This window comes from Athalia rosae, chromosome 7 (assembly GCF_917208135.1).
Source record: "Athalia rosae chromosome 7, iyAthRosa1.1, whole genome shotgun sequence".
Lineage (NCBI taxonomy): Eukaryota > Metazoa > Arthropoda > Insecta > Hymenoptera > Athaliidae > Athalia > Athalia rosae.
Window position 1 is genome coordinate 9,043,123 of NC_064032.1, and position 72,089 is coordinate 9,115,211.

At 38.9% G+C, this 72,089-nt stretch overlaps 2 protein-coding genes and 1 long non-coding RNA gene across 4 annotated transcripts; 1 reads left to right on the top strand and 2 right to left on the bottom strand.

Moving 5' to 3' along the window:
• Positions 1-32,684: 32,684 nt before the first annotated feature.
• LOC125501855 lies at positions 32,685-37,898 on the bottom strand. 2 transcript variants are annotated; one of them, XM_048658932.1, is made up of 4 exons: positions 37,357-37,898; positions 33,722-34,027; positions 33,266-33,649; positions 32,685-33,194 (listed from the first exon to the last, which is right to left on the bottom strand). In XM_048658932.1, the coding sequence occupies exons 1-4, from the start codon at positions 37,835-37,837 to the stop codon at positions 33,064-33,066; spliced, it is 1,302 nt and encodes a 433-aa protein (XP_048514889.1). In that variant the 5' UTR covers positions 37,838-37,898; the 3' UTR covers positions 32,685-33,063. The 2 variants fall into 2 exon arrangements, with proteins under 2 accessions (XP_048514889.1, XP_048514888.1); XM_048658931.1 differs by having other exon boundaries at positions 33,266-34,027.
• Positions 37,899-39,426: 1,528 nt separating this feature from the next.
• Positions 39,427-40,402, bottom strand: LOC125501734. Its single transcript, XR_007279375.1, has 2 exons — positions 40,319-40,402; positions 39,427-39,517 (listed from the first exon to the last, which is right to left on the bottom strand). It is a non-coding gene; the product is annotated as an uncharacterized LOC125501734 (long non-coding RNA).
• A 9,753-nt stretch (positions 40,403-50,155) lies between these two features.
• LOC105692937 lies at positions 50,156-51,213 on the top strand. The gene is made up of 3 exons (XM_048659010.1): positions 50,156-50,241; positions 50,456-50,807; positions 51,184-51,213. Exons 1-3 carry the CDS (start codon positions 50,156-50,158, stop codon positions 51,211-51,213), a joined length of 468 nt encoding a protein of 155 aa, XP_048514967.1.
• Positions 51,214-72,089: the final 20,876 nt, after the last annotated feature.

The window sequence follows — 72,089 nt, forward strand, 5'->3', positions numbered from 1 at the left end:
AAAATTACGAGTTTTTTCCTCTACAATTATGTACTTGAAAAATTGACAATAAGATGATCTTTCGAAAGTGCGAACTCACAAATTGCAACGGAATTATAAATGGCTTAAACTACTAACGTTTACTACTATTCACAACAAGACAACGATCGGAATCCATAATTCAGACATCAGTTGCATTGGAACTACTGTCGCACCATCTTTGTGGTGAAAGAAAAAAAACTTATACAAGCAGTATATATTTTTAAAAGATATTCATTTTTTTATTCTATATTTCCATTTCTTGGGGGCAGCGTCGCCGGCCCGCCATCTACTAATATTACTAACGGTAGTGATAATAGTAGATGTCGGGTGCCCGATTGCCCCCTTGGCGGCGGCGTTCATTCTGCCTCCTTCCTCGCTTGCTCGGCTTCGCCCGTGCCGGCTCGGGCTCGTGTTTCGGCTGGACCTCCGGCCGGGCCCCTGTGTCCGCGTTGTCCGCAGCGGTAGCGGCAGCGGGCTGCGGTGGCTGCTGTTGCCGCTGCAGTTTTGCTACTGCAGCCCTCAGCGCCACCATCTCTTGCATAACGTCTTCCGGGGTGATCTGTGAATAATAATGATCATGAGCTATAATTTGATGTAGAGATAGCACTGAAATCAGAAACTTTCATTCGCACTGTATCTTTCCAATTTTGATAGTTCTATTGACTTGAACTAGTTTTTCTAATGGAATGCTTGTTATGATATATGAGATTTGTGAAATATGGCTCAGGACTATTCGTACCACATTCGATTTGTTGATACGCTTGATCATGTATTGCTACGCTCCGATCATTGAGCTTAGACTTTTTTACTTTATACGTCGGGCGCCAAATCGTTTCAACGATTAATGAAATTTAATAAAACGAAAACTCTGTATCTGAGGGCGTTTGGAAATACATCCTGGGTGGACCGAATAAATTAGGAACCAAGAACACGTAGGAGGAAAGGATTGAACAAGTACATTCATTTTTATCAAGGAACAATAACTAAATTTGAACACTATAAGAAGAATATTCTTTACAGGAACCGGAATATTTCGAAAACAATATTTGGATTTATCTCCTAAGATTTATTAATCTAGGTGAAGGGGAAAAACTAGACAGACAGAAAGGCCGAAGCTCGGTCCGCTATGCTGTTAATCACCCTTGTTTGTGGCTATACCCCTTTCTTACCGATTGAGGGATTTTTAATCAAACCTCTTGATCGCGATTATAAACTTGAAGTTAAAGACTCTATTTATAGGACTCTACTCAGAAATATGGATTGTGTAAGCCGGACAGGCAGAAAGTCCGAGGTACGATCCGCGATGCCGGAACAGACAAAATCCAGAAAATGCGAACAAGTAAAATGGGAAGCCGAGACAGGCAGAAAGACCGAAGTACGATCCGCGATGCTGGTCAACCAACTTGTAGATTAAAAACTGTCGTGTGGAAAGTCGGAGACTAACCACTCTTGATGGGGTAGAGCACGATTCACATGGGAAATCATGCAGTTTATTAAATTATCTTAAAAGGTCTTCCCTAACGAGTGACCTACTTTGTTTTGGCCCTCTATCAGTCGCGAATTGGACCGAAGTATTTAATATTTAATCTTTCATAGCCATCACGGTTCCTACGGGGCATCTTTTTCTCAAAACAAATGAATGTCCCCTCACGGATGATGACCCATACAACTTTATGAAATTAATTTTATTTATTTAATATTAAATAATTCTATTTCTTATAAGCTAGGTAGAGACCATCGAACGCCACGTTACAGTATAAAGGGAAAGGCGAGGCAATACGGAGTACTTAGCGAAAGCCCGAGCTTTCTGAAACTCAAGTATGACGAAAATTTTTCCTCCAATTTGTATTTGAAGTAAACGAAGACGATTTCTAATTCATAATTAGAATCATACTCACATTGAAAGTTATCACCATTTATATTTCTTTAAAATCGGATATGTAGAAAAACTGATTTCAGAATCAACAGGAATGGTTATAGTCCTGATCGATCATTTGAAAAAAAAATGGCTCACCTTCTCCTTTACATAAATTTGTGTCAAAGTTGAGTGATAAGAAATAGCAAAACTTTTCATGCGAAAAATCAGACTCAAGAAAAAAGTGTATTGGTGTGGATATAACTGTTTTTCCGAAAATAGATGAATTTTATGTGTGGTCATAGATGTATATTGTGTGGCGATCAAACCGACAAGTTGACTGTGATAGAAATCATCATAGGGAGAACTGCAACAATTTTTCAGAAAAAAAATGCAGCATCCTTTCGAAAACGAATTCATGATTGAAGTGTTGATTTGAATTCGGTATGAAAGTATAATGTGTGTATGAACATTGAAGATCTGTTATGTACGTTTCGCTGTGGCGGCACCACAGCCTGCTCCTGTGGCGGGGTGGAGGGGGCCGCTACCCCGACCGCCGCCTCCGCATATGAGCGGCACGGCCCCTTACTGCGTCTCAGTTCGTTATCTTTGTAAACAATAAAATATCACATTAGTGCAAAAATTATTCATTTCGAAGGTAAATACCTCAGTGCGTGTAGTATATGCAGAATAATGGGGAATTCCACGCAAACTCGACAAGCCTCCATCCCTCACCATTTTTGTTCCGATCCATCCTCTTTTCTGACATTCAACTAACTCAGGATAGGTGAGAAAAAAAATTTTTCATAATTTTTCGTAAGCCCGAATTCCTTTACCGGTTTTCAAAAAACAAAAAATTGTTGCGCGCGACTATATGTTGAACGGTCTATTGTATCTAGATCTGTAAATGGTATCGGACTTCGATACTAGGTCGATTTGTTCGTCTTGAACACTCCTTTTCGATGTATATTTTATCGATTGTCTACCAATTTTCCGGAGTCACTTTCGAGAATTCCAAAATCGAAAAACTGAATTTTCGTAAAGTATGGCATTTTTGAGTGCTTGCATCCTGGGCCGGATTCTTCACAATTATTGGCAGAAGTTCCAATTCGGGTTCCGTGAGAAGAATTTTGAGAAATTGAAATTGAACATTCTGCCAGAAATCGTGAGAAATTTTGCCTAGGATCCAGATGGTCACGAAAATTCGAAATCGGTGAGAAGACTGTTCGAGATTTTTTTTGAAGCACTCAAAAATGCCATACTTTACGAAAATTCAGTTTTTTGATTTTTAAATTTTCGAAACTGACATCGGAAAATCCGTAGACAATCGATGAAATATACATCGAAAAGAAGTGTTCAAGACGAACAAATCGACCTAGTATCGAAGTCCGAAACCATTTACAGATCTAGATCAAGACTCGGTAGAGTCTCGCGCCAAGTACATTCAAAAGAAAAAGGACGCGCGGACTACCGAGTATCTATACCGGTAGGGGATAGGAAAAGCGCCGTAGCGCCGACTGTTTTATTAAGTATTTTCCTAAATCATTAGCTTTCTGGTGAATTTGAATACACTTTTGCGATATAATGTGAAGTGAAACTTTCATTTGAGCCCGAATTCAATGGAATTGGTGGTCGGAGAATTGAGATCTGATAATCTTTGATCACCGGCAGACTCATTTCATCAGATTCACCATCGTCGTCATCATCGTACATCCGCTCATATTTTTGCTAATGAGAAACCTTTTCACATAAATGTGATACATAAGGGAAACCGCAAAGTAGGAACTGTCGCAAGTGGGAAAGGTTCTACTTTCTGCCGTCTAGCAGTTAGTGTCAGCGTTCCGAGTTTGCAACCACACAACGAGTCCTATTCGTAAACCCCCAGGAAGGCAGCGTTTTGATCGGATACCGATCACCGCGCTGGCTGCGTGAGGGATCTACAGAACTAATGGAGGTGAGATGTCCATCGTCTGTTGGAAAGGCCATCATGGCGGCCGTAAAGTGACAGTGATAGATTCGTGATCGCTGGAACGTAGGACGTATGGTTGTACGGCACATGGCCCCGTGACAGACCTTTCAGTTTCGCAAATGAACCTAAATAAGCGCAGCTCGTTTATCCACCTCATCCGTAATTGAAACGTCGGAAGTTCACTCGTCAGAAGGTCGACTACTTGTAAGGTTATGAGGTGACAGCTCGTAAGTGAACGGTAATCGGCAGCGAAAGCGTAATAAAGTTTCTAATGCATCGCGATGCAGACGTATTGAATTCAATACGCAGGGTGTTCAAGGTCGTCGTATCCGCAAGGCAATCACGTGAGTAACAAACATCATTGGTGCGAGTCGATCACAAACTTTGCATTTCTAACGTACCCACCGTATCGAATCAGAACAACTAACATCTTCCCCCAATTCCCAAGCACAACGATATCGAAAAATACAGCAGCTCACATTCCGGTGTTACGAATCAAAGGTTCCTAATCCCACAGGGAAAGTTCAACGTAGAATGGTCCAACACCACCACCTGGATATTACAAAAGGACGCTTTCCCTTCTGGCACGCCACAAACTTGCGTGTTCCTTTACAATCCTACTCGGTTCTGAAAGCTGTAACAGAATTGGAGGTAGGAAGACTTGCTAACACGGAAGTCTTCCGCCGGTGATTCTCGTCGTTACACATCGCAGTCTACAAAACCCAACCTATTCCCTCCGGAGTTCATCGTAAGTCAACCATAATTCATGCTTTTATGACGTACCTGCCGTACTGTATCAATACTGTTGACACCTTCCTTCCAACCCCAAGCATACCAAAGGATCCTACTTCCATAGGAGTACCGACACCCACAAATCCATTGGCACCACCTATGCAAATCCGGGAAGGAAGGTACCTCTCCAGAAACGTAACGTACGCAAAGCTCTTCTTCAATCCCACCCGCTCAACAAAGATACAAGAACCCGGAACGGCGGAAGACTCTGCAAAACAAAGAAACTGTACATTGAACAAGGTCGGCCGCAAGATAAAATCTCGACCATGCACTAGGGAGTTGTCGGTAAGCCAACTACGACCTTTGTCTTGCACTAGTACTTACTCCATCGATTCATCACAACTACCATGTGACCATTTCCTATCAGCACATCAATGTCAAAGAACTCAAAAAGTGTACATGAGTCAGTCGTATGACTAACTCTTTTCCTCATAGTTCAAATCATAACCAACACCTTCCTTTTTCCCAATAGCGTACAGATGTAGAACGATTCGTCTGAACCTGATCTATTGCAACAAACCAAGAGCCTCTCCCCAAAGACCAATTCCGAGCAAACTAATGCTGACAAATCCGGAGCTTACTCTCACCTCACCCGAAAGAGACCAGTTTCATTCGTGGCACATCACCCACGAAAAACACCTTTCTCAGCACGATACTACCCGGCAACGAGAACGGTAGCGAATCAAAAGGTGAACGAACCTTCTAAACGTAAATCTATTTCGGATAAACTCTGCGAAATCGAGTCCAGGCCGTCGGACCAACGATTTCTTGTGATTCAAGTACGATATTCATTATCACTCTTCAGACTCGCCGTACGAATCCGTAACGCCTAACACCATCCTCTCTCTTCCTAGCATACCGATAACGATGGAAAAACTGGTTCCCGTCCCCATACCAGCAAATCAAAAGTTCCTGTACCCCCAAACAAAGGGCCGCCGTAAAATTCAGAGTCTACCTCAAGCTACGTGGAAAAAGACGGTCTTTTTCCCGGCCCCTCACACAACACGAGCTCTGCCATAAACGTATGCGCTGATCAAAGCTGTTGCTGAACGAAATAGTCGATGATCCATTGAATTAACGATACATCATCGATGGCTAGACGCTGTCTTGTAGTCACCTAGGGAACCTATTTTATCGACTCGCAAGCATTTTCCTCAGATGCCGACGCACTGGAACAAATGAGCATGCATGCCAATGCCCCACGCAACAACCGGCGCATCGATCAACGTTGTGACGAAGGGGTATCGAAAGAAAAGTGTGAAATTCGTGCGGAAGCGTTTGTTTACGTAATTCATGTTAACGACAATAAAAAACAACATCCACCACTAGCCAATGTCGACGATCACCGTGCGCGTCTCGTCAAAGTGGCCGCGATCCACGCTTGCGTCAAAGATTCGAATATCGCAGTCCACGAGCGAGCACGAGCCTTGCCGGAGATACCGTAGTCACCGGCGTAAGCGACTTGTTGTGGGATGTCACCCGCGAGGGCTGATTCGGCAGAACATTTGGCAGTAGATGAGCCTCCATAGGCAACATCTCACAACAATCTGCCTACGCCGGTGGCTACGCTGACTCCAGCAATAACAAGGCTCGGGCTCGCTTGGAGACTGAGAAATTCGAATATTTCGACGCATCCTCTGATCGCGGCCACTTTCACGCGAAACGCGCGGTATAAGTGTGTTATGTGAGCGGAGTACTGCGTCCCAAAGTAATAGCTGCACATGACAAGCATTAGAATAATTGATGATCTATTTGACGTAGCAGCGATCGCAACGAATGGTAATATATGGGTATTCGAAACAAAAGACATCAATGTTAGTTTCAGTTCTGGTGTCGCACTTCAACAGCCTATAACCAGCTTTTTCCCTCTGTATATTTCCATACCGAACTCAACTGGGTACAAACAAGAGCCGGCAACTTAATATTGTCGAAAACGTGAATGCACATTAGCATTACAAGAATACTCGCCTTACATACCTATCAATCATAACTGATCAGGAAGCATTTAAAGCCTATTCATACACGATTAATGATCAGCAACAGGCAGCTGCTTTAAAATTTTTTGAGGACAACCACTTTCAGGCCGCCGCGAATCCAGCGAAAGAATAAAACCTACTGAGCCATAGTGAGCTACACAGTTCGAATGATGCTGGTTTTGTCAGTGTAAAGCAAACGCGAAGTCTAGTGACAGTTGATCTAAGTTCTTTCAAGTCCTGTAATGGACGACAACAATTACAGCTAAGGAATAGTTTTCGGAGACGGAGTCGTAACAGTATAACCCACCCACAGGCTTTATATTGTGAAAAGTGCATCTGCAATAGTGAGGGAATAGCTAGGCTAGGTCCAGTGGGTATATAGGCAAATAGGTGAGTAAGGATAGATAGGTTAGGTAGGATAGAACGTCATCTATCTCTAGAAATCTCACGATTTTTAAATCAGGCTGCTTTAAGCGCCATAATCTGCTACTTCATGTAATCAGATTAGTTGTTGCTATTCGCACAACACATTGCTGCTTCACGCGCATAACGAAGAGATAGAGGACTTTGAACTAATCTAACTATTGGTCAACTCGCAATCATGATCAGTCTGCAGATACCAATTGTTAATGACACGTTACTGAATATAATCCAATCTGGCGAATGGCTTTATGATGATCACATAGATCATTTCTCATTGCTTCTGAAAAAATGTTCAGAATATGCACCTCAGGAGACATGGCGGGTACGAATGCCTAATACAATAGAACCTGTTTCGCCAAGCGTCAAGCATGTACAAATTTTGCATAGTGGTACGCAAGAAGCTAAACACTGGGTTTGTAGCTACTACGATACAAAATCGATATTCATTTACGATTCTTTAAATTCAGAGGTGCTCCACAAGGACCATGAAATATACTTGAGGGCGTTGTTTCCCTTTTACAACTTCTCACAGAATCCCGTAAAATTTCCTACAGTTCAGCGGCAGCACAATGGGTCTGATTGTGAAGTATTTGCAATCGCTTTTGCTACTTCCATTCTAAATGGGGAAAAACCTAACCAGCTCACATATCATGCGACCCTTATGCGGGCACATTTGCTAAAATTATTCAAAAATAATGAAATCCAACCGTGTTCATGTACAGACGGAACGAATAGTGTTTCAGCAGTCAAAGGAACTGTTCTTCTCTTGTCTCATCGTGACGACAATCAGCTAGTTAGTGATGAGATTTGTCTCACAACACAAGTTTCATCTGCTAATAAAAATAGAGAGAAGATAGCACTTGAAAATCGTAAAAGCGTGTTTCGTCTCACACCGAAGTTGGATGCTACGTCCGAAGATATAATAACATCTGGTGGGTCGTTGACTGACGTACGTATGGATCACTTGGATCACTTAATTGAAAAATATTCAACATTTTCGCCTTAAGGAACGTGGCGAGTTCAAATGCCAAACACAATTAGGCCGGTTTCTCCGAATGAAAAGCATGTTCAAATACTGCACGGCGGTAATACAGGACTAGACGGGCACTGGGTATGCAGTTATTTCGACGGCGAATCGCTATGCATATACGACTCATTAAATAGTAAGACTCTTCATGAGCACCATGAGATATACTTAAGAAAACTGCTTCCTTTTTATCAGTTCCAGAGGCAACGTATCAAATTCCCACAAGTTCAACAGCAAAGTAATGGGTCCGACTGTGGAGTCTTTGCTATTTGGAGTCTTTGCTATTGCATTCGCAATATCGCTTATCAACGGTCATAATCCATCACAAAAAAATTATGATATTTCTCAGATGCGAACACATCTGATAAAAATATTAGAAAGCAACGTCATAGGAAACTTTCCATGCGTTAACAAGCAAAAGGCTACCGCTTCGAAATATAATGGTTCCTCCAGAAAACGTCAGGCACCTGGCGACATTGTCGCGGGACAACGTACACAACAAAATTAAAAGAGAAATACGTTGCACAAGGTAGCACAAGTCAGAAATAACCCTCTGTTAACGAAAATGTCGCATCCACCGCACAAGGATATGAATAATAATAATGATGACAATAATATTAAAAAAGATGATGACAAGTCATGGGAATCGATTCAGAAGGATATAACCTCAGCAAAGCCCCCAGTGGAACCACGTGACAGCAACACATCCGGACGTACATTGTCGGTCGTGGATGATCGGTTACATGATCGCAACGTACATACAAACCATCCTTTCCGCGCGTATCTCAGTTGTTCGAAAACGTAGAGAACAACACAAAAAATGTTATCATATGAATATCGAAGCGCAGCGGGCTCGGCAGCGAGAACGTTACGCCCTAAATGTCACGAAGCGCAGAGCTCGACAACGAAAACTTTATCTCTGTAATGAAGAAACACGCCGTGCTAGAAAAACATATAGATATCTGCTTGACAATAATAATCAGCGAAGTCTGAAACGTAAACGACATTTGTCCTAAATAGAAAAAGAACGTGAACGGCATCTCAAGCGGCATGCTGCCCAAATGGACGGAAAACGCGCGTGATTGCGAGCCAATTATTCACGCCGTTGCGATCCTCAGCGTTCGCAAAAGCAGTACAATGAATTTAATGACAAACTAACTAAGAGAAATGATGACGTACGACAAAAAACGAGTGCCGCCAGCAGAATCATTACAAAATATCGACATATCCGCGCGGCTAATTCGATGGCAGTCAGGCAATGTAAAGAGAAATATGTTACAAAGATATTACCAAAAATCAGTAAAAAACGCAGAACCGAGAGCAGATCAAAAGCAGAATCTATAGTAAAATGGTGTCTCCGTGAAAGAGAATGTATCATAGCGTTAAAAAAAAAATTAATGGCCGTTAAGAAGCAGGCACAAATATAGTCAACAAAAGCTGCCGAATGTCGTGATTACAGAATTGAGGATGAGCTAGATGCTTTATGTGGTCCATCTAAACACATTGCTTCCGGTGAACCCTATTTTGCAGAAGCCGCATACAAGAGTGTTCACTCATCAGACGCGATCATAATCAACCGAACAGGGCAAGCAGTAAACATCTTGCCATTGGCTGAGCCAACGAAAAAAATCAAAATGCATGAATAAAAGTTGGCTCTGCGGTGACATGTGCAAAACCCAAGACATACATCAGCTGAATAAATACCTCAGTTTTATACAAATCATATTGAATTGCTCGTTGAAAAATATGAATAAATTCATTGGGCGATTGGATTGTACTATAAAATACATAGACATCAAGCTAGGTCATTCACAAGTGTGTTACATGGATACTGCCAGCTGCAAATCAATCTTTTTACCTGTCCAGATATTAGCACCACATTTTCCTTCGGTGCGATACATACAGCGGTTAGTATGCAAGACAGTGAACTGTTTTGAAAAAATACTCACTATAGACAAAGCTCTAGAAGATGGCGACATAACGAAATTGAAAGAAACATCAGAACTTGCCCAACACAAAGCAAATACTCTCGCCAGTAATGTTACGCAAGAAATAGATCTCAACGAAGAAAAGATAATATCTAAGCACGCGATCGCGTTCAGAACATTAACAAAGCGATCTACGGATACTCCACGGTACGTATGTGTATCCTGTGAAAAACTTTGTTTCCAAAGAAAAGTCACGAACGTGCAGAAATTCAGGAAACCTATAACTAGTCTACTTTGGGCAGAACTGATGCAACACGTCGCAGCTCGAGGTAACGATTGCGATTATGTTTGTAATTACTGTCTCCCGAAGCTTCGTCAAGACATTATGCCACCAAAATGCGTACTGAATAAACTTGCTACCGAGTCGGTACCCGAAGTTATATCGCGCTTGAATGATTACGAGCGAATCTTGATTCAAAGAGCAAAGGCATTCCAAACTATTGAAAGAATGGGCACCGTTGCAAAAAAACATCTACTCCATAGAGAGACGGTGCAAGAAGTCAAGGGCAGAACATTTCATTTGCCCCTTCCCGTTGAAGAAACTTTGAAAAAAGTCTGCCGTGAAACGGATCCGATTGATCTAGACCACGAATTCTACATCCTGGTTCGTGGTATCCCAACAAAATCAAAATTGGTTTGGGAACAACTAGTCGATATGAATAAAGTGTGGGAAGCGTTAGTCTGGCTCAAAAAAAATAACCCACAATATTCAAAGATCGAGCTGCCAGCATCAGCCGATCTTTTGCTGGCTCACATGAAAGACGTAGAATTCCAAATACAAGACAACCAAAATACAGAATCAGTTTATGATCACAAAGACGATCCTTTAGTCGAACAAAACGAGACTCACGATGATGGAAAAGCTGATGAGCGCGCAGCATTACTTACTCAGGCTGCGGCATCGGATGCGCTGTACGAACAATATACCATATATCCGATGTACGAAAAAAAAGAAAATGAAACGGCGACTAACCTCTATCAAATGTTGAAAATACACGACGTGCCATTAGACAACCGTGGAAAAACACTAGATTTGCAATGTTTCCCGCATTTGTATCCTTAAGGTTGTAACGGACAGCACGAAGATAGACCCAAAAGCATAACTCATTTCGAATTCATCAAATCGAGACTTATGTCAAAGCATCCACAATCCAGAACCGATCAACAATACCTTTTCTATCTATTAAACGATGCTAACAACAGACAATTAAACGGTGGTATTTATTACAAACTGAATATTATTAATCCAAGGGAGCGATTTACTGCGGCAAGTTATCTGAGTAAACTTTCCAAGGAAGAGTTGAAGGGAAATTTAAATGCTGTATTTGCAAGACTCCGTAATACGGAGCAATATTGGAGTCGGCCAAGAAATGACGTATCCTGTATGATATAATTACGGACTGGCGACATGATTCCTCACATTAGGTCCAAGCGAATGGTTGTGGTCGGATATGACAGAATATCTACGCGAAGTCGGAGGTCCCTCCGCCGTAAATATGTCACCTGGTCAGTTGGTGGCCTCTGATCCAGTGTCCGCATCCAAATTTATCGACAATAAGTTCAAGGCTATGCTCGATTTCATATGTTCTCCAGATAATCCCATTGGAAAGGTAACGCATTTCTTGTGGGGGAGAGAATACCAAGGTAGAGGAACGCAGCATTTTCATTTAATGATCTGGATCAAATTGTGAATGCTAAAAAATTAAAAATATTATCTCCGATTCTTGGAACATCTTCCAATCAAGAAATAGCAAACTTTATTCTTGAATATGCTACTTGCAGGATACCATCTAAAGATGTTTCACCAAACCTCTATCGTCGTGTTAATACGCATCAACGGCATACCCATAATTCCTATTGTTTGCGAAGTGAAGCGAACAAAAATGGGAAATCTGGAAAAGTCTGTCGTTTCGGGTTTTCTCGAACAATCACGAATAATTTCGTTATGCGAGACGTGGCCATTTCGATCGCTGGCAGGCGAACGCTTTAGTCTAAAAGCAGATTGTACGACCTGCCCCGCTCAGAAAAGGAAGGCAATATAAACGACTACAACTCGGCAATTCTTACGGCCTGGGAAGGGAATATGGACATTCAGTTCATTGGAGAAAAAACTACACTCCTGAATCGGTACGTCACTAAATACGTCGCTAAGCCCGAAAAAAGCAACTCAGACACAAGTTTCGCAGACGTGAATTCCACGAAATCTTTGTGTAGTCGTTTATGGAATTTTGCCTCGCGCATGTTGAATCATAGAGAGTGTGGAGCTCTTGAAGCCGCAGATACTCTATTCGGGATCCCATTGTACGGCACAGATCCGGAAACTACCATCAGGTGGATAGGCGTGAAAATGATCAGAAATAGAAAAGTAAAATCTCGCAAGGAAATCGAAGCCTTGGAGGCCGATTCCACTGAAATATTTTGCGATTCGTTAGTCGATACGCATTATCCTGCACGACCACAGGAATTGAAATCTACCAATTTATACGACTTCGTACAATAGTACGATACAACGAAGGTAAAACCAACAAGTAAAGATGTAGAATATTATTCAATGGGCAAGTCGCTATACCTAAAGAAGCGTAAGCGTCCATGCCTTGTAAATCACTATGAAAATAACGTCAATATTCAACCGGAACGTTATTTTTACGCCTTGCTGCTACTCTTTCAACCATGGAGAGAAGTAGACGAACTCCGTAACGGATACGACACTTATGCTGAGTCATTTCAGTCAATGCAATCAGAACTTGCACAAGCATTGGAATATCATGAACACATAACCGAAATACAAAAAGGTATGGAATATGCTAAGGAAATGATTGAAAGAAAAATCGCAGATAACGCAAACGACAATGATAATTCACAAAATAGCGATACTGTACCACTCGGTTGCGTACCTATCGAGGCTGAAGGTGCGATGAAGGAATTCAAAGACGCAGCTAAAAAAGTCGAAACCGTATTAGACGTTTCAGAAATGATAAGCAGGCTGAATATGGATCAGAAAAGAGTTTTCGATCAGGTTATCAAAGCGGTGAGTTCGAACCAAACCTTACGACTTTTCGTCAGTGGAGAAGGTGGAACTGGTAAAAGCTTTCTCATGAAAACTATCAGATGTTGGATCAAGCAGCATGCTAGTAAAGATACTGCGATAACAGCTCCAACCGGAATAGCAGCATTTAATGTTGACGGCTTGACTGTTCACAGGCTATTTCAATTGCCAGTTGAACACGGCCGTACTCCAAAATACAAACCGTTGTCAGACGCGGTCCTCAAAACCATACGGGACCAACTGAGAAACGTTGCCCTGATAGTGATAGACGAAGTTTCGATGATTTCTAACGTTACGTTCATATCATACATCTTAGATTAGTCGAAATCTTCAATACCGCAGACTGTAAAGATGGCTGGTTTGGTAATAAGCACATCCTCCTTTTCGGAGATTTGCTACAACTCCCGCCTGTTCACAAGGGACCCTCGTTCACAAAATTATCGAACTCCGAAGTAGAAAAACTAATAGGCGCAATAGGTAGTGTGGATCTGAGGCGTAATTTATTCACATACGATGAACTCACTATCAATATGAGACAAAAAAACGATCAAACGTATCGCGAGATACTCGCAAGAATACGCCTTGGGATCGTCACTGATTCGGACACGAAAATATTGTCATCGAGGAAAATCACATTTAAAGCAAATGAGTTCAGAGACAGAATACGAGAACTTTGCAATTATATAAACAATATACCTATTGACACAGTCTGTTTACTTCCTACGTGTCGCATGTGTGATGTTCTCAATTAAGCAATGCTGAGCAAGATTCAGACCGACGAGATACAATTATTGGCTCATGATACGGTTGATTGTCCACCGTACTTCAAAAAAAAAGTTCAGAAAATGTTGACCACGGATGACGAAGACAGTTCACGAACTGCGGGTCTATCAAGAATAATTATTGTAAAAATTGGCTCGAAAATAATGATTAGACGGAACATTGATGTTACGTTAGGCCTCGTAAACGGCACTATTGGTACAATAACGGCAATATCCCGAGCTGCTGATACCGGCGACGTAGAAACAGTGCAGATTGTCTTAGCTACAGGCGTCGTACATGTTTTGGAGCGCGTTGATGTGAAATTTGAGGTGATGGAAGGCGCTTACGTCATCCGAAAACAATTACCTATTTGCCTCAGTTACGGTATGACAATTTATAAAAGTCAGGGCCTGAGTTTAAAGAACGCCGTAATTGACGCAGGCAATACCGTATTTGCGCGTGGACAAGTTTACGTTGCTCTTTCGCGAGTAACCACACTAGAAGGTCTGCATCTGATCAATTACGATCCTCACTCCGTATTAGCGAATGGATCAGCCATTTCAGAATATAATAGAATGAGGAAAATGTATCGTCCAGATCTGATGCCAATGTCTCTCACGTCGATGAGAGCAAAGAAGATACCTGACTGCAGATGGTCGATACCGAAAGATGTCGTCACATGTCAGGCACCAGCCGAAGAAACTGCGGCTAATTCATGGCGAATAAAAGGCTTACAAAATGTTAATCACGTATCTTGTTACGCTAACGCAACAATCCAGTGTATATTACACTGCAAAACACTCAGAGACCATTTATTGCGTCAAAATGAAACAGATGATGTTTCGAGAACGTTAATTAATGATTATGATTACTCAGAAGACCCGGTGAATGTATTTACCGCTAGAAGACTTGCGGGTGAACAGTTTACTGCGAATGAGCGGCAAAACGCGTCCGAATTCTTTAACCGGTCTAATTTCCAATCACAATGACCTTAGCACGATTGTTGAGCATCAGCTGACGATAAAACTGATCTGCAAAAATTGCGGTTATACTAATACCTCAATCGAATGCAGCACAATATTGTCATTGGCACTGCCTAAACCTTGCAAAAAAACACCAAGGTTATCGGACATATTCAACGATAATCTATCGCACTGGAAAACGGTAAAAGGATCGTGCGATACTCGCAAATCGAAAGAAATGTGCGCGAAAACTGAAATATCATCATCAAACAGCTGTTTAATTATTCAGCTGATGCTATTTTCGGTAGAAAACGGAGAAGTTATGAAATCGAACAATTACTGCATAAAAGCAGTACCCACGGAGAAAATTATGATCTGCGCAAAAAGTTACAAAGTAGATATTGCGATTTTCCACCATGGCCGCAACATAACGGACGGACATTATACAAGCATGCTACGAGAAGGGATGTTCGCCTGGGTGAACGCTAATAACGACAATATCAGGAAGCAAACCTGGCCAAGAAATGCAAAGGACGGATACATATTCTTCTTGCGCCAAATTTAAATGCGGTATAAGACATGTCGATAAAATATAAAAATAAGTATGAAAAAAGAATTAGGCAAATGCCATAGAAGCGCATCCATAATCCCTGCACATCAGTAACTTTACCATCGCCGGTCACAGGCCCGGACGAGAACGGAGATAAGCTGCAAGCAGGGTTTATGGCCGCACAAATATAGCTGGCAGACCGAAGTGCAATACTCGTCCTCTTCAAAGACACGCCGGGCACCCTTAATCGACTAAGGAAATCAATGGATGCAAAACTGCCAGCAAACAGTAGATGAGCCGATTGATAGCCCAACAATCTAAATATTACTCTTCGTATATAATCAAAGTTTTCCACCTATCGCATAAGAGATGAGACAAGCGAAGAGGTTAATGGAACTCGCAATAGAATGGGTTTATGAAATGGAAAAAACGATATACCATCAATGCAACTATAACGCCTGCATGTCAGTAACTCCGCCATTGCCGGTCCCAAGCCCGGATGAAAAAGGAGGAGGGCTGCATGCAGGGTTATAGTTGTACACGATAGGGGGGGGAATAACTATGAAGGATGGAACAGCTGATAGCTACAGGTTATGCATCCTTAATTATATCATCAATTTGTAAATCCACGAATCAACAGATGTTATTCGACTATTTGATGAGGATCTACAGCTTCGAGTTTTCAATGCTTTTCAGACGCGACTCTCCGATCAAAGATGCAGTTTTTGAAACCATGATAATGGAGCACCCCTAATGAGCCACAGCTAAAAGTTTACCATTCATACGGGTGAAATAATAATCGGAGAACACTGCACCCAGTGCCAAGAATATAACTCCACAAATACGAACAGCGAACTGAAAAACTACGGACTTCGTTATCGTTTAGCAGTTGCCATTCCACAAATACGAACAGCGAATTGAAATACTATGGACCCTGTTAAAGTTGAGCAGCCGCCAATGCATTTCTGACATAAGACCTAATACATGAATTATATAAAATTGACTCACGAAATTTTTAACTGTCGCAGCAAACTCGTAGAGCTCCATAATCATTTGATAACCGTAAAACACAAGTGTGATGATCACTCAATTCGGAGACTCGGTAAAGTTTAGCGCGAGGTACATTCAAACGAGCAGGCACTTTACCGAGTGCTCGAAAGCGCAATGAGGATTGTCGTTTTATTGAACAACACACATATCAACAATATGACAGCAAATGCGGAATCTAATCGCTATCTGGGGCGAGCTTTCATTCAGGCCTGACAAAATACAAAAAGTTATGAAATCCCACAAAAGGCACCTACGGTGCAAAAAAGTTCGCCAAGTACATCAAATGTTCAACAGTAATTAACATCAGAATATGTCTATCTAATAATTAATTAAAAGAATTCATAAACAATAGGCAAAAAAGAATCCAAATCAATTACTGTGCCAAGTACATGGAACTTTGCTACACGAATAGAAATTCTCGAGAAGATTGGGATGAAAGTAAAACATCCCTAATAATTAATTAAAAGATGACGAAATTGGAAAGCAATCGATGAAAATCAATTCAATGAATCAAAAAACAATAAAAATCGAAAAAATAAATTAAATTGAAGAGAAAATATAAAAAAAAAAATTGGCTTTGGTAGTTCTTGGCGGGCTTTTTCGAAGAAAAAATTCAGAATTCTCGCAGGACAATATAACATTAGCCCGCCAAGAACTACCACCTCCAATTTTTTTTTTTAATTTTCTTTTTAATTTAATTTATTTTTTCGATTTTTATTGTTTTTTGATTCATTGAATTGATTTTCATCAATTGCTTTCCAATTTCGTCATCTTTTAATTAATTATTAGGGATGTTTTATTTTCATCCCAATCTTCTCGAGAATTTTTATTCGTGTAGCAAAGTTCCATGTACTTGGCACAGTAATTGATTTGGATTCTTTTTTTCCTATTATTCATGAATTCTTCTAATTAATCATTAGATATACATATTCTGATGTTAATTACTGTTGAACATTTGATGTACTTGGCGAACTTTTTTGCACCGTAGGTGCCTTTTGTGGGATATTTTATACGTCCATGGTCCATGGTACTGTATGTGGACCTCCGTTCACCTAGCCCCCCCACTATCGTATAAAAAACCACCAAAAATCTGAAATAAAGCACTAATTATGCACTTTCGACTTTCGAAAAAAAAAAATTTTGCACTACTTCCGTTTGAGAGAAAAAATTCATTTCCGGTGGGGGGGCTGACTGTACGGATGCCTAGCCCCCCCAGGGGTTAATTACGCACGAATTTGGGGAGGAAAAATACCCAAATTATGCACTAATTATGCACTATTCGACCAGGTAAGTTGCGATTTTTGCACCCCTACGGTTTTGATGAAAAAAAATCATTTCGGTTTTTTTCGATTCTCTGGTTGGGTGGGTCGAAGATAGGGCCTTAGAACATGAAGCGAGCCGGAATCAAAAAATACCCAAATTATGCACGAATTATGCACTACTCGACCAGGTAAGTTGCGATTTTTGCACCCTTACGGTTTTGATGAAAAAAAATCATTTCGGTTTTTTTCGATTCCCTGGTTGGGTGGGTCGAAGATAGGGCCTTAGAACATGAAGCGAGCCGGAATCAAAAAATACCCAAATTATGCACGAATTATGCACTACTCGACCAGGTAAGTTGCGATTTTTGCACCCTTACGGTTTTGATGGGGGAAAAAATACATTGTGAGCGTCTCAAAAATAGGTGATTTTTGGAAAGTTTCCCAGAGAAATCAGATGAAGCGATTTCTCAAAAATGTTGAGGCTATATTTCTACACATTTCAAATACAAAGACAAATTTGTTTCGAACAACATTTTTGAATAATTCGAAAGTTATTGTACATCTCCTAAGTGACTAAATAAAGGTGCCCCACTGCTGCAGTGATTGCGCACCTCACAGTGCCTAGACTCAAACAAAGGCGGTAAACTAGAATATATTTTTCATAAATTCACCCAGAATAGAATAAAAATTTGAATCCGAAGAAATAGCAGAGCTTCGAAAAAAAGTCAAAATTTCGCTCGGAAAGAGTTTTTGGCTGGTCCAAATTAAAATTTTCGTGCGATCAAAGAACTGGAGGGTCATTGTATAGAGAATGAAGTACAAAAAAAAAAAGAGAAAAAGTCCAGGTCGATCAAATAATTTGTTTCCGAGTTACAACTGCAACAAATTTGAAAAATGTAGTTTTGAGACAAACGCGTTTAAAGTTTTCAATACTAATTTCATAGTCCTAAACTGCAAATAGTTTGTAACTATAGCTCAAAAACTTTTCAGGATACATATATACTTAAAATTTCAGTATGTAATTTGTAAAAGTGTAAGCTATCGGAAAATGCAAAAAAAAAAATACATTTCGAGAATTTCATATTACTGGTGCCCGTTAAGTCTGACTTCTGACACTACGTAGCATTTTGGAAATACAAGAATTTATTCGCATTCGCATTTATTTACTTGATGCAATATTTCTCTATCCAGCAATTCTTATTGCTATGGATCTTTATTCTTATTGTTCGAGTTCGATTACTTCGTTCATTTCGCCCGTTCACTACATTTTAAACCCACTTTAATCTTTCACCAACTATTAATTATTGCCTCGAATTTTACCGCTCGCGCCATTTCTTACGATATACTACAATGTAGTTGATCTGGAACGCTATGGAATCACTTGACGAAGTTCTTGCTCATTGAATCACGATTCTTATAACCAACGCGTTGGGTGTTCGATATTCTCTGTACGTGAATAATATCGCAGTAAATTGCGGTTTTTCTTTCTCTTGCCGATTTTACAACTCATGATGGGTAAGCAACGTAAAGTTGATAACGCGTGTCCTAAGCGTGGTCGGCCGCCCGTGCACAACAAACAATTAATAAAAACCGCGCTCCTGAATCATGAAAAAGACATTATTGTAAATTATCAAGTGATATCTAAGAATTGTGTCAAGTGGACTGAAATTGCGCAGGAAATCACTAAAGAAAGTGGACAATTTATATCACCAGGTGCTCTGTACACAATTGCAAAAAAAAATAGATACGGTATATTTGATCCTCCAGGTAAGTTAAATTTCTGAACTTCATGTTTGAAAATAATTCTGTACTTCCCTGAATCACTTGACGAGTCGTACTCAATATGTGTGTGAACTTATACCGCTTTTTCAGAATTTCGAAAAATTTCTGACAGTTTCGTTTGCATCTGGATAGTTTTACAGTTCTCAATAAATAACTAAAATGGTTCTGTCGATTTGTTCCAAAAGTCGACGATAGAAAAATATGCGGGGCCAGCATACCGTGGTACCTCATTTCGGAAAAAAAAAATTTTCTTTGCACAGATCGATAACCACAACTCAGCACAATTATCATGTTTGAACATTTCGAAAATGCTGAAGCCAAGTTCGTGGACATTTCGAAATGATCAAAACTGTAGAACTCTTTGACAATTATCGATCTGTACAAACGGAATTTTTTTTCCCAAAATAAGGTGCCACGGAAAGTTGGCACCGCATATTTTCCTATCGCTGACTTTTGCGGCAAGTGGACGAAACCATTCTTTTTATCTATTGAAAACCGCAGAACTATTAAAAATTTTTCAAATTCAAGAACAATGAGTGCCAGGTTCACCCACATACACTACCGGCAGAAAATTTGGGTACACCTGTCGAAATTTCTTGCCGCACTAAAAGTTAGATAGCGGACTCTAAAAAAAAAGTTAATCGGAAGTTTCAAGCGGTGTTTTGAAGAGGATGGATTCAGCTTCATTTCTGTATTGTTTTTTTAAATTTATGATTTTTTTGGTCCCGGTACAAATTTTTCAATATGTCTTTTTTTAGAAGTATTTCGCTCTCCGGAAATTGGCCGCATATCCGTGGAAAAAATTTTTGTCAACTTTGTTTTCGAAAAATTAAAAGGGGGTGTCAAGTGCTTTATTTGAATTTTTTTTTCAAGTTTCCTGTGAATTTTTTTTGCGCAGTTATTCCATTTTTGGCGCAAAAAGACAAGTTTTATAAATTGCAGCGTAATTGAAGAACTATGGAGCTTAGGAGAAAATATCAAAGGGGTGAAAAGTAGCATGGGTTCACACTAGGATGGCTGGAATTTTTTCAGAAATTGTTCCGGAATTTTTTGTCACAGTTTTATTCAGGTCTCTGATAATTGGAGGGGCTCCATTTGAAAATCATGGGGTTTAAGACAATTCATCAACAGAGAAAATTTGTTCATGATTTTATTTCCGATCAATTGGGATTTTTTTCAGACTTTTTACCAAAATTGTTGTAACAATTATTATATAACTTTTTCGGAATATAATCATCACAATTTATGGAATAGAACTCGGAGAATCATCGTCAGTTGAGGCGAATATTAATATTGAAGTTGATATCTTTTTTTTTTTGTGTCCGCTATCTAACTTTTAGTGCGGCAAGAAATTTCGACAGGTGTACCCGAACTTTCTGCCGGTCTCTGGAATTCAATCAGATTTTATTTCGAAGATTATATTCATTTTTAATCAATTTCACGCATCAATTATTTCTAGGTAACAATACAAGTACGCCCAAACACTCTTCAAATGTCACCGATGAAAGCACGAGGGCGACAAGTTTTATCGGAGAAAGCGATGCATCCACAGTTTTGAATGAGAGTAGTATCTGTAATACTACCACAGTAGATATCACTTTTTCGAAGTTGGAATTAGATAGTTTGATCACTTGCAAACAATATAACAGATCAGAGAGAACCAGAAAACATATTCCATTTAGAAAATATTTCGTATTGGAACCTGGTAAATGGCAGCGTGTCATAACTGAAAAGTTATGGGAAGCGAATAAAATCACATGTGGCTATCAATTCAAGCGGAACAAAATATACGGCGGTACAATCGAAGTGACCGGAAAATGTGCTTGTGGGTCCATTATTGATGGTAAAATTCTCGACTACAACCCCGAAATGCCGGTCAATTTGATGCACTGCGAAATGACCAAAGGATCCAGCATTTGTCGGAAACGTTCTCTGCGAAATCCTGAACGAGAAGAGATTGGACGAGTACTATGTGAAAGAAACATGGCAGCTGAAATTTACAGAAGTGATCGGGCTAAAGAATTGATGAGCGTCCACGATGCTGAACCTCCGCACTTGTATGCTGCCAAAACACTCAGGGCTGCTAAAAAAGAATACATAGACGCTTAATGCTTTGATACGAACCCGATAGTATCACTTGAGTACGCGCAGCAGGCCAGTAGTTACCGAAATTCCATCCACGGTATCGGTCTGAGTCCATTCTTCGTGCATTATTGGACTAATCACCAGCCTAACTTGTACAGACAATACTGCATTCAAGAAAATTCATCTCTGGCTATAGACGCTATTGGGACAGTAGTTCGTAAAATCCCAAAGCCATCCAAGACCCTATCTAAACACATATATCTATACTTGATAGTCATGAATAACCCTGCACATGAGAAAATATCTTTAGCTCAAATGCTCACGGAATCGCAGACGACGAACTCCATAAAATTTTGGCTGTCCGAATGGATTCGGACAGGAGCCCCAATACCTAAAGAAGTTACTTGCGATTCGTCAATTGCCTTGTTGTCTGCCTTGGTCCAAACATTTACCACCTGCAAGACTATAGACAACTATGCAGAAAGCCTTTGGGGTGAGCATACTCAGTCGTGCTACATACGCATCGACGTGGCTCATTTCATCAAGGGCTACTCTAACTTCCTAAGTTCGCAAAATCGACGTGTGAAGGAATTTTATTTAGCTTGTTTGGGTCAACTGATCTTGGCTACCTCGTTGGATCAAGCTGAAGCAATTCTGACCGCGATAATCACTATCGCCAAAAGCGAAACCGAAGGAAACCTCGTCAACGGAGAATCCACGTTGTGCGAAAAGCAGAAAATTAAAATGAAAATGATCCTTACGAACATCGAACCCCAGGAAAATGGATACAACCAGTCGATTCTCGAGGAGAAAGGCAATGTGGACCTCGGAGTGTCTAGTGATAAAAATCGTTGGCAGATCTGGGCTGAAAATATACACGAAAACTTGATCAAAAAAATTGACGACACCGGAGACCGGGAAAATGCACACTATTTTCCGGGGTTAGTCCATCGCATATTGCGTGACATGAAATGGTATGCGCTTTGGTCTTGTGTTTGTGTGGAAAAATTCGGTTACGGCAGGAGGCCTGCTTCGAGTGCAGCGGTGGAAGCAAATCACAACATAATTAAAACCCAACTCTTTTCAACCCAGAATCTCCCAATAAGAGCTGATCTATTCGTGATGAAACATCTGGATTACATCGATGGTCGCGTAAAACTGGCAAGAGCAAAAGATTCCGTGTTGAACAGAATAGCAGATAAGGAAAATTTTCCTCCGAGTTACTGTAATCAAGTCGAAAAGATGAATGATACCACAGAAGAGAATAATGAAAATGAAGAATTTACTCGAAATGAGGCTTTACAACCAACATACGGAGAAGAAAAATCAGTCACAAGCAGTGTATCCCGAATCGAATGTCCGGTGTGCAAAAACGGAGATTCACCTTCCGGTGCACATAGTTGTGCAATATGTAGAAAAAATGTGCATGCTTTGGCTAGCTGCTCAACTTCACTGCAGGGTGAAGAAGAAGGGTACGGGCAGAAACGAATTTGCGTATCATGCCAAAATATGCCACGCGAAACTATTAAAAATATCATTGAATGTGGTGAGAAAGAGAATTGGCGAGGGCTTGCTACGGAACCACCGAAAAAAAAATCGCGGTACCTGCACAGAGAATACAGCAGAAATCTCCTTTTGTTGGAGAAAGAACTGTCTACAGTCAATATGTCTACATCGATGAACAGATATGGACCGTATTCCAATTTGTATGTTGGTCTCAATCCGCAACATTCTCGTGGAACTATACTCTCCCACGGATACTGCCTGGATAAGGGATTCCATTCCTCCTGATGTAATAGGATTAGTGTTTATATAAAGCCATATGCTGCTGTGACTCGTTCTTTCGCCACAATTCGAACACATGACCTAGAACTTCGATGGTTCTTGAATAGGCCTTCGATTCAAACTTAATGTTTCAGTCAGCTCTCACTGTGAAAATATCGTCTCAAAACTTTTTTTGTAAAGTCGGAATCTCCAGTAAGGCTGAGGCACGTACTTTGAAAAGCTGTACAGCCAAGCCCTTCTGCAGCAATACTTCAATGCATTTGTGCATACTTTGACACGCAGCCGACGTTAAAATTTGACATACGCTATCAAACCCGCATATAACATTCATCAATTGTGCTCTATTATGGAAAATTTTACAATGATTTCTATTGTCACATTTACAAGAGCGATTGTGTGGACATAAACAGTGTAAAAACCGAACTCGGCATTACCAGGCTATTGCTGGGTCAGCAAGATGTTTAGTTTCAGTTAGCGTTTGGCACCGGACAGGTAAAATCGGTTGCTGAAACAAGTGTACACGAAAATGAGAGAACAAGACATTTTAATAACGCCATCGACAGAATACAAAGACACGAGTGGACGACGTGTAACTCGTATGCGAATATAACGACGATACATAATACGAATACCGGTGAACCTTGAACAATCGACCAAAACCTGCGAATTGATGAAAGACAATTCTAAATAACAATGTTTAACAATTATTTGACGCTCAACCCGGGCCTAGTCTCAAAAGACGACTTAGGGGTGTGTTCGTGGGGGTGAAATGAGCTTGTGAAAAAATCGCCCAACCTATCTCCCACCGAAGCAAAGCGGATTGCTAATATGACTGGACTGTAACCATCCGGCGCTGCAAGAAAATAATTAAAGGTGCAGTTTGTTGAATTAAGACGTACGCAGGGCTAATTTTTAATTTTTTTATTTTTTTGGCAGCACATAAAAAAAACCTGCGCCTCCCCCCCCCCCCCCCCCCCGCGCTCCAGCAAGGCCATAAAATTGGGGTCGGGCTGACTCCCCCCCGCCGCCGTTGCCTTTGGTGCCTTTGGTGCCTTTGGCGTCTTTGGCGCCTTTCGCGCCACCCCCTTTCTTGTAATCGCCGCGGCGGTTTTTAGACCATCGATATCTAGTAAACAATTAAACAACACCCTTGTTAAATCGCGTCATGCATGCATCCTCTCAATCATGTATTACACATAATATCTGCACCTAAAGAAAATGACTCATGCAATGAACTAGAAGAATCGGAACTCACGATCACGACAATCACGACAATTATTACATCGGAGGTCAAGCGATAAGTGATATGCACTTATAGTTATAAAAAAACACATACTCAGTGTATGCCATTAAAAAGAATACATTGCTGTAACGAGAACGACAATAATATATAATAGTAATGATCGAGTGAATGTCCCTTTTTGGAAAAAGAATTTAATATAGGGGAAGGCGGGGCAAAACAGGATAGAAATCAGGATAGGACAGGAGCAAAATGACAGGGTCATCACGAAACAAAATTTTGATTTGTTTAGAAATGATCGAAAAAGACTTGGAACATCGTTTTTGATCAAATTAGTTTTTCTCTTCATGCTCTCCCGAAGTACCCAGTTTTGCCCGACCTACCCATAGTGCGACTAAAAAAAAAGAAGACAAGCATATTATTTAGGAGGTTTACTCTAATGTTGTAATCGAGTACATGTACTTTTCTGTAACTCCAGTTTTTTTCTTGTCATTTGTCGAATTCTTTTCGTTAAATCATTGGTGACAAAACTGTTCAATTATTGCATTATTCAAAACTTACTTTTCACCTCTTTCTTGTCTCGCGTCTGCTCGCGACCTTTTCTCTCTCTCTCCTCTTTTTTCTTTCTCCTCTTCCTTTTGTCTTCTCTCTATTTCATCTCGCTCCTTATGCCGGAGCTCCCGTGCCACCCGCCTCCTCTCCACCTCCGCTTCCCTTTCTTTTGATACCTCTCGTTTATTCTCCATAGTTCTTTTCATAGAAAATTCATAAAACAAAGTTTTAACCTAGCCTGTACAGAGAGCGAGTTGGAATAATTTTTTTTTCATGAATCACGACTCGAGTTTTCGATAAAAATCAAAAATCGAAACGCAATCGAGTATATCCACCAGGGTGTCCGTTAATAAACGATTTTTTTTCCAGCCTCCCCTAGATTTCTAGTTTATCGTCTAACGAAAAATATAAGACCATCCTACTATGCCCGTTCTGAATTTTCTGACTTTTATTACTTTTATTGCAAAATTTTATTGAGAATATGTAGGGGAACGCGGGGCAAAGCGGGGTACTGCAGCTACGCCCAAACATTGTGAGACTTGAATACGATGAAACTTCTGTATTTATTCGTATTGGAACTAAAAAACAAAGATTTTTAGTTGCCATAAAAAAAAAGTAATAATTTTATTGGATATGAAAAGTAAAATTATAATAACATTTGGAGTTATTGACATCAATAATTTTGTTCAACTTAGTTATAAAATAAAACAAATTTCTAAAACCAGGAATGATGTAAGAAGACCTTTTTGATCATTTCAAAAAAAGATTTTTACAAAATTTTTGAGGTACTCTATTTTGCCTTAGTACCTCGGTTCGCCCCGACCTTCCCTACATCTCATTGCCGTAATATTGAGTATAAAAAGTGGCAAAATCTCATGTAATTGAAAAGGAAGATTTATCGTCTTTAGGGCAAGAGTTTATATGAATATTGAGAATTTTTATTTTTATTACTTCATACGAACAAAAATAACGTGTGACTTACCGTAGTAGCTCTTTGGCGTTTTGCGAAATGCTTGCGATGCAAGTTCAACAGAAACTGGCGTTTTTCATCTCATATACGCGAATGATTGTGTGGGTAACAATAGATTATTGCTTCGGCGGCGATCGCTCATTGGTAGTGATGCAGCGTTGTAACTACTTCCAGTCAAATTGAATATTTATATGATTGTGGCCAAACACAAAGTATTCGATTTTTCTATGAGTTCATCAATGGAAGTTTGACAAATTTTTGAACAGGTTTAGTGTCAAAACTTTGTTAGAAAATCAAAAACCGATATTTCGCAACGTGTCAACGTTCAGCGGAATAACTTTACTCCGGTAGGTTTTCCGGAACAAGTGTTGATGTAAAAGTTGTTTATTATGATATTATGTAGAAGATTAGCTGCAGCACAAAATTTTATCAAAATTAGTTAACTTGAAAATTGCAGAAGACCCCGTAAATAGATTCTTTCTATAGCCAAAAATCGCGTGGACCCTGCTCAAAACTCGAAAATGTTTATTTCACCCATTACATTTTTATCTAATCACTTCATTTTTTATATACTTCAAAATAATGGATATTTCAAAAACACGTGCATGAAAACGGCCCTTTTCTCGCATCTAGAGTTGATCGGAAATTGCTTATTTCTAGCGTGAACTTCACACAGGGTGAAAATGGATATTACTTCCCTAGGGAGTCGATGAACTCTTTTTCAAAATTGCCAACATTGTTCGAAATTTCGGTTTAAAAATTTCAAAAATATTCCAGACTTCGAAAATTTTCGAAATTCAAAATCACGGTTTTTAGAATTTCCAGACGCTTCCGACCAATTTTTAGAATATTGAAATACCTGCAATTGTTGGAAAAAGCACGGTGTGCGTCAAGGGAGGAAGGCTATTTCTTCCCCTTGTAGCACAATGTACTATTTGTAACTTAAAAAAATGAGAGCATAAAAATTTCTATCAAAAACATCTGAAAAACGATTTTCTGGCATTCAAAACTTGCAAAAACTATAAGAAATGTCCAATAAAATCAAAGTAAAAAAATAGTAAGTGGGAAAAATTCTGAATTTGGCGATTTCTCATAGCATTGAGTAACTGTACTTCGTACTAAAGAGAGCCAGCCTTACGGAACTCCGCGTGGAGAGTTTAGTGTACCGTACTAAGGCGCCGTCTGCAGGAGTCCGGCAGAACACGTCTGCCGTAGCGGCACCGCTAACTGTACTGACGCGCGCGCGCTAGGTAACTATACAAGTTATCACTTGTTCTGCTTGCTCCCGAATAAGTAGTGATGTTACGTACCAAACCAAGTAATTCTACTTCGCCGTTTTTTTCGACGAGTTTCAAAAAGTAGTTATTATAAAAAAATAAGTAGGAAATATAAGAATTGAAAGAAATTAAACGAAACTTGAGGGGGCGTTCTGCTTTATTGAGGTGAAATTACGGCTTCATTTGACATTTTTTATTGACGAAACTATTCGGTGGATTGGATTCGAGCTTTGCACATGTATTTGTTATATATTCGGGCAATTGCACCATTTTTCCAATAAGTTTCCTGCAGAAACACGCTTGCCATCCGTCCTCGACCATGACGCCGCGCGACTGCGTCCGGCAATGGTTGGCATGTTTTTTACCCTCCAGTTGGTCTGATACAAAAGAACGAACGGTGTTTCACTCCATATACATTAGGGTGGGTCGAAAAAAAAATTTCTTAGGTCGGGGGTAGGATTTGTAGCTTATAAAAAAACAATGCTCGTTATGCAGTAAACATTTGATGCCGATCGGTCAATACTTTTTTAGATATCATGCCAACCAATTGCCAAAAAACTATGTCGAGAAGAACTCGTTCGAAATTTAGAGTACAGTTTATGATAACACATATTAAGTTTTATATATTGTATATTATTTCTCTACTAACACTAAAGCAATTTAAAAAATTTCGACTTGAAATTTACCACATTCACTTCAGACCTTTAAGTACAAGATTCCGTAAAAAAAAAGATTTTTTTTGATCCGAAAAAGGGATTTCGCCCAATCAATCAATCTGTTAGATACTCGACTACGAGTATTTCCAGGAGACGCCACGTGGAGGCCGATTGATTTGCAGCCTGTAATTTCTGTCTACCTGCAATATTTGTATATCATATGGCAATTGGCGACCAATAATTGAGTACTTTCACCGCTCGTACGTTTCCGGTTACAACTCGCTGAATTATACAGGTATATGTTGAACCTACGCTGAAGTATTTCCAGAATTTTCGTTTTATTTGCGAAAAGAAATTACAGGCTTCCCTAGTGAAAATTTGTCCAATAGCCCGAGTGAAAAGCATTCGTATGCTTTCACCACGGATTTGTCTCCCATATGCCAACTTGTCTCATAGGAATTGGATCATTCAGTTCTCATATCGAAATGTGGTTGAATAATATCCACGATATTTTGGAAACGAAAGTAAAAGTGATCCAAAAAGGGGTACACGGTATTCTGAGTCTCCAGAACTCAAATCGGGGATGTTTTGTCCGAACTGGAAATGATATAGAAAACGTGAAGCGACAAAAAAATTGTCGTTTTTTTGGCGCGGTCTAATGAATATGATGCAAATAAAAAGTGTCAAAACCCTCCGCGAATGTTTGAATGATATTTGAATTGATATTGTACCCGTAAAATTATGTTTGTATGAGAAATGTCAATTTTATTTGATTTAAGTCTGATTTTAAATGAAATCCAATAAAAGCGAGTGCATTTCGCTAATGAAACCAAAAATTTATAACATACATTAATATGAAAATGAAACTAGTGTCCATTCCCGATTTGTGAACCCTGAGCTCAACAATACGTAAAATATCTACGACCACACATGCTACTCGTCACGGCTCAATTAAGGGGCCGCGAATCAATAGAAACATCGGCCCCTCTGCTCAGCAGAGCGTTAAATATGTGCAGAATATTCCGTTCGAGATGCATTTCAGCCGAGAGGAAGAAGCTAAGCGCTTTTAGGAATCGTCAGCTTCCGCTGTGTCTCAGAGGCCTGCCCCCGAGGTTTCGGGACTCTTTCGGCGTTTCCCTGCCACTTGGTGACCTTACGGACTTTAATCGTCATCACGTCGTATGCCATGGCTTTTCGATGTTCTTTGCAAACTTGATCATCGAACCAGCTGGGAAAACGGCTGTGCACTACCGAGACAATGAGACTGAAAGCCTTGTCCAGGATTCCGTACTCTCCTTTGATAACCGGAAATATGTTATCGAATGCAGCAGTTAGCAGCCTAAAGGCGAAAGAGAATTCTCTCGATGGAGCGCAGAGATGTCCGAACTCTAAGCCGTCGGCTGTCTCGTAAGCCCGAAAATATAGGAGTACTTGCTCACTACGTTCCAGCTGCTGCGTTGTGTCGAGCAGAGTCTCGTGACAACGCGCACATTCAGTACGCTGGATACACCGCCTAGCAATGTAGCCAGCGAAGTACTCAATGGCACAAATATCGAGAGTTGCCTCGGGATTCTCGTCAACGTCGATGACAACATGGTTGACATTTGCCCGCACCTGCGACTAGTCTTCAATGTCGACGGAGAAACGGTCAAGCGTATTCTCTAGTTCGCGAGCACGAGCTTCACTGCTGTGTGCTCGTAGTTCCGAGATTGTTCTCTGAACCAGTATCTCGTCCTCGTCGTCAACGCAATTTGCAGCTTGCGCTGGTCTCAGCAAATTCAGAGTCATATTTTTCTGTAGGATTTGCCGGAAAGCTTTCGCCGTGGGATTGGGATTAAAAGTCCCTCCGTACGAACGGATCTTGGAGAACAAATTCTCAACGGGATCTTGATTGACACGAGCTACTAGAAAGAATCTGACACCCTCTGCTTTCAAATCTTGCCACAGTTGCAAGATACCTCTGATGGTCGATTGCAAGCCTCGGGAGCATAGAGGAATCTTCAAACCATCCCTAGTGATAGTTCGCCACTTGGAAGATACCTCTAGTGCCCGTTCTAAGTGTTCTTGAACGTTAGAACGAAAGTCAGACATCGCACACTTGTTTCGATTCGGATCTATTGGACCGTGACTATTCAAATTGTCAAACAGATCGTTCAACAGCTCAAAAAACCTAGCCGTGTTCATGCTGGTCTTGCTAATTATTTGACGTGTTACCGAAGCAGTTTCCAGAGCCGCGGCTACCCTGCGGCTAAATACCTGAAGCGCCAGACGACACTTCATCTTGTCAGAGTCGTGAGGGTAGACGTGCTTTCTAGTTAGTTTACAAGCTGCCCTTGTAGTTTTGTTTTCTTCGATAGCCCATAAGGATTTGAGATCCATCCATGATACTTCCGTATTCTCACCGAGTTGGAAGTTGTGGAGTATGAGCTGATTCCTTATCCTTCTGAATCAGAAAAGAATATCGAAGAGCGTGTAAATTTTCGCGCCGTTAAACATGAAGTATGGTTCACCGTCGCGCGTCCTCGCATGCGTGGCACTTTGATTGCTAGTACCTTGATCACATACTATAGCCCGGACTCGTAGACCCGTTTCGTTGATTTTATGCAAAATCATGTCCAACAGTGAGCCCAAGTTAGCAGAATCTACACCTGTACCGCTTAGGACATATGCTAGCAGCTGTTTCCAGTTGCATAACAATCCTCGCAACATGAAAACTAGCGCAGTAGTCGCCACCGCGGATGAACAGCCCAAACTGCCAAGGTCCTCGTATCCTTCAATTTTTTGAAGCGATTCATGAAAATCGAGACCTTTTTTGATTTTCATCTCGTCGAAAATCAGTACACAGTTCCTCTCTTTGGGCTCCATAACGGAGGCTTCAGTTTTCAAGGATTGAAAAACTGTCGAGCAAATACCTGGCCATAAGCGGATCAAACTAAACCATTCCTTAATGATGCTTATCGATGGTAACACAAAACCCAGTTTGTTTCTCATTTTCCAATAGAGACTGGGAGACGCATAATGCATCTTCATCGAAAGTTGCCGCTCCTCTTCCGTAAAAGAGTTTCGTGGCTTATGGAAGAGCTGCATCATCACAAAGGTCAAAGGAAAACTATGAATGCGACGACGTAAGGCTTCAACCAAACCCTCGTCATAGAATGATCCTTGACGAATGCATTTTCGCAAACGTCTTATTTTCTCATCTTGCGCATTTGCTCTTTTGCGTAGACGAAGGTTCTGTTTTGTGAGCTTTACAATCAAGCTGCGCTGTGTTTTCAGCCATGTAAGCGAGACGTGCCTTGTTCTGCGCCATTCTTGCCGCATCTCGAAAGACGGAACTTCGCTCGGTTCCTTTTCGAAAGGGCGAGGCACAGCATCACGCTTCAACCACCCTGATCGAGGAAAAACGTCGTTTTCTGAGAAATGCATACCACATAAAGCGAGCTTCTGCAATTTTCGATCAGATTCGGTAGCTAAGTCGTCTCGTCCACTATTGACGAGCCACGTGCTTAGCCGGTCTCTATCCCTAATCGGAAGAGCATGAAATCGGAGACCAGGTACATTTTCTCTACTTCGTGCGCCACAGCGATAATAAATGCATGTGGTACTATGTGACAATTTTTTCTTGGTAACCGGAGCGTCCATGTTCACAAATAATGTGTGTAATGTATTACGAATTTCTTTTCGCACAGGTAAGACAAGAAACCACTCAAATTACTTTACAATTCTTTCCGCCCAATTGGGGCGATGAATTGCGGTTGTACAATTCTTTCCGCCCAGTTGGGGCGAAGAATCAGAAAAGATACAAATACTTATAGAAATTCGACTCAAAGAAGTCGCTAATTTGTAGGAGACACGATTCAACTCACCGAAAATTGCGAGCCCTTGAGACGAACCTAAATTGTATTATATTTGTGAAAGGGTCGTGTATTGTTTATAAAATATCTACCAAAGTCGTTGGATCACGATACTTTACACTTTTGGACTTCTATACAAAGGTATGATTGTCGCGTGTAAAGCCCTGACACGATGTTGATTTTTCAAGAATAACAAACATGAATAATCAAATTCGTCTGATATAAGCAATGAAGTGGGTGGCGATGAATCGATTGTCGAATTTTTATCCGCTATTGATATTTTCACAGACGCCGCATTTGTTTTCGCAATTTTTTTGAATGCATCGCACGTAGAAATTGATCCGGTGAGCCAGCAAGATAATCTTTACGGTAAAGATGAGGATCCTCATTGAAAAAAAAAAAAATTGTTAACGTTATTATATTGTAAAACTTGGTGATTTTGCGACTTCCCTAACTTCCATTTGTTACAAAAAGTATGAGATTCTGAAATGTATATTCGATGGAAACAGAATTTTCAAATCAACTAATATGAGACAATTGGATGGATCCAACGCTGTTCAGGGGGTGCGTATAGTACGAGAGCTAGCAACGTCGGGAAAACAAGCATTTCAGGTAGGCCAGTTTTTAGATATGCTATCTCTCTCACTCCCCCGGACGTCATACGGGCTATCTGGCTGGCGGTAGTGGTTGCGTTCATCAGTGCGCATCCTACCTGTACAGGTAAAATATCGATTTTTCAAATCATTTTAAGAAGTTTTTTTTTTTTTTTATTATTTTTATTGAATTTTTCGCAACATGAATCTATTATTGCCAGATATTTTTATCGTTGTTTAAATTGTGCCAGACGCTAATTTTGAATTAAAAAAAAAAAAAATTTCAAAATATTTCAGTATGGCTGAAATTTTTATATGATGTTATTTAAGTTTCTAAAAACCTAAAATTAATTTGCCAAACAATAATTCGATTGTTAAACCTTCAGCCAGACCGATCTAAAAGTGAAAAGTGATGTGGTACCATTTTGCTTGGTCTAGGAATAGTTGTCGAATAAATTACAGAGAAAGAATTAAAAACTATTAAATTAATTGTGGATTAACATAGCATTAAAATAATTATTTATTTTTGTGCAAAATTAAGGTAATAATCAATCTCAAGGATGAAAGTAAACAAAAATTATATTTTTTAATCCATAATTGTGTCACAAAAAACGGAGGCATCTTGATAATTATCATCATCATCATCTTCATCACTGCTGTCATTTTCATTGTCATCGTCGTCTTTTGGATTATCATCGTCTTGTAATAAGCTATTATCTGTAAAAGAATGAAAAATTGTATAATCTTTCGGCAAAGAAATTTATTAGTATTTTATTTTCAATTTTTACCTTTAATGATAATGTCGGCAACTAATGATGGTAACTGCTCTCCAACAAACCAGATAAAATCATATTTATCGTCATTTATGGTCCAGCCAGAAGCTTGAGGTGATAGAGATGTTGGGTGTTGTAAATGAGCATTTCTCCAAAACTTTGTTACGTAACGAATTCGTAGTAAATGCTGATACAATTCAGCTTTGCATGGTGGTAGGCTTGATGAATCAAAATTACGAAATTTTTTTTCAAAATTATCATCTGATTTTTTAGACCGATAAGTGTTTGAAAACAGATGAAACCGAACTTCATTGACGTTCCAAGAATCACGAGCTCCGTAAATGTGACAAATAAACTTTTCTAAGATCTTAAATGTCTCATCCAGCAATTCTTCATCATCTGTTATAATATTTTGACAGGCTAATTGATACTCTTCTGATTGCTCTAATAGTTTAAAAGGTCGAAGTTTACCTTTCCGGAAAAAAGCTGGTGTGTAGTCGCATCCCGTGAGTGCATGAAAGCACGGTAGAGCTTTCGATAGGGAATTCCCTAGAATTTCGTGCACTTGATTGACGCTTATAAATCGCTCATGATTCCCCACGCCCAAATTTATCCAGATTTTTAGTGATGCATTCAAATGATCCATGTTACCAAGAAGTATTATTAAAATATCTGTGTCTGAGCAGCGTATCACAACTTCACCATCGACATTTATTTGGCAAATGTGATATATTATTCGAGAATCGGCTTCTTCGTGTTCTTCGCAAGACAGTGAATCTTCAACAGTTTTAATAACTTTATTACTTTCAACCCGGTATGAATAGCACTTGTTGAAGTTCACATAAATTATTTTATCTCCAATGATAGGAGCCATTTCATCACCAGCCCAATGGTCAATAAATTTTTTATAATATATATATATATATATTTTTGTTAAAATATATATTTTTAAGTTCAGCTATAAAATTATGTGAACGAATTTGATTGGGCCCGATTGTAACTTGGCTGATTATTTCATCCCGACGTGAACGCTCAAAATCTTTGATTGACGGTGTAAAATATTGATCGAAGACAATATCGACACGATTGGATTTAAATCGTAGTATCATACTCAGAAATTTTTTAGTTAAAGCATCGAAGGTTACAGGTACTTCTTTCATTAAGTGTAACATGAAGAAACCATCTAAAATAGCTCAATTAAAAGATGAAGGTGGCTTATCGACGTTACCACCGATTTTCTTCTCAATCAATTTAAGCAATTGAGATTTGTCAGTTTTACAAATACTGCCATCTGCGTGGCACATTGATGTTGGCACTGGTGTCAGTGGAAACGTTAAAACTTTTTCAATATCAACTTTATGAGTTAACGATATTCCTAACATTCTCCCAAATAAATCGCGTTGCATTCTCAGCTCGACAACTTTATTTCCGAGAGTTAATTTTTTTTTTTTTTTTGGAGCCTCAGCGAAGTTAAGTATTTTATTTTTTTTTATCGGTTTGTCAAATCTATTTTCATCTATAGCACATTCAGTAATGAACTGTTTCCTTAACTCATCACCATTTTCTTCGACGTTCAGTAGGAACTCAGCTATATGTTGAGAGGCCGGCTTTCCAGTAGCTATATTGTAAATATTATCTTTGTTTAGATCTGGATCAAACGGATTACAGTTTTTTCCAAAAATATCGATAAAATCAGCAAGTTGTTTTTCAAAAATTTTAATCCGATCACGTTGTAAGTCTGCGGCAACGTCTTGCAAGTGTCTTAATCCACAAACATCGAGAACATGGGAAATCAAAGCAGCTCTAATACTATGGCTTTTTGTCCAGCGTTGACGTGCAGCTATCGAATTTGTAAAATGTGCAATACCGCTGAGACGTTTAGCTGCATCTGCATTTATAGTCTGTTCCAACGTAAGATCTATTGGTATTCTCGAAAAAGGTTTATCAGTTCTTTTAATTCCAAAACATCCAGATTTGAAGTCCTCTTTGAAGTCCTGGATGTGTTTCGTCAACGTTCTTCAGATTCTCATAATATTTAACACACCATCTAGCGTAGTTTGGCTGATTAAACATGAAAAATAAATTTGTGATTTTTGGAATTACATACTTAAACGTTTCAAAATCACCCATGCGTATACTCCTTGATAAAATGATGTAATAATTTACTAGTTGTATGTAGATCATGTAGAACTGGGCAGTTTTACCATGATCACCTTGTCTTGTTTTATTTACGAATTTTTGATACGAAGAGAGCAGCCGAAACAATACTTGATTTGGTAATAATTCAGCAGTCGTAGTTGAATGGGAAATTTCACGATTTTGATATTGTAAAAGATCATCAATGATTTGTTCTTTTAAAAAATTGTGTTCGACTTGTTTTGTTTTCAAGTATTGGTCAAAATGTAATATTTGCAAACCTACAGCCATCAACGGATGCAGACGTTTACAACGATTAAAATGTTTGCCTTCAATGATTCCGTTCACGGAGCCTCATGCTATGATCTTACTTTCAACCATCATATGTGATAATCCACACTCATTGATAAATACTCCAATCGCTTTAAAAAATGCCATCCTCAAATGAAATGAGCCAAGATGTATGAAGAGATTATCAAATTTTGGGGTTTCTGTTGCCTGAATTTTGAGAGCTATTTTAGCAATGGCCAAATCATATGTTACTTGGACGTATTTTTGGTCACATTCCACACCAACTTGTTGAGCCTGTGTCATTGTCAACTTCACTACTGATGTCTCTGTTGGTGACAAATTGATTGGAGTAAGGTAAGATACTTTTTGTTTTGGAGTATTATCCTTTATAATTCTACAATTAAATCCCGTCCACATTGGAGTGTTTGGCACGTGGAAAAAGAGTGAAGTCATATGTAATAAATCAATAGTTTGTACTAAAGGCAAGGTACTCGGAATAGATTGCTCTATGTTCTCAATAGGTGTTAATCGTTGTAACATTTGCAATCGGGCAGAAATTGGAACAAGTTCAGGAACAATGGCTTCAAAGGATCGTCTTCTTTTTGCTGGTGGTGGTAACATGTCGGACTGATCACTTCTACAATCGATATCATTTTCATTAGGAGCATCATTATCAATATTTTGATATATTATACCAACGGTGTTATCGAAGGCTACACCTGTGCATAACGATGATTTCCGAATAATATCAGGTAGACTAATTTCAGAGCGATGTACAGATGAATAAGTAGCTTCAGTTTCTAGCTCCTCCAGTGTAGTATAGTTGCAGCAATGTCCAAAACGATTAAGAATGTTAATGATTCTTCTACTACTTGTAAGACTTTTAACAGTCATACCAAGAGTTATTTGTTTTGATGGTTTAATAGTACCATTAGTCACACAAAAAATAGTATCAGAGGCGATTGAGTTACTCAATCGATCACAGTTTACACCATTTCTGCGACGAATATCTTTGCCTCCAATCAATACTTTAAAAAATCGATCTAATTTTTCAGGAATGGTACATTCACCATTGATTAAATCATTTGGCTTGATTTTTGAAGGTAATTTTAATTTGTCCATTTTTAAAATGGTGTTCCGCAGGACTAAAGCTACTTTATCAATAAGCTCATTTTCCTCGAGTCTCGTCAAATCATTATCTTCTAATAAACTACAATCTTTGTGCATGATAACTTTTTTTTTATTTTTTGAAATAATTTTGATTGATTTTTTAAATTGTTTAGATATTTTTTCCTCAAGATAATGATTTGTCATTAAATTTACATCTGACTGAGACTGAAGCTTCAATTCATTATTGTATGTATCACAAAGAGAAGATAACAACAAACAATTTTTATTGTTGATAACTTCTTCCTCTATTAATGATACAATTTGGTTGAAAATGCACTGGTGGATACTCCGATTGTCATGCCAGGGAGTTTGTGGATTATCAGCAATAACTTTATTATAATCATTTAAATATCCCAATTCACACGAATGATGATAAAAAATAATTTCACTTTTTGACTGTAAATTTTCTATTTTGTCTAACAACTCTTGATTACTTAACTTTGTCATCCACTCTGCTATTTTTTTATAAATATTTGCATCATTTGAGGAGTGTAAAGTTTGTTGTTTACCTTTTGATTGCTTGCGATCTTTCCCACAAAAAAAACAAACTCGTTTAACACCTGAATTTGTTTCTATATTTACCACACTTTCAGGCTCAATAATTGCATTAGAAGTGTCAATTTCTTGGATAACAACTTCTGTTTGTGAATTCTGAGACGTTTTATCTGGCAGGATTTTGCTAACATCTACTGCCGTATTTGATAACGAAGTTGAACTAGATGTGCTGGGAAGATCTACTGTTGACGAGAAATTAATTTCAGATAAATGACGATATTTTGTCATTAGAGCTGTAAAACTGCTGTAACAATTTCTGTGATATCCATCAGTGTCATTAACTTGCTCCGGTAACTGTACACTATTATATTTCAGTTTAAAATTTACACGTATTTGTAGAACTTCTTTACACTTTTTTAATTTATCTTCAACAAAAGTTATTATTTTTCCATTTCTGTCTTTACAAAAAACACATTTTAATTTTTCGCTAGCCATTGTAACACAATTTTGTTAAAAACATTAAAAATAACAGCAACGAATACACCAATGTGACTAAACTGACGCCATCTTGATTACAAACAGCTGCTGTCGTCTATCTCGCTTGCGCAACTAACACGTGATTGTCTGTACTCTTCTAACATGCCCAATCACTTTTCACTTTTAGATCGGTCTAGCTGAAGGTTTAACAATCGAATTATTGTTTGGCAAATTAATTTTAGGTTTTTAGAAACTTAAATAACATCATATAAAAATTTCAGCCATACTGAAATATTTTGAAAAAATTTTTTTTTTCAATTCAAAATTAGCGTCTGGCACAATTTAAACAACGATAAAAATATCTGGCAATAATAGATTCATGTTGCGAAAAATTCAATAAAAATAATAAAAAAAAAAAAAAACTTCTTAAAATGATTTGAAAAATCGATATTTTACCTGTACAGGTAGGATGCGCACTGATGAACGCAACCACTACCGCCAGCCAGATAGCCCGTATGACGTCCGGGGGAGTGAGAGAGATAGCATATCTAAAAACTGGCCTACCTGAAATTCTCTCTCGAAAACGTTGCTAGCTCTTAGACTAGTACGCTGACGAGTATTAAAAAATGGATATTTGTGTGCGAATTCAGGATTCTGTTAAATTTTGATAAATACAGGGAGTGTTTTGGAGGGTGTGCCCCTCATTATTCATGTTTTGAATCATCTTTTACTAGCAAAGTAAAGTGGTTATTTCTTTGACAAAGTTTATCGAGTCGACTTATTGTTAGTTGTGAAGAATGAAATCTATCGATGAAACTATTGAAAGTTGTTTTTGTCATGAATATTAGGTATTTAAAGAGCGGATCTAACGTGAAATGATAGACTATTTAAAGATTGTGCGCATGTATGGATGTGGTATAAGACATTTGTATATAATGGTAAATAATTTGTAGACCAAAGTACTTTGTAGACTAGCTTTGGATTAGGCTTGGTTCAGCTCTTCAAAATAATAGTTGGATTTCTCGCAGTATATCTTAATTGGCCAGGAAAATAAAAAATGTCGTTCTTTGTTCAAAAATAATTTTTAATAGGTATTTTTATCATAACAATAATAATAATATGATTAAAAAGCGCCTTTAATGCGCTGGCGGCCCCTGGGCACCGAAGATACAATTTGTGTTGGTGATGGGCCTCAGCCCATCACCTGCACTCGCGACATTCTTCAGTGGCCAATTTTTGTTCTTATGGCAGCTCTTCTTTTCATGCCCTCTGCTCTTCTTCCACTTTTCCTTCTCCTCTTTTTTATTTTTCTTCTGGTCATTGCCGCTTTTTTCCCCTCCTTTACCAGCAGCTTTACGTGCTGACCATTTGTACCTTCAACAATATCGATCATTAGAGCAAATCCACTCCAATTCACACAATTGCCTCACGCCAAAACGCTTGACAAACGGCTGTGACTACATTTTTTAATTATGAGAATGGTACTTAAGTGAGGTATTCGAGATACTTTCACATGAACGAAGTTTTCAACGAACAGCAAATTGTATGCGGCATGATAATTCTGTCGTATCCGATAATGCCACATGCCAATGTTACTTGGAACACTCACTTATTTCTCCTCGCATCCTTATCCCTTCCGGCCCGATGCTTTCTTTTGAGACTCCCGCCTCCACCAGCCGCTTGAACCTTTTCAACTGCCTGTTAATTCGTTAATTGATCTGTTAAATTTTGCATTCTTGTATTTTTGTTAACAGCTATGCTGTTATTGTATTAATCTACCGATTCATCTCATACTTCTCATTGCTATGGGCATTAAGGGTAGTCCCTAAATGGATCCGAAATTTCGAAAAAGTTCAATCAGCCCCGAATGGCGGAAACAAAAACTCCAATTTTTCCAGATTTTTATTCCATATTGTCGTCTCCCTACGTTGAATTTGATGTGAAAAATCAAGTTCATGATGTAAAGAATTAGAATTGTCGTAGAAGTGTCTTTCTTGTGGTTCATAGAAAATTGCACGATATTCGCTGATCATTTATAACGCGATCATTTACCGATCTTCATTTTCTGTTGGAAGATTGTTCTGCATTTACTATATTTACCTATCTCACAATACACGATCCATGTTAATAACTTTTGGCCTAGGATAACTTTGATATTGATCCAGAAGAGGCGATTGATCGGCTCGATGGAATCGTGCGAATATAATACAACAATCTTTCAAGGAGAAAAAAATAGAACAAAATATTTGCGATGCGAAGCATGAGTAAAGAACGTGAAATTTTGCATGAATCAAATAAATAGACACTTCTGAAAAAAGTTCAACCTATTACATCATAGATTTCATTTTGCACTGCAAATCAATATAGCGTACCAAAGGTAATTACCTATCAATAGAATAAAATAAGAAAGTAGAGACCTTTGTTTTCACCATTTACAGAAGTCGATTTCACGGCTTACGACCTATAAAAAAAAACTATTGACCCATTCTATCGATTTACCTTTTCTCCCACACCGGCTTCACCCTTGTGTTCGGTGGGATTCGGCTGTTGGGCCGCCTTCATGGCCAGGAGGAGCGCCCTGGTCGCATCCAGCTCTTTAAGCCTGGCCTCAATAATGGCCAAGTCCATGTTCTGCATTGATGTGAATTCGTAAAATTATAAAATACAGCCAATTTTAATTGTAAATCGTTATGAGCTACATAACACCCTCGAAAAGCACAAGCATGGTCAATTTCAACAATTATTCTCATCCAGTGAACATTTTTTTCAACAGAAATTTCATACGCATTCCAAAATATTTGGTGTTACATGTCAATTCTCTAGACTTTTTTTGGAAATCACTAAAATTGCGATCATTTGTGTCAGGCAATTGATTTTTCACAAGAAAAAAAATGTTCAAAATTCACCATATTCTTCCATATTCTAGGTGTATGTTATATCCCCTAAACACTGATCACATAATGACTTGCAAAGATATTCCCGAAAGATGAAAAAATCTGATATGGGTCATGGAGAAAATGGATATGCCATGCAAATTTACAGGTTACATATATGTATGTATAAACATTAACGATAACAATATTGCTGTTGAAAGCAATATACAATAACATTAATATACCCAATGTTATAATTACTCGCAAATATTGATTAGTTGCTACTGAAACTAGTCATGTATATCACTATTATTCGTTTTTTACTTACCGCCATGCTTTCTTCTCCAATTTGTTGCATTTTTTGATGCTAGCAATATGAACAATGTTTAAACAATTGAAATCTCGGCGCGCCACTTAATTCAGTTTTCATCATTATCGACCAACGCCTTTTACCGCTCCCAGTTATCGATTAAACGATCACCTAGTTCAGAAGTTACCTTCTCAACGCTTCACCCATTCGGAGTTACCGACGGAACGCTTCGCCCACTTCGCCCGCTTACTCTCCACGAAAATTTACCCAGGGCTGGCTCTCTTTCTCATAGCTAAACATAGGGTGGACCCAACTTTCGAACGATGACTAAATTAGTAATAATCACAAAATATGATAATAATTTCTCGCAAAATGAGTAATTTTTAGGAAAAGAAAAATTAATCTCACGAAGAATTCGTATTAGGTGCAAAATACGTTGATAATTTTCAAAAGAAAGAACTATTCTTCAAAGATTTTTGTTCTAGGCATTTAAAAAAAAAAAAAAAATGACGATAATAAACCTAACGTAAGAGGAACGTTTTCCCGAGAATGAGTGATTTTGCGTGAATAAAATGCTAATTTTCGAAAAAGTTATTAATTGCTCCGTTTAATATACCAACAATTAAAAAATGTATTTCAGGAAGAAACCGACCTATTATTCAATTTTGGACAAATGACCACCTATCGCAACATTAAATAACAATTTTCGAAGGAGTGAGATAAAATACTCAGGTACCGTCCATCAGGGACCGTTAACCACCGTATGTATTCCTGGGTAATTTTCATGAAATATCCATTATTGCTTAACTTCGAATCAATCAAAATTTAGTAATTAGTTTTTGTGAATGATGAAAATAGTTATTAAAAAATAAATAATCAATAATTTTATTCAAAGTTAAGATTCCTTTTCAGGAACTTGAGAATTTTAAGAAACAAAAAATTGTTGCACGCGACTATATGTTCAACGGTCTATTATATCTAGATCTGTAAATGGTATCGGACTTCGATACTAGGTCGATTTGTTCGTCTTGAACACTACTTTTTGATGTATATTTTATCGATAGTATACGAATTTTTCGAAGTCAGTTTCGAGAATTCAAAAATCGAAAAACCGAATTTTCGTAAAGTATGGCATTTTTGAGTGCTTCAAAAAAAATCTCAAAGAATCTTCTCACCGAGTCTGAATTTTTGTGACCATCTGGATCCTGTGCCGAATTTTTTACGATTTTCTACAGAATGTTTAATTTCGGTTTCTCCGAAATTTTCTCACGGAGCCCGAATTGATTGACTTAATGCACGGAGCGAAAGTGACATTGACAGCGACGTTGAGGACGATGACGACCTCGACTTGGCGACGCAGTTACGCATGTTCCAACCCACCGCAACTCCTGTCAGACCAGGATCGTATGAGGCTAACGCTATAGCCTTCTATACGGTATACGGCTATACGGTAAACAAGTTGTCCAAGGTGCACCCTTGTGACCGCTGTGGAGATATGATGATGACCAAAAAGGTATCCGATACAGTCAATTCTAATGAAAGGTATACGGTATGCCGAGAATACGTAAGTGACGACACGTATCTAGTTACGTCGTTAAAAAGACCAACTGACAGGTACCATAGGATTGTCGAAGCTCAACTACAGTCTTTTCTTCCAGTATTCATCCAGCATAAACACAAGGATGGCATACTGAAGGAGCTCGTTGGTCACGCAATTGATGCAACGACCAAAATTGACCCGCAGTAGTTCGACGAATCTGATCCGTGCAACGGCCACAGGATCTTCGCTGTACGGTTCATGTTGAGGGTGTAACTTCAACGTCATTGCCAGCTTGACAACAGGGCTGCCAAATCAAAGAGCCAAGAAAAGCGTCGTGCAACTGCGACGAGACGAAATGCTCTTAAGCCAGCCAGAAAGATGCGAAATATCCTCCATACCTAAGGTTGACACGAACTCTTGGCACTTTTGTCGAGTACACGTAGCCGATAGCAGAACGTACAGGTTATATAGATACTTGTTACGTAATCCAAATAACTCTGTTGATTACAGCTTGTTCAGACGGACATGTCTCGTCGTGATCAGCATTGACATTTTTGATGTTCACGTTGCAAATGATGAAATATTGAAGGGCGGAGTAAATATTTTCACACAATATTACCATAGCATTACTCGGAGAACCATGATAGATAAACAGTGCCTATGGGTTTTCTAGTTATTGTGAGATAAACGTGTTCCAAAAAAGTATTGTGGAGTCGCCATTTTCTTGCAATTGATTACGTGATATCGGTATATTATTATTCTGAACGTATTCTAATATTATTATTATTACATAATTTCATATCAATACGAACATATTAATAACTTACTACTTTTACATAATTATATGTATGTGAAAAGGGAACGTTGAATTCATAGCCGTCCCGATGCTACCGAGAGTTCAGGGTGAGCTGCTCGTGCAGTTATATTGCAGGGATTAATACCCATGTGTAAAACAGATCTGTGAATTCGGCAGAAGTTCTCGAGCGACTCCGCGGTATGGAAAAGTCGGTCGACTTACACTTTCTTGATAAGAAAGCATTAAGTGTGATAACGATCCATTTGGGGTAATACAAATGTTGAACTCTCTGTAGTATGGCTATTTTGTTAGGAATAGTTCTCCCTGCTTCTCAGGTGAAATTTGGGCTTTGTTGACCAACGCACGTCCATCTCATGTTATGTGATCGGTTTATCACACCGTTCACTGTAACAATGGTTCTCAGTATTTGGTTGGTCATCCGTTATCTTGCAACTCGAAAACTTTTCGCACATCGAAAGCGAAAAAACGGGGGAAGACCGGGAAAAGTGGACTCCATTCTGGTCTGGTCTCCTCCAAATGTGTATCGAGTGTAGCGTACCGCTTACTATCCAATCTAGGATTCAATGGGATACAGAGTGCTTCGATAGATGCAAATCCCAGTCTGACGGCAGAACTTCGTTCCCTAATATCGATACAATGATTATGAAACATGCGATTATTACTAATTCAAAGTTTCGACTTTCAGATTCGACAAACTGGCGTTCATCGTCCCTGCCGGACGAAATCGATGGACCCTATTGTATTACACCTACAAGCACAATCTCTTATTAATCGAAATATCACTCATTGTCTGTAATTATATTTTAGGATTCGTGGCTTCAATAAAATAGCTGGATGCCGAAAAGGTGTCTAAAAGCATCGTACGTACATCTATCTTCGAGTTACAACGATAGTATATTCATCATCACACATGGGTCATTTCACCAAGGTGACGAGCGATTCTCATCATACAGTAACGGTAAGCAGTGCACTGCTCATGCTGCAGTTTCAATCGCTATGTCTGCTGTGAAACCAGCTAATCTTCAGACTAATGATATAATCGATAGTATATTGACACGTGCAGACAAATTATACATTGACAGTATGGCATGATGTGAAACTGTGCATCAGGATTTGAATTATGTGAATTACTTGGCAGTTTCAGATCTCAAGACGAATATTAGAGTTTTATCAAAGAATTGTCATTCTACATTTGACGTAGTGATTTTTGGGCATATATATAACAGTGCTAACATTAGTATGCCTAATTTGAAAAACGGTTTACAAAGCTTGTTTGGTAAATCAAATTCTCGAATTCTAACATGTCATGGAATTTCCGTTGCGGTAGGCACGTTGACTGATCAATTTTGGTTATATGATTCTTATTCAAGAGGACTAGACGGTAGAGTAGCGTGTTAGGGAAGGACTTTATTCATGATATTCACCGACATCGATTCACTGTTAAAAATATTTATTGAAAACATTCATAAAACGACAGACAGAGCTGGAAACCAGTACGATTTAACATATACTCACGTGAATATCACCGATGTTGCCGAAATAAGTGATCAGTCAATGATGAAGGTTTACGCGAAACATTTAAATTCTAATGAAAATGAAATTAATCATCCAGCTATTGATGCTCACAATGAAATACAAGTTATTCAGAGTCAAAAACGAGTGATCGAAATGGGTTCAAATATTAGTATCGCTCTCTCGGATAGCCAGATTAAAGATTCAAGTAATATTGAAAATTCTCACATTATCGATAATTTTGCAGAACGAGTCATTACGGTTAATATTCATACCGAGAACAATTCAAGTGACAATGCCGATGTCAACCAAATCGAAGACGTGACTGAATTAATCTGCAATGATTGACTATTGAACACAAAACAACATCAAATTGTAGAGTCAGGTTCAAATATGGCCATCTCTCTCATGGAAAGTCAAATTAAGGATCTAATTGTGAGTGACGTGGAAAATTCTGTTGTTAATGACAATTTTGCAGAACGAGTAGGAAAGAAATGATATTTATACCCAAAGCAATATAATTAATAATCATTGCGCCAAGTTGAAAAAAGTTGAAAGGATGAGTACTGTAGAATACAAACAAAAATCTCGGGCACGTCAAAGATTACACGTCAGTTTGCGAAGTGTCAATACAAGTAGATTCAACGCATTCGAACAGCATTACATTGATCAAATGAATGTGTGTGTGGTATTTGCTCTGCCAAACATTTTGCGGTAGAAAGAGTGTCAGATCAAAAAACTTTTCGATGATTGTTGTTTACACTGAGACGTGGTTCTAGAGCAAACACCAAATCCGCCAAACGAATGACGAGAGTTCTTTGAGACTCACCATATTACATCTACACTTTTCTTCGAAAGAATAAGAAGTTATAATAGTCTAGTTTGTTTTGCTTCGTCCAACGCCAACTTCATGGACAAATATGTTATTAAGTAAATACTGCGTTGGATCCGTTAGTCAATGACATTTCAAGTAATGGTCAGTTTTTCATTGTAGATGCAGATGATGAAACAGATCATCAATTACACCGAAATAACGAGCTAAACCGTAAAATATTGCATACTGTCGATCAGTTAATACGTGAACACAACGTTTTTGCCAAAGCTCATCAGATGATAGGTGATGAAATGGAAAACCAACGCATATCAGCAATCCAAAGGAACGAGATCTCACCGGGATTACAATTTTTATTCACGCTAAAGCCGAGAAGGGATCGTCGTCAATTGAACTTTCAAAGATACAACAAAGTTGCCGCAGTGTTCTCGACTACAGCTGATGGTGAAATTCCAGAAACTTTTGTAAGTATTCGGAATGAAAGTACCAAAACATTACAAAATGTAAGCTCAATGGATCCGATTGTAGAACCATAGATATACTCACTATTTCATCCGTATGGTACTCGTGGTTGGAATAGAGATTTGACGCGTGACGGTAGAATTGGTTCAACGTACAAACGTATTAGCTGTGCAGCATATGTCAAATATATAATTGCAATCAGAGACACTGAATTTAATATTTTTTTACTCGGCAGACAATTATTTCAGCAGTGGATTGTTGATTTTTACGTGAGAATTGAAAAAGATAGGATAGATTACTGCCAAAATTATCAGAAAGAATTGCGTGCCGAATCTTCTCAAGGTTCAGTAGATTATTTGGATAACGGGCGGGAAAACATGAATGGTCGTGTTAGTAAAATATTTTTGAACATCAGCAGGCAGCAGATAGACAAGACCATCGGTGCTCGCGTTTTTGAAGCCAAAAAGTTATCTGATGAATATGATTGTCATACATTTCTGCGGAAATTCCAGATGAAAAAGAGAATGAAAATTTACACGATATCGTGATGAAGCACGTGATACATGGCCCATGTGGAGTCTGGTGTATGAAAAACGATAAATGTTCGGAACATGTCCCGAAAGAGTTTGAGGAAGAAACAATAACAGATGAAAATGGTTATCCTTACTTTTGTCGAAGAGACACGGGGCTATTTTTCGAACGACCTAGCAGATTTATGGTAAACAATCAGTACGTTGTGCCATATTGTCCTCGACTATCAATTACAACCAATAGTCACACTATCGTGGAAATAGCATCAAGTATAAAATCGGTAAATTACTTGTACAAATACATTGTTACGTCCCACGGGTACCTCTAAAATTAAAAATTTCCAATATCCCCTAGATTATAAGCAAACTAAGTTACTTAGGGTGACCATCGGAACCTGGGATATTGCGGATGTGCCGGTCATAAAACCCCGGCATAATCTAAAACAGATCCCTAATCCACATAGACATTTGCAGCTCAAGACCCTTTTGTTCTTTTTTTCTTCATATTGTAAACCACTCCGAATTCGAAATATTCCGTAGTTCCATATGTAAATTTCAATCTTATTATGCAAAATCCGTAAAAATCATGATAGAACCTCCGTTCAAAAACGCGAATCAATGATTCGAATTTAATAAGAATTTTCCATTTCGGAGTTGGTAAAAATCCAGTCTGTTCATTAAATAATGGTAACCTTTGAAAAACGAATAATTTCTCGAAGATGGTCATAAAACTCAAGTGTTGTACCCCATAAGACTAGACTAAAACAAACAGGCCCAAGTGGGAGAAAAACCCAACCAATGGGATATTTTAAACATTTTGGAAAAAATAGATAATCACACACGATTGGAAGAACCCCGAAAAGAAAATTCTAACCAATCATAGAAATTTACAAAACACCGCCCCCAAAATCTCGCTATAAAAACCACGACTCTCAGTTCAGAGCTCAATCATAGTATAATAGTGTAGTATAACATATTATAATATAGTATAGTACATAATGTAGTTAATAGTCATAGCATAGGCAGTAGTCGTCAGTAGTCATAGTCATAGTTACATAGTTACACAGTCTAAATCTTAGTTCAGTCTTAGAAAAACATTCATATTCAAAAATCCAGAAAGTTCAGTTCGAGAAGAGTTCAAGAAAAGGTTCAGTCAAGTCCAGTCAGTCCCTGACGAATTCCAAAAATTCATTGTCAGTTCGTCGATCCAACTCAGTCCAAGCAAGGTCTTGTTATTTTCATACATTCTCGTCTAATTCCAAATTCTTATTTTCCAAATTCGCAACACTCCCGACTCTAACTTGAGTTTTCTGATCATCAGTTAGCTAGTATTCTTATATTTATAAATTTTGTATTTTATATTTTATTTTAGAAATATAATCATTCATTCATTCAAATTTCGCCCTTATTTCAATTAACTAATTCTTCAAATTTTGCCAATTTCAAAACTCTTAAAAGGTAAAAGGTATCTGTGAAAGCAAACTCGCTCACCAAAGCTGTAGTTGTGTTCCTTATTGACTTTTTTCCTTTGAATTATACGACCGTTGAGAAACTCGCTCACCATAGCTGTAGTTATCTCAAGGGTCAAGTAATTCGTACGAGTTAGTTATTTCAGAAATCTATAAGACGAGTATATTAATAATCTCTAATGAGGAGAAGAGCAGGACGCAGGGTCCAGCTTCGTCGCCTCCAAAAACAACTCCAACAATCGGTTTCCATTCCGGAAAGCGAAATCCCACAGTTTATTTTAGAGCATTACGTTAATTCAGAAAACTTGTATTCTTCACCTCATACCCCTGCAATTCCCAAGTCTTCTAATTCCTCATCTCCCTTCAACTCTTACCCCCAACCCATTCCGATAGAATTCAAGCCTAAATATCCTAACTATAAAACAATCGATAAAACTGCCCCAAGAAGGTTAGCATACAAAATTAAAGCACTCTTCGAATAAGAAAATCCTTCGCGAATCCAACTCACCCTAACCTCACCATTATTATTATTAACCACCCCTATTTCCTTCCTTCGTACTGGTCTCGAGTCCCAGGTGAAAAGTGCTCGCACTTGGACCCAAAAAATCGAGACAAACTCCTGTTGCGAACGATCTCTTCCAACCAACCACGATCGGACGTAACAACATCTACAAAGGTCACGATGTAGCTGCTATAACAGTTGGCGGAAATCCTCAAGGAAATACAGTGATCCACCACGATGAGATTTTAAATTTCATAGAAACACTTTATGTTGAACCTGTTGGAGCGAGTTGGCGAATTTTAGAAAACAGTTTGCAGGACAAAAGTCATGCTATCACACGTTTACCCGTTCACTAACAAAAAGCGTAGTTTTCACGGATCACAATGAAGAGGAAACGTTAAGATCAAGTTTGGAAAAAACCGGCATGTTATTGGATTACTTGACGTTAAACGCACGTGACCCGCAGGCTAGGCAGTATCACTAATCTGAGATTCCGTTCCATCATATGTACAAAAAATACAAAATTATCGGAAATACTGTCTATAGATGGGAAAAACAAAAGGCTCAATTCAATTGTATTGGTCGTATGAATGATTTCATCTGAGATTACTGCTACTGACAGTCAAGGGTGCAAAAAATTATATAGATTCGAAAACAGTTAATGAAAATGTTCATCAGACATTCACAGCTACGAGCTCGAGGTTTAATCGGAGATGACAAAGAGTGAAAACGCACGATGGACGAAGTTACAACTTGGATGATGCTACGAAAACTTAAAAGGCTGTTCGTTAGAATACTTATCCACTGTCGACCAGTTCACCCAAGAGATTTTTGGGAAAAACTCAAAGATGAAATGTCCGAGGATTATTCACGCAGGGAGGGATTGTCGCGTGGCCGAGCACGAGCCTATGCACAATTCAGTGAAATGTTGAATGCAGAGGGTCTGAGTCTTGCTGATTTTTCGGAAATGGAATGAAGAATAATTACTGTAGAATCGAATAATAAATCACTTGAGGAGTCATCTACAATCGGAGTGCGACACTATGAAAAATTAAATTCTGAACGAAAAAAAATTGTTGACGCCGTTTCGGATTCGATTAATACAGCCGAACTCACCGGCGGCGTTTGCTTCTACATCAATGGCCCAGGTGGCTCTGGTGGAACTTACATTTAAAAAACTACATGGCATTTATTGAAAGCAAAAGGAAAAAGAGTGATTACAATGGCATTTACTGGAATCGCAGCTATTCTACACAACTATTACTAATAAAAGTGGAAGGTACACGCAGTAAAACAGTTAACTCATCTATCAAATTCAGTAATTTATGGAAATCCTTCAAAAAGTTCAAATTAACGCAAAACATGAGAACTTTATCTAATGAAGTTGAATTTTCAAAATTTTTACTAGACCTTGGCGATGGAAAATCAAATGACAATAAGGTATTTTATTCAATTTCCAGAACATTGTATAGCATCTCCACATTCTAAGATGGTACAAAGTTTACACGGAAAATACATCAGGGACTATTTGAAAAAGCAGCGAATTGTGCAATACTATCAGCTTGAAATGCTGATGTAAAAGAAATCAATCAGCAAGTGGTAGAATTACTCGATCGCAAAGATGAAAAAATGTATACAAGCATCAATAGCATCGACAAAACTAATGACAAGAATAGTATATGTGAACAATTCTACCAGAGTACTTGGACAGTTTGTCACCGCCGTCCTTACCACCACATGAAGTGCGATGAGGAAAAAATTCTGTAGTGATGCTCATTCGAAATTTAAGTGTGAACGAAGGCTTTTGCAATAGCACCAGATTAATTGCGATTGAACTCAGGAATCATTTTCCGGAATGTGAGATTCTTACAAGTGATAATGCCAGGGAAATAGTATTTCTGAATCGAATTACGCTTTATTGCGATGACATTCATCTTTTTACGTTCAAAAGAAGGCAATTTTTAATCAAACTGGCATTTGCAATGACGATAAATAAATATCAAGGACAACCTTTAGAAAAAATTGGTATCGACCTTAGAAAAGATGTTTCCAATCATGGACAATTATACGTAGTGCGTTCAAGAGTACGATCAAAAAACTCATTGAAAATATTTTTATCAAATCAGAAAACCGACAGGAAGGTAAAAAATCACGTATACACAGATTTGTATAATTGATGAATTCGACAAAATTCATTCACGTGTACATTATACCAGACAGTCGTGAGAATAGATCATATATTTTATTCAATTATTCTAAAAGATCATAAAAAACGGCCGTGCTACAATTAATAACAGAATATTCAACTTGCCCTGCACTTTAATGCACCAGTCGAGTGTAACTTTCATTTTTATTATTTACATCGCATTAGTGTGGCTCTAATGTTTAGCTTGAGAACGTTCGAGTACATAGTCTACTAATAATACGCGAATATGAAGATAGATACCCAGATAGCAACAAGACGTCTCAAAAACATGTTTTTGACGTCTTTATATTGATAAGACAATTTTAAACTAGGTCATAGTGTCGTCGAACAGACACATTTAAGACGTCAAAAAGCAGTCTTATGTCTCGAACCACGACGACAAAAGAACGTCACCTTCCCAGCCAGTTAGAGACGACTTTCAGGAGACGTCCGAACGGCGGCTTTGTAATGACGTCCGGGTGTAATGAGCGGACCGACCGGGCACGCAAACAAAAAAAAAATACGATATTGGTCTTTTTTCAATTTTATTTTCAAGATTAAGTGAGGTAAATATATTATAAAGGTGATAAACGTCGGTGAACATACAAAAAAATACCAAATTGGTAATTAAAAACAAAAAAATCTCAATACTAGGTGAGGTAAGTACACATATCCTTGTTAGGGTGGGCCAAAATATAAGACCATTTTTTTTTTCTCTGTGGCTAACGAAGATTTTTCCGGGCGTACCTAACACGGTCTCCAGCGTGTCGTAGCCACTCTTTTGCCGTAGTATGTAGATCCGTGATTGTGGTAGTATCCCTCTTGTTTTTCAATATGGTGTCTAAAATCGCATAATATCAAGTATTGAACGTTTTCGGCATTAATAATCACAAAACTATCCTACTGACATTAGTTGGTACTATTGTATAGGTACGCCCAGTTTGATTGATCATGTTCCTTCCTGCAGCTAACAGTAGATCTCGATGATTTTTTTTCACGAATCATACCAATCTAAATACTTTGTCCAACTACACCTCGGCTGCACAGAGAAACGTAATCAATTTCACCAGGCGTGCGTACACACCTATCATAAGGTGGACGAGCATTGTATTTCGTAGTTTCACTGTTCGTTTTTGTCCTGTCCAGGTGAATTGCTGAGCACACTCGTCAGTCATCACGTAGCTGAAAGCGTTACGAACGAATTTGGGTCCGGTGTGACCTCCAATGACAGCAACAGCTCTACACTGGAGAAAGGTAAACCAATGTATAGTGAAGAATTAATGAAGCCTATGGTATACATATGCTGTATTATATTTCAGGAATGTCCTATATGGTTCAAATAGGCCCGAAGATTCTACATACATATTGCATTTGCAGTCTGTCATTGCTGTGGAGATCTTTCTCAAATTTTCGGACTGCTTGTGACGATGATAATGGAAATTTAGGTAACATAGATTCTTCACTGTCAATTTGATGAATTGTGGTAGACCTGTTCTCGACTAGATTCACAAGGTGGTTCAGTTTAGACATGACTGCCTTGAAGCATGACTCTGAAAGAGATATATACCATCAAACATTATAAGATTAACAACAATTGTACAACCAATTAGCAAAGCATACTTACTACAACAGTTATTATGTTTTTCAGCAGCTGGTTGCTGCAATGGCCGTGCAACAGTGACTGAACGGAGACTTATTCGAGAATCTATATGTTCGAGTAACGGAGTCGAGGTTGATGTGGGAGATACTTGAAATATACTCTGATCAGAAGACTCTTCAGAACTGTTTCAATGAGAGTCCACGTGTTTGGTACCCTTTGTACACTCTCTTCGGACTATTGAAAATCAAGAAAAATTAAGTATTAAAGAACTTTAGAAGTTATCGAACCATTAGCTAAAATCATACCTTGTTCTTAACATAACAGTGTCTGAAATTTATGCTATCAATATTAATTATAAAAATTATGGAACCTCAGCCTTTAAATTATGGAAATTATGGAACCTGGAATAGACTTCGAAATATGTTTGGTGATGAGCGCATTTTCTTTAGATTGTTCCTTAGATACTTTCGAGGTGCTTGATTCACATTGTGGCGATTTTCTTGTATTGGATATGACAGCTGCTGTTTGAGAAGGATCACCGCCAACAAAGGAGTCGTCAAAATTAGTTGAATCGGAGTCGTTATTATCTATGATGCAATTTTCTTTGTTGGATATGTGAGAATCGTTCGTCATTTGTTTTTTCTCAGCTTGTACTTTTGACTGGTAATAACCACTCTGTTTGCAGCGATCTGAAAATATTATGAGCATGAAGGTTGGTTAATTATGGAAATTGATTTTTTTAAGCAACTGATGCATTGAGGCTTATTCTACTTATTTTAAGAGTTCATTCACTCGTTCATTTGGAGGAGCATGAAAACTCACCATTTAAATTACCTTCGGTTGAATCATCAAATGATCTCTTGCACGTGCGTTCAGCAACAATTTTTGGTTTACGGTTCGTCAGTTTTGTGAAAGCTAGTAGAGAAGGCGATGGTGGATGCAAGTAAGAATCTGAGGGACTGCCGGAGATCAAGGAAGCTTCAAAGGGATTGTTTTCACTGTCCTGTTCTTCATTGTAATTCGCGGGTGGTGGTTCTATGAGTGTGTGTTTTGACCCAGACTTAGAAGTGTCTTTTTTGTCTTTGGAATGTCCTACAACATGATGTTGTACAGGTTGTCATTTTCGTATATTGGCGGATTGAAGTCATCGTCATGGAGCTAACACCTACTTCCAAGTACTCAAGTTAAGTATCTTGATATAGTATACGTTTTTCACAACTATTGCTATATCAACAATAACAGACCGCTTGTGAATCTAATCTAGGAAGGGAAATAGATATAAATCGACCACCTTTATCATGCCAGGAGACTTCGAATTGGCAGGGTTTTTTGATTAGTCGCTTGTGACTTTCCTGAGTTTCGGGTCCATGTAGAATGGATTCTGCATCATCCGAAGTTGCCATATACATGCTGACTCGTTCAATTTCCATTGCCGTTTCAAGTGTCTCTTAGAAATAAATATCAGGATTGAATTTTTTGTTCAACATGAGTATTCAATTTCGGTTTTTCAAATTTCCAAATATAGAGATTGCATTAGAAATAAATGAAAATGGGATGGAATGGTTTGCAGCAAACCTCTAATAACACAAACTAATAAGAACCTGCAATAACTCACGGTATGGGCCCAAGATTTTTTTGTATGTGTCCTCTGTCCACGATGCTTCAGGTTTTACATTATGCATCGTAGCAGTTTTGATTTTGACATTCTTAGGGGGCCATACAAATTTTTTTTGGCATGTGTTAACCCAGGCTTGTGGTATAATGGAGCAGAAGTCTCCGAAGTAGATTACGTAGAACATCTGTAAGAGATGTAGATAATTAGTGGAAATGAATCATACTTGTGACCCTGGCTTGTAATTTCATTGGACGTAATATTAAGCTATCGAGTTCGCTCATATCCAAAGATAATCGACACTGTTGAGTACACAATGACAGAAAGCTCTTCGAATGAGTAAGCACTCATTGTCAGTAACTGCTGCTAACCCTACCTACACACGCACTATCAATGATACATACACATGCATATCAAAAATTTTCATGATGAAGAAGAGGCATCACATATAATAATCCATCAGAAAGAAGCATCACAGCCTTATTGTCGATACTGTCCAGGGTGAAAATCTTGAGTGATGACAAGTTCTTGTTATCAACGATGTGCATTTTCGTTTTTTTTGAATCACAAGGATAATTCGTGATTGCTGAGGTAGTCTCAAACGTCCTTCCAATCACAATAGGTACACGCTCATTATAACCAATGTACTCAACCAGAACAATACTGGCATCTTTCATAAAACAACGATTGTCCGGTGCTCTTTTAGTTAGTACAAAATTAGTAAACTGTAATGTAGTGTGCGCTTTATGGCACCCCAATGGAAGTTTTTCTTTGCTCGGGTATGACATAACTGGATGCTTTAGTGATTTTTTATTTAAGGCATATGGTAATGAAGCTGCTTCGGTGATGCGACGATGGAGTTGCGGCAAGGGATCTGCAGCCTTTCTGAGTTTTTTTTTCAGCTTCTGCATGAAATTCTCAAATGGAAAGGTACTGAATTTGTCCAGGCATCCGAACCTTTTGACGTCTTCGTTTAGATGGATAACATTATGAATATTGTACGAAATATTCTCTACTCCATATAAACGTGGAAATTCTTTGACGAACCAAATTTAAAGATTTTTTGCATAAGAGTTGTTGTTAATACCTTCATCCTAATCCTAATCATCCTAATCCAATCGAAAACTTGGCACAATTGCGAGAGGTTGTGGTAAATGCCTGGAACACTATCCCACAGGCACAAATTCGACGGTGCATTAATATGCGTGTGCGACTCAAAGCAGTCATTCGAAATCGAGGAGGTAACACACGATTTTGAAGTACAGATGAGGTGACCGTACATGAACGTGAGAGGCAAGGGGACTCACGAAAAACAAGCACCCCGAAGGGATCAAATCCCCGCCACGTCCACGTCGTTGATCTTGGGTAACGCCAAAAGCGGGGGCACAACCGCAAACATAAGGTTGAAAAATTTAAAAAATTGACAATTTGAATTTTCCATGATCAAAAAAATGAATAATTCGATTGCAACACCTCGTTGCTGATAAAATCCTGTTCAAAATGCTCCGCGGAGAGTCGGTCTACGACGATTTGGTCAGAAGATATGGCAGAGTTAAGATTTCGTGAAGTTATCTGCTTCAAACTCACGTAGCTCCGTCAAGAAAGGTCGTAATGGAGTGAACAGGGCAGCATTTTTGAGAGAAAGGGTTGAAGTTTCGTAAAAAATTGGTCAATTTTAATTTCCGATCGATTTGAGTACAGTTTCGGGGGGTGCGTTTTAACTCGATTTTAGACACATTCGATATGACGTAATTCTTGGTGAAAGTGATTAAAAAATCTTCGAAAATTAAAAATGAGTAAAACCTGCGGATGTCACGTAAAGAATATGAGATCAGATTCAAAATGGTGTCCCGAAAATCGTTTTACGATGAGTTGGTCAGAAGTTGACGCGGTTCAAAGATTTTTTGGAGTTTTTTACTTCAAACACGACTAGCTCGGCGGGAAAAAATCGTAGGGAAACCGCAAAAAAACCATTTCAAAGGTGAGAAAATTTCCTATCTTTCAGGCGAAATCAATTTTCGAGAAAAAAAATCCTGCTCTCCGTACATTCGATTCAAGTTTGCATCAAACAAAGAATTTACGCACTGTTCGTTTGAAAGTAGCGCTTCTATGAAACGCGACATGGAAACGGATATCCGCTTCATGGAGCTTGTAGATGACATTGCAAGCTTCAATTTGAATGCCTGTTCGTCCCTGTAAGAGCTTCTGGTTCAAAGATACAGCCGTTTAAAAATTCTCTATTTTTCGCTCAGAGGTTGGGTGTTGCTTTAATTGTTTTGAGGAGTGTATTAAAATGTAAAACATTGTCTACTGGGAGAAATTTATGCACAAGAGTAGGGCCCAAATATAACATAAATAGACGGAATTCAGTAGCCTTCCATCTGTGTACTTCATCAACGCTTCTAGATTTTCTTGCAAATTCCTTTGGTATCCATTTTGAAAGTTCGATTAGGTTATTTGAAAATTCTTTGATGTCACGAGCCTGTAACCGTGTACTTTGATGTCCTTGTAGCCACAACAACAGTAATTTTTTCATGACGCCTAAGCACAACAGGTGCAAGTAATCTAGAGGGAACTGAGCAACCATATCTAGAGACGTTATTTCTTCAAAAAGGGAATCTCCTACGGGATGATCTTCATCCTCTCAGCACCTGAAGCTCTCGTTGGTTCGTAAGCGAGCTTCCCGTCCAAGAAATAGCATTCGATTATGCAAATAATCACCCTCTTCAAAACATTTACCGCAACCATGATCCCCGTTATGAGATTTTGTACAGGTCACAAAACTACGAGCAGGACTGTCACAGATTATTGCTCTCAAAGTCACGGTGTAATGTTTACCTTCATGATAGAAGCCTTCGTTGTGTACATGATGATATTCATTTATGAATGGCATGAGGAATTCCCGAAGAGAAAAAGCTTTTCTGTTTCCATGATGGGCACCAATTAGAAAGGGTTGGTTGAATAATGTGTGGTGAATTCTTCCCAGAATGGGCCATAACTGGCTCTTTGAACTCTTGGACAAGGGTAATCCGTCAATATTCAAATCAATGAGTATATCTCTTGATTTGGAGATCAAATGAGTGCCGAAGTTGCTCAACTATTGCCTGCTGTAAACCATAGTGGAAATAATGGCCGCATGTGCACTGAGTAATAGCAGTTTTCAACGGTGTTTGCAAGAGGGCAAGGGGTGATTCACAAGGAAAAATCGCGTACACCACATCGCCTTCTTGCAAAAATCTCCTCCATCTCCCCACATTTCCCAACATCTCCCCACATTCTCCTCCATCTCACTACATCTCCCAACATCTCCCAACATTCTCCTCCATCTCACCACATCTCCCAACATCTCCCCACAGTCTTTACTTCATTTTACCGTATTTTTTCGCGTCATATACATAAAATCCTGTACTAGACTGGGTCAACAAGAATCGACTATTTTCTTTTTCAATTCCACCTCTGAAATACTTTGCGAAAGATGAGAAAAGATGCCTGTTGAAAGCAGCGCTCTCAATATTGATATTTAGAGGTAGCTCATCGCGGATTTCTATTTCCCATTTAAATAACATAGGATTTTTTTTATTTAAGAATTTCGTAGCTCATACATCAATAATCGATTACCTTTCTCATACAAAATCCCAAGCTATGGAATTTTTCAAAATTTTTAATTAATAATTTGGAACTGTGTTCCTATCTCATAAAAAATCACAAACTATAGAATTTTTCAACATTTTTGATAAAAGGCAGTAATAATTTTTCATATTTTGCCAGAAATTAAAAAAAAATAATGGAATTTACTATGAATTGAAGTTTGAGCTTGAATAACTTCGGAAGGAGTCAACTTATCAAAAAATGATAGTAGATATTTTTTGTAGATCGTTCAATTTCCTACAAAAGTATGTAAGCGTCAATTGAATTCAATGATTGATGTATGAGCTACAAAATTCTAAAAAAAAAAAATTCTATGTTATTTGAATGGGAAATAGAAATCCGCGATGAGCTACTTCTAAATATCAATAAAGAGCTCCGCTTTCAACAGGCATCTTTTCTTATCCTCCCCAAAGTATTTCAGAGGTGGAATTGAAAAAAAGAATGGTCGATTTTTTTCAACCAGTCTAATCGATACGTTATAGAGTGGATTAGTGACGTCTATGAGATTTTGAAAAGTCGACTAAATGATTTTTGGATTCCACAATCGAGTAAAATCAAACAGAAAATACTAAATAAGAAGAAAAAGACAATTATCACAAGTGTTCAGGGGTAAATACTTCTATATATTCCTATAGGTAAAACGAGGAAATTTCATGCGATACATCTCTGTTTTGTAACAAAATATACATGTGTATGTACATAATTCAAATCGTGATATGACTAACATATTGCAAAATTAGTGAGAGATGAATGATATTGCACAGGCACACTATCAATGCACAATTTAAAAAATATGATATTATAGTATAGAATGATAAAAATTTAGGAAATGCATAGAACTAATAACAAGAATAAATTCGACGAATTAAATATCACTATTTCGCACATGAGTATATGAATGAATCCTCTTCATATTCATATTTTAGGTGCATTGAGACCCAACATGAGTATTTTGAAAAGAAGCAGCATTAAGACCGAATAAACAACATGAAACATATTTCGAAATTCATTGGCAAAAAATACAATATTATAATGTTGGAAAAATAGGTTATGATATTTTTAATATTTCAGTCTAATAACGGGATATGGTGATCGCCCGATTCTACATGTACATATTCAGGGTGTTTATGTTAACTTTGGCCAAACTTCTGGGATGTACAGGGGCCACCTAGACAAGAATTTCAAGGTAAGATACTCATGGTCGAAAACTCATCCTAACAGCTGTGGAGGGCTTTGAAGGATTTGGTACTGCGCGCTTGTCCTTCGTGTAATGATTAAGACATGATGATTTTCTGCCCAGCGTTTCATCCGTGAAAAGATGTGTTGTTATTTTTTTAATTGTTTATCTTTTTGTTTTGAGTTTATCGTTAATTTATTTCACACAAGAACTTTGTACTGCGGTAGGCTGAATGAAACTTTAGGTGAACAGTCATCTAATTCATTACACAACGGACGAGCGTGCAGTACCAAATCCTTCAAAGCCCTGCACAGCTGCTAGAATGACTCTCCGACCATGAGTATATTACCCCAAAATGCTCACGCACCCCAGAAATTAGGCCAAAGTTAACATAAACACCCTGTATATATGTAGGTACGTCCCCCTATATTGACTTCTACGTCCTTTTTAGGTCATGTTTCATTTCTTTATACCGTTTTACTATTTTATCTCTATGCGCCTGTGATATTAGCATCGGTGAACTGCCTATCATATTGATGGGACCAAAAAAAATATAACATTTTCCAACCAACTGGATATCGTTTTCCTTAGGCCAATGGAATTGACTAAATGTTTCCTTTGAAAATTTGACTTTATATACTTTTTGCTCTGTTTCTTCAATTACACGGCCAATATACCATGCATTATCGTAAAAGATTGCATAATAATTTTCTACAGCAATAACGACATTACTGGTTGTGATATTTTCTATAGGGTTCGAGTTTTTGCATTGCATATTTGAAACGGTCACACTTCCACGAACTCGCAAAAGACGATCAGAACTTAATTTGTTCGATTGTTCATTCAGTAGCCAGCATGATGATTTTCTAATCGTTCTGATGTCGTTTCCAACTTTGATTTTCAGGAATGAACTCTCAGATTTGTGATCTCTGCCAACATCAGTCATGTTCAAAAATTCTCCATAAATTCCTTTACCATCATCCAGTTCCATTTGTAAATTTCCGGTATCAGAAGGTACGCTACCATTTTCTATTTCATCATTTGCATCGACGCTCAGGTCATTCAATCGATCCTCCATTGCAAGGTTCACTTCCTCTGGAATACCATTGCAGGTATTGAGATTCATTTCGCTTTCGTCCATGTTTAACATATCTTCCCCTTGCGCCGAAGATTCGTGTGCGTCGATAGTAGTATTAAAAATGCTAACTTTTTGCCAAGATTCATCATTAATGGATTTCATTCCAAGTTTTTGACACATTATTCTGGCATCATTTAATGCACTCATGACACATTTTTCGAGATCCTCATCACTTAAAAAATCAACACCTGCTCCTGACTCTATGTTAGCTTTGCCAAGTTTGCCATGTTTTGCTTTCCCGGAGAAAACTACTTTTTCAGAAAGATCAGCTACAACATTATTTATGTGTTGTATTTTATTTAAACGTCGAACAATATCAAACACGCTGAAGTTTACAACCGTGGAAAATGTGGAGGTGAGAGATCTAGTCGCACGAAAGATCTGTTCGCATGGCTGTGAACTGAAAAGCCATGGTGTAAACATGCATTGACCTGATAATTCTGGAATATCTCTGTAAAGACGTACTAATTTTATAATCGCGTGTGCATTTAATTCGAAACAAAGGTATCAATTCAGGCTGATGAAATTTTTAGTTACGGAGAGGTCAGAATTTTTTTGCAACCAGTTCCTCCAAATGCGTAAGAAGAATATACAATACCACATGCCGTGAATCCTATTATATAACGTCTCGTTTTTGCTTAAAAAAGCTTGTAATATTAATCGAGTTAACTTCAGAAATGTAATGGTCCCGTCCGGGTTTTCAATTAGATCTACTAAAGCTTTTTCAACCAACGGAGAAGCTATTTTTTCCGCAGCCCTAAAATTCATTTTATCTTCCGGTTCAAGATCAGAGATTGTTAAAAAATGCTTATCTTTTGAAAATTTATTGATTAAGTCTTCTAAATGGGTAATAGATGCTTTGTACGCCCCGAGCTGTAATGTTACTGCCTTATTTAATAATCTGGTGCGCATTTTTGTTGCTACATGCACCGTGTCTTGAACGCATATATCTCCTTCACTCAAGCTCATCCAAAACCATCCCCAGTTTAGTTTTCCGTTCACACACTGAAATTTTGAAAAGTTTCTCATTGCTTTCATCAGACGAGTATCACCACCGGAAGAAAACCCTAGAATCTGTATGCCAAAATTCGCGGCCTCCTGTTTCATAGTTACCCACCGTCGGGCCACATCTTCACTTGAGAAACGATTATCAGTTCCGAAGACATTGAGACAAAAAGATGGGCTTTTATCAATTGGAGATTGTGCCATTACTACGTAGGCAAATTTTGCTCTATCACATTCATTGAAATATTTTTGTATATCTTTAACTGAATCAGCGGGGAAGCAATTTTTTTTCGGCAACCCATCATTATCAAAAGGAGTAACGAAACCTATGATCGAATCTGACTGGGCACAATATTGAATTCTACAAGTAATACCAGTGGCATCCTCGCTTATCCATACTACCTCTGGCAAAATGCGCTTTGACAAAAAAATACTCAACTTTTGGAATCTCAAAGATCCCTCTGTGATAAAAGTCGATTTATTTATATTTCTCTGAACGGTACTCAGTGAAGGAATTGAATTTTTTAAATTTGCATGTAGAGTTTCGTAGGTCAATCTTCCTCCTATTACATATAAATATGAACAGAATTGAATTAAATCAGACTCATACTTATTATTTTGGCCCTTATTTCTATTCGATACTGCTGATTTTTGAAGCAAATTTAAAAAAGATTCAATATTATCGTTCGCGCTTTGCGACTTATCAAAAGTTTCGCTATGCGGTAAAATTTGAGGTAATTCGTCCAATAGTCGATTTTTCAAGTCTTTGTTTTCTCGGAGTAATTTCGAAATTTCATTCACACTCTGCAAATAATTGGTGATCAACGGCTGATTTTCAATGTTTTTTTCGCGTTTTCGTTGGGCTCTGCGCTGTCTTGAATACTTTTCATTCTTCCATTTGCCAGAATTTGCTTGTTTCAAAATGACCACATCGGTAATATGGGGTAAGACCCTAACATCTGTAACGTTTTTCTGTGGAGAAGATACTTTCAAATTGGCAGGGTAAATGGTCTCTAAATCAACATTCGCCCCGCCTTGAGGAAAATCCGGGTCATCGATCTCCGACGATGATTCACTGCTTTTCGGTGATCTAGTGGATTTGGATTTCCGAGAAAATACTTTTTCCGATTGATCACTGTTGGATCGACTTCTTTTCTTCGGTATTTTGACGGAAGACTGGTACATCTCATCAAAGCTTCTTGACGAGCTTGTTGATGGGGCCGAATCATTGGAGATATTTTGGCATTGATTATCAGGTTCTGGATTATCGGCGATTTTAATCGTGGGGGATGCCATGTAGTTGTACATAGTATTAGCGATTTTCGCTTTCTTTGATGCGATGCCCTCATCTTTAACAATGTGTTTCAGGAAATGCTGCTTATAATTTCCGATAAGCCATCTTGAAGTTGTGCTCCCTCCCTTTCTGTATTTTTGTACCTTGAAAAAATCCATATATTTAACTCGAAATGTTGATGGTACGAGTTTCTATATAGGATCCCAAGAACAATTAATTCAACCATCCCTATGGATAACCCCACGAAAAAAATCGAAAAATTGCTAAAACAAACTTTGAATTAGAAAAAAAAATCTCCAAATGATTTATAAAAATATGTTTTGTCACGTCCGGAGAGTGACTCGATATAAGTAGTCAATAGGAGGGGTCTAAAGGATGTATGTTTATAGACGTTACAACTGAAATTGCGTTGGTTATCAATATTTCTACTATTACAATTCTAGGTACCAGTTATGGTTGCTCTGACGACGGAGTGGATAGGCGATTTAAGATAGTAATATGTGTAAGTGGTTGGGTTTATAATATGAGTTTGTTTATGGGAGTTAAGAGCGGTCTTGAGGCGTAGCGGGTGTGAATGGTAAAAATGTGACTGAGCGGAGCAGAGTATATCGGGTATGGGTGATGGTTTGGATGGAGGTGATGTGAGGTACACCTGGTGAATAGGTGTCGGGTTCCGTAGTAAGGTCGATGACTTCGGGGGATGCAGGGGAGGTGGATGTACCCTGATGACTCGTGGGGTAATTGGTGAAATGCTGGTGTTTCGGAAACTGTGGTAAAAGTACCGGAGACAAGGTGTCGGTAGGTGAAGGACTGTCACCTGGGGAATGAGAACTTTGAGGTGTTGGCGGCGAAAAGGAGCAGGTAGAGTCAATCTGGTTGTGTGATAAGGTTGTGGATTCAAAGAGATTGGCTGTTTTATATGCCAACTCTATTAGTTCGTTGATCTGATTCAGATCCCGTGCTATTGCGGCCTGTTTACGCTGCCGTACTTTGACCCCTCCACGTTTGCGGTATTTCCTATTTCTTTCGGCTTTGGTCTGGAACATCTAAGAGTAGTACATAGGTGGTGAGACTTCGCCTTGACCCGGCGAAGACAGGGAAGTTGGGAAAAATGTAGCAGATTTCGAGGTGATAGATAAATGGTTTGCAAACAAGAAAATGGAAAGAGAGCGGTTCACGACCTCACCAGTGAAGGCGAGGAGAGAAAGAGAATTTGCAACCTCGCCAGTTTAGGCGAGGAGAGAATTAAAGAGAAAAGAAAGTTTCGCGACCTCGCTAGTGCAAGCGAGGAGAGAGAATTCGAGAGAAAAGAATGTTTCGCGACCTCGCTAGTGCAAGCGAGGAGAGAGAATTCGAGAGAAAAGAATGTTTCGCGACCTCGCTAGTGCAAGCGAGGAGAGAGAATTACGAATTAGGGGACAAGGAGGAGATATGGAATGGGATTAATCAGGATCTTCCGAAATAGTCTATATGGAGATAATGATGTCGCTCTGATAGTTATGAAATGAAAGAAATCTTACCTTGATTAAATAAAGAACGATGGGGAAGTTGATGTCGAAAATGAAATGTTGGTAGGTAAATTACACTTTTGAACTGATTTTATTAATGCCAATGATTGATGAATAATGCGATTCTAAAAATAAGGATATAAATGATATAAATTATTTAACAAATTCAATACCCGAGTTAGAGGACGTTGTCCCGATTTAAGAGATATTGAAAATGCTGGATACCCGATTTAAGAGGACAAAGGTCCCGAGTTAGAGGTATATATCGAAGTTTTGACTGACAGTAGTGGGTTGAAGATTAGTTAATGAATGCTAGCCCTGGGTCCTAGTGGCCCAGCTTTTATATGCAGTTAATCTAAACAAATCGGGGATCCGCATTATTTGGTCGTAAGTCCAATGGAATTTTCCATTGGATTGTTTGTTTAAAAATACATATCATATTACATATTCGTATGTATATATGTCAACTCTATATTTTGACTTAACTTATGATTATTGTTTGGATCATCTTTATATACAGAGCGGACAACGTGAAATTGCGCACCCAGATTTTGTGCGCGAGCGTGAATCAAAACGACAGCCGAATTCATCAGCTGCTAGCGTGTTGTACCAACAGCCTCAGATTTTGGCTATAGCTGTCAAATTGTCGATCACCAATACAGCTGAGATCGCGATATTTAAATGTGACTGAGGTATGTTGTGTCAGGTGAATAATGCTGCACAAAACCCGACACAGATAAGTAGGGTGGCATAGCATCAAATAAAATTGATCAATTGAATGAGAGATTAATTAAATGTCGACAGAAATACACGCATCGAAAAGTTCAGGTTAGGTCCTTGTATTGGACAGCTAAATCTGAAAGCGGAGTGTTGTTGGACATTCTGCGAAACAAATGCCGATGGTCGCGCATGTGCAAATGGGGTGCGCAATTTCACGTTGTCCGCTCTGTATAGATAGATGCATAAAGGAAACGTTAGGTTTTGATTTGCCTGGCTCCCAAAGATAAGGGGTATCTCCTAAGTATAAGGTGACGGTGTTCTTGGATCCGTCACAGTTCATCCACAGTAATATTAACCGGTACAATAATAAAAAAATTGGCCAAAAGAACGGCGCTCAAGTTCGATTTTTTCATCACATTTTGGAATAACAAACAGATTTTGACATAGAACGGATTCTTGCCCCATTTTGAAATTTACAGGGGTCAAAATAGAGGGAATGAACTAATATTTGAGAATTTGAAAAAAAATTTAAACATGGAGAGTTTTGAGAAAAGTGAAATTGGAATTTTCAAGACGTGTTTTCGTGGTCGTGCATTTGGTTTATAACAAAATAAATGATTTCGCGTGAAAGTACGGGAAAAATCTCATCGAATACGTAATTTTAGCAATTTTTCTTCTTCGGGTCCACCGGGACAGAAAAATTGGAAATAGCAGAAACGTCGAAATTGGAAAATTTTTCAGTTGAGCTATGATTTATTTTGTAGTTTTATTTTCAAATATTTCATGTAGTGTTGTAGTTTCCATGTGGGGATTTTGATAATTTTCGTTCAGTCTGCGCTTACCTTTATCTTTGATGCGCAAAGTACGCAGTCAATCATACAGCATAAATTACCGCTCTCTTCCATTTGGCAATTGTATTGGACGTCTTTCAGTTTTGATAATACATGTTGTTGTTTACTTTCATCGAGGTGTTGTACCGAGTCTGTGATATTTTTTTTGATGAGTGTCATTAATCGGAGTCTCTCTTCACCAAGATTTGTAACAGCCATTTCTGGGCTAGTACCCCTAGCGTTATTGGTACTTTTTTTTCCATCACTACATCGATCATTATTTGACCTCGATTTAATTAATTTGGTTTGAAAGTCTTGTTTGTTTTTCACGTAGTCCCGTATCTTAAACAACAGCTTTTTTTCTCCACCAAAAATGCAAAAATTCGCAATATTATTGCTGAATATGCCCAAATAGTCCTGCACTTTATCGTTTTCCACAACCAGCTTCAATTCGTGTTTGGTAAACCGCTCTATTTCGGCGATATCACTTTCTGATATATCTCCTAATGATATATTGTTAGCGAACCCATGTAGAATTAGTAATTTTTTTAAATGTACAGGAATAATTACGTTTAATTCACGTTCAATTTTCGGGAAAAAATCTTCTTCGTCCGTCGACATTCTGATATAATTCACTCGAAAACTGGTAATGCCGAAAATGACGCTAAAATAATAATTGAAAATTGTATAAACAATTGAAAATTGTTGGCGCGTAAGCTTGCTTATGCGTATTGATTTTCAATTGTTCTCAGCGCCTACTTTTCCATGGTATATTTGACTTTCTGTGCCGACCGATATCGCGCGACATCTCTCGAAATTCGGTGACATCTCCCAAAATCTCCCAACATCTCCCAATATTCTCAGCATCTCCCTACATCTCTCAACATCTCCCAACATCTCCCAACATTTCTGCACATTACCTACCTTGTGTACACCATATCTCCCCAGTGATTCACCCCTCGCAAGAGGGTACGGGAGTCCTGAGGTAGGTCAGCGACACCGGCATTCCTGAAAATGTACAGCAAGTTCCTCAGAGCAACATGCGTTATATTATGCTCGAGTGCCCATGTAAGAAGTTGCATAGCGATACTTCTCAGGTCATTTGACACATCAGGAGACACACCCTCTTGCACTGCCACTGGCTCGTCGTTCTCTGGACTTGACCTCTGTTCCCATTCATTACCAGAATTGTTGTTGATAACTGGAGATAATTCTCCTTCAGATGTATTTGAAGAAGTAGTGTCACAAATGATATCATCTTCAACAATGAAGGTATCAGTTTCATTAGCATTCGGAATTTCAGGACTAAGAGATCGAAATCCTATCAAAACATTTCTATCATTTTGCAACTGTTGCAGACAGCGTCGGTTCTGTTTACGAGATAGTTTTCTATACGGTTTATACTTTGGCGTTCTAAAAGCGAGGTTATGTGACAGATTATGGGATTTGTGGGTTCATAAGAGCTTCGACCTCCAACTGTACGCTACGGTGTTTCAGAAAAAACCTTTTTTCTCCTGCCGACACCTTAACCCCTTAACCTACGATTTAGATTCGAAGATGTTGGGCCGAAATTGTATACAAGTTCGCGCAGCGTTCGGGATATTGATATTGGCCTGTTTAATTCTTACATCTTATGGAAAAAACTGAATGATGGAAAGAAACAATGTTATGTCGATTATAAGATCAACATAGCCGAATCTCTACTGAAGAAAATGCCAAAACCGATTTATAAAGAACGAGGCGTATTATCTTCCGGAGATGCGCCAGACAGACTTTGCGCGAAGGAATGGGCGCATTTTCCAAAGCACATTGATCCAACACCCTCTAAATTAAGACCGTCAAAACGTTGTACAGTTTGTCACAAAAATAAAAAACGGAAAGAAACAACGTGGGAGTGTAAAAAGTGTAAAGTTCCGTTACATGTACCAGAATGCTTCGAAAGATATCATACCGTTACAGATTACTAATTTTGTATTTTGGAGTTTTGTATAAATAAATATTTTGTAATACTTGCGCCTACCACAATTATTGCATCAGACTGTAAATGCGTATCAAATATTCCACGTAATATTTACATCGGGCCCGATCACCGTCCGCGGGCTATGCCCGTAATATTTACTTCTGGCCCAATCACCGTACGCGGGCTATGCCCGTAAAATTCGGGTTTGGCCCAACCATCGTACGCGGGCTATGCCCGTCATTGTAGGTTAAGGGGTTAAGGGTGTCCCAGCGCCGAGCCCGAACTCCGAAATGAGTTTAAGAAACGATCGCAGCATACCTGGTGCTCACCACGCCAACCACGTTGATTTCAGAGCAGTCGGTATACCCAATATTCGATGGGTAAAAGTATCACTGGCGCTCATTCCACTCATATACCTAATATTTTTCGTCATGATTCAAAACTGTATGAAAGTACGGAATATCACTTTGTTGAATTTTTGATTTTTAAACTAGTAAAAAATCGTAATGCTACTAATCAATGAATTGTCGACAAATGTTGAGGGTGGTATAATCCAAATTTCTGTATAGCCCATTCTGCCAGCGGGGCAGAATGGGGTAACCGAAACATTTTGAAAACATTGTTTTTGAAATGATCGAAAAGGCCGTCAAACATCATTCTGGATTCGAAATTTTTTTTTTCTCACGGTTTCCTCGAGTACCCCATTTTGCCCCGCCTTTCCCTAATTATCATATTTTCCTCCGATAACACACCTAAATTATGCACCCAACTGAAACTTTCTACTACCATCGGTCGTGTAGGCCCACGTTTTTTATTTCTCTAATTACAATTCGATACCAAAGTCGGCATTCACAGAATATCCTCTCTTCTCATGTTAAAACCCTACATGAACTACATGCTGACGTCTCTGCACTAAAAAATTCTAACATTTCAATCACTACGAGCGGCTATGCGTTTAAAAAGTCAGGGTTCTGATACGAAGCAATGATAATTTTATTCGTGGGGAAAAATCGAAGAACATAGTCTTATCAGAACGAGAATTTTCAACTCTGGGAATTTTCTGAGAAATGTCACATGACATCGCCTAGGATGACAACCTATATGATCGCGAAGAAAATTTCACATCCAGATGAGAGGTATACAGAGATTGAAATAACTCGCACTCTTTTCGTGAGGATGTAATTTGTGTGTGATATTTGTCAGCTTGTGATGAGGTGTTGCGAAAATTGCGTATCAAAGAGCAATTTCTTTCTAACAAGTTATAAAAATAAATCACGCCATGCTGTCACCCGCTTAGCGAGTGATTTCGGAAGTAACAGACATTTAGTGTTTAGTAAGAGGGATTCCCGCTCTTGGTCGATGCCATTTGTACGTACATAAGAAATTGTGCTACATTACTGCCCAACTACATTCAAAATGCAACTGCAACGAAAATATAGTTTTCGACTTGTGTTCGAATCAACATGTACAAACCAAAGGAAGAATAAAGCAGATTAAGTTTCGTCAATGAAGCAAGTAAGGATTTCGACGACATTGATAAGTGAAAAGATAAGTTGAGAAACTCTAAATCAGAGGATTTTGGCAAATAACATTAAATGAACTGATTTATTATGTGCAAATGATAACGTTCAATGGAAACCACGAGAAGGTGGCGGGGTGTATTCCATCAGGAAGGGGTATAGGGGTATAATAATTTCAAAGATTTGAAAGCTAGCCATAGCAACAGTAGTAAGTGTGTGCGTCACTCTATTGAAATCGTGTAACTACAGAGGCTATTGTGCAGAGCAGTGATAGCCGCTGACGATCTCAATACTTCCCTATGCGACCTGGACTGCACTCAAGCGATTTAGAATGCAATAGAGCTTGGCGCGGTCAGGCGATTTATATAAACATGAACTTCACATTGCACTTTCAACACCTGCACTTTCAGGGCGCGATTTTCAACGCCCGCGTGCAGGTAACGTGACAAGTGACACTCATATACATGATTATATAACACTCTCAGCTCCTGCACTTTCAGGGCGCGATTTTCAACGCCCGCGTGCAGGTAACGTGAAAAGTGACCATCATATACATGATTATATTACACTTTCAGCTCTTGCACTTTCAGGGCGCAATTTTCAACGCCCGCGTGCAGGTAACGTGGAAAGTGACCATCATATACATGATTATATAACACTCTCAGCTCCTGCACTTTCAGGGCGCGTATTTCAACGCCCGCGTGCAGGTAACGTGAGAAGTGACCGTCATATACATGATTATATAACACTCTCAGCTCCTGCACTTTCAGGGCGCGATTTTCAACGCCCGCGTGCAGGTAACGTGAAAAGTGACCATCATATACATGATTATATAACACTCTCAGCTCCTGCACTTTCCGGGCGCGATTTTCAACGCCCGCGTGCAGGTAACGTGAAAAGTGACCGTCATATACATGATTATATAACGCTCTCAGCTCCTGCACTTTCCGGGCGCGATTTTCAACGCCCGCGTGCAGGTAACGTGAAAAGTGACACTCATATACATGATTATATAACACTTTCAGCTCTCGCACTTTCAGGGCGCGATTTTCAACGCCCGCGTGCAGGTCACGTGAAAAGTGACCATCATATACATGATTATATAACACTCTTAGCTCCTGCACTTCCAGAGCGCGATTTTCAACGCCCGCGTGCAGGTAACGTGTAAAGTGACCGTCATATACATGCTTATATGACACTCCCAGCTCCTGAACTTCCAGAGCGCGATTTTCAACGCCCGCGTGCAGGTAACGTGAAAAGTGACCATCATATACATGATTATATGACACTCTCAGTTCCTGCACTTTTAGAGCGCGATTTTCAACGCCCGCGTGCAGGTAGCGTGAAGAGTGAACATCTGCATATACATGATTATATAACACTCTCAGCTCCTGCACTTTCAGGGCGCGTTTTTCAACGCCCGCGTGCAGGTAGCGTAAAAAGTGAACATCTGCATATACATGATTATATAACACTTCCAGCTCTCGCACTTTTAGGGCGCGATTTTCAACGCCCGCGTGCAGGTAACGTGAAAAGTGACCATCATATACATGATGATGTAACACTTTCAGCTTCTGAACTTTCAGGGCGCGATTTTCAACGCCCGCGTGCAGGTAACGTGAAAAGTGACCATCATATACATGATTATATTACACTTTCAGCTCCTGCACTTTCAGGGCGCGATTCTCAACGCCCGCGTGCAGGTAGCGTAAAAAGTGACCATCATATACATGATTATATAACACTCTCAGCTCCTGCACTTTAAGAGCGCGATTTCCAACGCCCGCGTGCAGGTAACGTAAAAAGTGACCATCATATACATGATTATATAACACTCTCAGCTCCTGCACTTTTAGGGCGCGATTTTCAACGCCCGCGTGCGGGTAGCGTGAAAAGTAAACATCTGCATATACATGATTATATTCCACTTTCAGCTCTTGCACTTTCAGGGCGCGATTTTCAACGCCCGCGTGCAGGTAACGTGTAGAGTGACCGTCATATACATGCTTATATGACACTCCCAGCTCCTGAACTTCCAGAGCGCGATTTTCAACGCCCGCGTGCAGGTAACGTGAAAAGTGACCATCATATACATGATTATATGACACTCTCAGTTCCTGCACTTTTAGAGCGCGATTTTCAACGCCCGCGTGCAGGTAGCGTGAAGAGTGAACATCTGCATATACATGATTATATTACACATTCAGCTCTTGCACTTTCAGGGCGCGATTTTCAACGCCCGCGTGCAGGTAACGTGAAAAGTGACCGTTATATACATGATTATATAACACTCTCAGCTTCTGCACTTTCAGGGCGCGATTTTCAACGCCCGCGTGCAGGTAACGTGAAAAGTGACCATCATATACATGATTATATAACACTCTCAGCTTCTGCACTTTAAGGGCGCGTTTTTCAACGCCCGCGTGCAGGTAGCGTGAAAAGTGAACATCTGCATATACATGATTATATAACACTTCCAGCTCTTGCACTTTCAGGGCGCGATTTTCAACGCCCGCGTGCAGGTAACGTGAAAAGTGACCATCATATACATGATTATATAACACTCTCAGCTCCAGCACTTTCAGGGCGCGATTCTCAACGCCCGCGTGCAGGTAGCGTAAAAAGTGACCATCATTTACATGAGGATATAACACTATCGGCTCCTGCACTTTCAAGGCGCGATTTTCAACGCCCGCGTGCAAATAGCGTAAGAAGTGAACATCTGCATATACATGATTATATAACACTTTCAGCTCTCGCACTTTCAGGGCGCGATTTTCAATGCCCGCGTGCAGGTAACGTGAAAAGTGACCATCATATACATGATTATATAACACTCTTAGCTCCTGCACTTCCAGAGCGCGATTTTCAACGCCCGCGTGCAGGTAACGTGAAAAGTGACCGTCATATACATGATTATATAACACTCTGAGCTCCTGCACTTCCAGGGCGCGATTTTCAACGCCCGCGTGCAGGTAACGTAAAAAGTGACTATCATATACATGATTATATAACACTCTCAGCTCCTGCACTTTCAGGGCGCGATTTTCAACGCCCGCGTGCAGGTAACGTGAAAAGTGACCATCATATACATGATTATATAACGCTCTCAGCTCCTGCACTTTCAGGGCGCGATTTTCAACGCCCGCGTGCAGGTAACGTGAAAAGTGACCGTCATATACATGATTATATAACACTCTCAGCTTCTGCACTTTCAGGGCGCGAT

Bases quoted from the DNA above. Each gene is read 5' to 3' on its own strand.
- LOC125501855 (XM_048658931.1), bottom strand. From the start codon at position 37,837: ATGGCTAGCGAAAAATTAAAATGTGTTTTTTGTAAAGACAGAAATGGA. The intron at 34,028-37,356 runs GTAAACAACAAA...AAACTGTTGAAG, and splicing joins AGATCGCAAGCAATCAAAAG to ATTCACTGTCTTGCGAAGAA. The intron at 33,195-33,265 runs GTAAAAATTGAA...ATTCTTTTACAG, and splicing joins TGCCGACATTATCATTAAAG to ATAATAGCTTATTACAAGAC.
- LOC105692937 (XM_048659010.1), top strand. From the start codon at position 50,156: ATGGTACAAAGTTTACACGGAAAATACATCAGGGACTATTTGAAAAAG. The intron at 50,242-50,455 runs GTAAAAGAAATC...TCGAAATTTAAG, and splicing joins TATCAGCTTGAAATGCTGAT to TGTGAACGAAGGCTTTTGCA. The intron at 50,808-51,183 runs GTAAAAAATCAC...ATTTTAAACTAG, and splicing joins ATCAGAAAACCGACAGGAAG to GTCATAGTGTCGTCGAACAG.